This window comes from Megascapheus bottae, chromosome 3 (genome assembly GCF_031878675.1).
Source record: "Megascapheus bottae isolate mThoBot1 chromosome 3, mThoBot2.hap1, whole genome shotgun sequence".
Classification (NCBI taxonomy): Eukaryota; Metazoa; Chordata; class Mammalia; order Rodentia; family Geomyidae; genus Megascapheus; species Megascapheus bottae.
In genome coordinates, this window is record NC_143511.1 from 52,371,276 (window position 1) to 52,443,364 (window position 72,089).

Consider the following 72,089-nt stretch of genomic DNA (forward strand, 5'->3'; position numbering starts at 1 on the left):
TATAGAGTCTTCTTATATTGCTTTGATAGCTATTTACAATTTTGAAGTGAGATATAATTGTTACCTATCTTCTTTCTTTTCTCTGAAATGTAGAAATATTATATTACAGTTTTCTGTATCTCATTTATATCCCTGACTATGTCCCACACTAAATATAATCTTTTGTTTTCAGCCAGATTTGGTTGGTTCACAAATATAATCACAGTACTGTGGAGGTAGAGGAAGCAGGATTAAAAGTTTAAGGAAAGTTTGAGAGATGCATCCTGTCTAAAGGAAATCTCATATTTTTGTTATTATAGACAATTCATAAGCTATCTGCTGACAAAATTCCATCTTCCTTTAATCTTCATGCTATCAGTAAGGAAGTAAATGCTTTTAATTTGTAAATGTTTTACTTGGTGTTTTTTTTTTAAAGTTGACATATTGCAGTCAAGGAAGCTCAGCACTGGAATTCACAACTGGTTTTGCCCCATTCTCTTTTCTATATTAGTCGAATACTTTCAGATTTATCATTGTCAATTTTCTTTTATTTAATTTGAATCACAACACATTGGATAATAGAATTCCATGATAATTTCTATATAGACCTTTCTCATCCTTTGACTGAAAACCAAGTAATATATGACACTAAAAACCTGAATTCTTTTCTAAAATTCTTTTGTTAAATTTCTGCATGTTTATAGATTAATGAATGAAAAGTTATATCTAAAATTATTGTGGGTCACCCAAATCTGAACCATTTTAAGGGTATTCTGCATTTTGTACCTTTGGAATAATTCAATCATGGAGTATGATTTCATGAGTCATACAACAAGAAGATAATGGCCAGTTTTGATTGTGGATATAGAATCATAGGATATATAGTTGTAATTTTTACTTTGCCTCTTGCTACAATACCAAACTGTGGGACAATTTTGTTTCTTCCTTTTCTGTGTGTGTGCTGGTCCTGGAACTAGGTCTGGTTATTGCTTCTTAGATTTTGTGTTTAAGGCTAATGCTCTATATTGCTGGGCCCAGTGGGCACAATTCTGCAGAATTACATGATTTGAGACCAGTCTAGGCAGACAAATGTCCAATTTCTGCTTTTCAGTAGTTAATTGGACATAGGATTCTTAGGGACTTTCCTGCCTGGCCTGACCTTGAGCTATGATTCTCAGATCTCAGCCTCCTGAGCAGCTAAGATTGCACTCATGAGCCATTAGTTCCCAATGAATTCCATGTCCTAATATGAAAATTTGATATTATTAGTATTGCAATGCCTATATAATATTTAGTATACAACACATGAGGAGATTTTAAGCAGAATTCTTTTTGCTTTGCCTTTAAAATAGTAGCCTATGTACTTAACACAGTGAAAAGAAAGCTCCTCTTAGCCAGAGAGGAATATATATATATATATATATATAATATATGTATATCCAATTGTGGGACTTAATATTATTTCTGAGCTCTTCAGTTCAAGGTTACTGCCCTGCTCCTTGAGCCACAGCACCACTTTTGGTTTTCTGGTGATTAATTGGAGATAAGAGTCTCATGGACATTTTAGTGCCCTGGCTGGCTCTGAACCACCATCTTCAGACCTCAGCCTCCTGAGTAGCTAGGATTACAGGCATGAGCCTGTCAGAGTCTGAGCTGGAAGTTACATTAAAAGGATTATTTTTTATTTTTTAAATAAAATTTTTATTACTTTTTTGCCAGTCCTAGGGCTTGTACTCAATGCCTGGGCACTGTCCTTGAGCTTTCTCAAGGTTAGAGCTCCATCACTTGTGCCACAGCACCACTTCCGGCTTTTTCTGTGGATGTGGTACCAGGAAATCAAATCCAGGACTTCATGTGTGCTTCATAAGCACTCTACCACTAGGCCACACTCCTGGCTCCAATAATTTATTGTTTGAGTTTTCCTTTTTCAACTGTGTAGGAATGAGATTTAAAATTTGTGACATTTTTTCTGATTGTTTCCAGAGTTCAGAAAACTTGGTAGAAAGCATTAGACATAAATGTTTGGAAGTTGCGAGAGTGTGGGGAATTAAGCATGATCTTTCTCTTCTTGCTCTACTAGGCAAGTTCATACCTGTGTATTATGAACCAATAAAAAGGACAAAACAGTGATCATATACCTGTTATATGACTCTGTAGGCTGCCATGCTGAGGATGATGAGTGCTTTGCTTAGTGAACTTGCCCTTGATCTGATGATTTCATTTTAGCCACAGCTACACCATTGATCTAATCCTTTGAATTGCTGAGAACAGTCCCAGGTGACTATTTGATCTTTCTTTGATCTTTGAAGATGTCCATTTGAATTTAATAAATGCAAATTTAATAAGTGCAAGCAAAAGACAAAAAAAGAAAGATATTCACGTGAAGTGAAAGTCAAGAAACTTGCTCATTGTATGTGTTCCTGTGTTCTGTGATTCTGAGACAATAATTTATTTTAGTAAGCTCACCAGCTCACATTTTAATTGCACAAAAATGGCAGAGAACTTGTGAACAATAGATGCCACTTGGGAAATCTGATTTCCTTAATAACATTTGACAATATGACTTGAGAAGCAGTGAGCACAGTTACATAACAGGGAAAACATACTGGATGCCATTTGGTGGCTGATTTGATTCTGGTGGTTCAGTGGATAGTAGTTACAACAGTGTTCCAAGTAGAGACAGACAAACCATGATCTCATGTAGTTTGAGTCATAAATGCCCAAACTGTTTTCACGTGCAAAATGCAGTTAACTCCCAGTTTATATGCTAGCAGTGGTGGAGGACTCAATAACCACCCTAGGGCACATTTTCCAGCATACAATGCTCACAGGAGAGAAAGCAGCATTTGTATATATTATGATGAGAAATAATCACCATTGGATGAATTGGTCATACACCAGGCCTTTTTATTTTCTCTAGTGACTATGGAGAGATAAAGTGGATAAAGATAGATATACCCTAAGAGCCAACATAGAGGTTTGATTTAAGTTCTTAGGAAATACCTGCCTTTCGGAAAAACTTGTTATGAAAAGAAACTGTTTTGAGAAATATTTCTAGTACTTGTTAGAAACTTGCTGTTTGGATTAGTGAAGAACTTGAGGGCCTAACAGTCATTAGTCCATATTTTGTGTGTGACCCTGAAGCCACAGACTGAACGTATATGCTGAACCATCAATATGGTTCAAAGGCCTGTGGCAGGAGGCAAAGGAGCTCACTGGAACAACAGGCTCGGCTCACTAGTAATAATAAAGCTGTTATTTTGACCATCACAATCCTGGCTCCTGTATCTTTCCCTGAGTGGAGTCTGAACTTGAAGGGAGAGGGGCAAATGATTTATTGGTTCCCTTTATCCCCCAGCCTAAATGGCATAAAGATGTTTTTCCAATGGACATATTAAGAGATTATTGGAGAACTCTATACTGGCTGCGAAAGCTGATCGCTGCGATGAATGGCCAGTCATTTGCACACTGCAGGAATTAGGAGACACAACGATCAGCATTGCTTGCTGTACTCTATGTGGAATCAGTGGGGAGGGCTCAATAAATCTCTCCTTCTCACAGGAGAGAGGGAGCTATCGATTGCCAGTGGCTCCATTAGCTCTGTATGACTTCACTGAAATTAAAATCTTCAGAGCTTGATCCTCCCCTCAGATGGCCGTATGTACACAGGGCCCACTCTAACCTTGTAAAAGTGGTTGGAGTCTTATTTCCTCTCCCTCACCCTCCACGTAGATATTAGAGGTTGAACAGGCTTGGTCTTGCAGAATTTTAATAGGCCCTATTTGAAGGTTTGTCTCTGACCTTTATGAAATTAAGAAGCAGGATATATTACCAGGAAGACTTTAACAGATCACTTCTGCCTGCTGACCGGTCTCCATTTATGCATATCTGTAATTTTCCCAAGGAAAAATAGCCTTAGCCATACCACTTCCAAAGCTCATCAAACTGTAACAAAAATGCAGACATTAGGTATGTATCAGTTAATAGCAAACTCCAGGATCAAGGCAAAAAGATGTGGTCTCCACTGTTTCATACTAGAGGTTTAATCATACTGGTATGTGATAATCACAGCCTTGTTATATTAATCTTAAGGTATAAAAATGTTTGTTTTTCTTGCATCCATCAGGAGAAACTAAAAATAATTCTTGACTGGTTATTAAAAATTCAAGAGCCATCTATTTGAAGAAAAGAATGCAGTATTTTCTCCCCTTTCTTTCTCTCTCTCTCTCTCTCTCTTTCTCTCTCTCTTTTTCTTTCTTTCTTTCTTTCTTTCTTTCTTTCTTTCTTTCTTTCTTTCTTTCTTTCTTTCTTTCTTTAAAGTAGCATTATGCTCCAGTCATGTGAAACCCAGAGCTAGGTATTGAAGCAGCTATTCCTCATAGGAAATAAAACCCATCTAATGGGACCACTAAAAGCATGTATATGGAGTCTGAGATTTGGAGTAAGGCTTTGTGCCAGAAGTATAACAGGATGACTGGAGTGTTCAGTGGAAAATCACAAAGCTCTATTTTGTGGGAAACCTCTTAGAAAGATAATGTAATACACTATGACATTTGTTGGTTGATTTTAAAAATGTAAACCACAAATGCATATTGTAAAGTATATTGACAAACACACTGTCTAGACATGTTCAAAGAAATATTCCCTTTTATGATGTCTTTTAGGGAGATCTGAGGCCACTGGTAAATTAAAATTTATGCTAGCCCAGAAATAAACTAAAGATAATAACATTGTCTTGCCTTAAATAATGTCAAATAGGTCAAGTGACCTCTGAATTGTCTTTAACTCTCCTGATTGTACAGAATCATATGTTTTCTAAACACAGTGAAAGATCTAGACATTTAACTAGTCAAACTGTGTCTTGTTAATTCAGAACTATCATGTGTGGGCAACTTTGCTATTTGTTGCTGAGTTTGGTTTTTTTCCTGGTTAATGGCTTCATTAAGGATTATTGAATTGGATACATTACTTCTTAAGTTCTTAGTTTTCCCTTTAATGGAAGGTAAGATTTCATATATATGGGAATTAGAATTACAAATCCTATTCTTTTCAATTTTATACTTTTATGGGAGGGATCTGAGCAAAATATCAATAGCCCTCATCTCCAATAAATAGGTCTTTCATTCTCTCTCTCTCTCTCTCTCTCTCTCTCTCTCTCTCTCTCTCTCTCTCTCTCTCTCTCTCCTTTTCTTTTTCTCTGGGTATGTTTATGGTAAATTATTCACAAGTGTTTGAGTTCTGAGTCAGTTGGAAATGGTTGCCATTAATCCACTACAAGTTAATGAAGGACTGAAGAAATAATACTGTGCTTTGCAGAGCAGGCTTGAGTGGCAGGTTTTATAGGATGGAAAAACATTTTTCTTTTAGATACAGTTCTGATCTATGCCTGCAGGTGACCATATGTGGCAGATTTAAGAGCAGTTGTGCTATACCCCTCCTCTAGATAAAATAGAGAAGAAAGGGTAAGCCAAGATTTAACGATTTAATTCTCCCCTTCAGACAAGGCATTAAGGCACGTGAACTTGAGCCCCGCTCATATGTTCAAGAAGTGAACTCTTTGTTTATAATTTGGTAGGTGTGGAGCCTGTTGTTTCATAGTCAAGACCAAAGCTCAGTTCCTTGTTTGCCACTGAATGTCTATTAGTCACTTAACCTTTGTATGTTGTTTTCTTTTCATCTGCACATAAAGACGATAATGCTCACGGGGGATGAATGCCTAAGATTAGGCAATATATAATAGTACAGAGCAATCTATATGTAAATAACAGTGGTAATACTGTCCATCAGACTGAATATGAGATGGAGGATAAGAGAGCTAAGGTGGTTTTGTGCACAGCATCTCCTGCAGAGATTCTTTAGCAAATGATTACCTGGTTTGAAGGACTCAGATTGTTTAACAGAGGAAAATTATCCCCTCCTCTCTTAAGCCCTATTTCTTTCCTCCATAAATCTATTAGATGTTTTAGAAATTAAATATCAAATTTTTCTAAAGGATAAGATGAACAAAATAGCCTATAAGATCCTTTTGATTATTACTTTTCCTGTTCTGGGGTCTGAACTCAATGCCTCATGCATGTTCAGCTTGCTTGCTTTCTGCTGCTGCTCTATCAATTGAGCCCTGTATCTTACCCAATCTTTTACTGGTTACATTAGAGATGGAACAGATTTTTTTTTTCTATGCATGCTGGACTTTAACTATAATCCTCCATATCTCAGCCTCCTCTAAGATTACAGTTCGGAGCTACCAGTATAGAGTGTACTTCAATCTTTCTATTTCATATTCTTTTTATTTCATGTTTCTTTCTTTTTTCTTTCTCTTTCCCTTTTTCTTTTCTTTCTTTTTTCCCCCATAGTTCAGTTTGTACTCATGCCTCAACTTTGCTGGGCTGGTATTATACCACTCAAGCCATTTCTGGAAACACTCAGTTTCTTTTAAGTTCTAAATGTACATATTACTTCGTTGACTTCTTTGTAATTTGTGTGGGAACGAGCCAAAGCAAGCTAGTGTCTGAACATTATTAATTTATTGAACCTGTAATCTCAAGATCTTCTTTCTCTCCCATTTCTGGAGAAGATACTTCTTTAGTAACCTTTCCCCCCTATCTCCTTTTCTGTCACCTGGACTAACCTCAATTTCTCAGATCTTTAACAGGTTACAAATTGTACAGCTGGCAGGGAGAATCTTGAATCACCACATCTATAATATAGAGACCAGCATTTTGTTAGGGGCAAGAAGACAGCTAGCACCTCTCATTTGTGGCATGTTGCTAGGTTCTGATGAGAGTACAATGGCATCAGGTCACAGTGAGAAAAATACACCTTTCCTCGCAAAGCACAGACTTCATTAAACAATAGGAAAGAAAACAGCTCTTTAGTCGGGATTTTTGGGAAGCTCACAAATCAAACAACAGTGGGGATGAGAGCAGAGACATCGACATTTAATTTCAGATGTGATTTTGCATTCCTTCCTTAAAGGAGATGTGGTGATAGCTACATATCACAGGGAACACAGCATGCTTTTCTCTTTTAAAATCTGTTTCCGTGAATTATCTGTTTGAGTGTTATGACACAATCCTGTGGAGTACTTAGTATGGGTGTTTTTTCATCCTAATTTACAGGTGAGTAAACTTGGATTTCAGAAAGGCAATTGTGTGTTTAAAGACATTAAGTGCTAGTGGACTCCCAGAGTAATTAGGCTTGACATATCCTAAAATAGACAAGTTTTTCATCAATTTATCTGTCTGTATGTAACCACATATAAAGAGATTTATTTGTCACTTTTAACCTTAAGAAACAGTTTCTGAAATTTTAAAAACCTTAATCTGAGATAAAATAAATTCTGGAACAAAACCTTGAATTTATTCTTAACAATTTAAACAGAATGAAAGAATTTATAAATTATCAATAAAGTTTTACTCTACCAGGTGTGGTGGCTCACACCTGTAATCCTAGCTACTCAGGAGGCTGAGATCTGAGGATCAAGGTTTAAAGCCAGCCCAGGCTCTAAAGACCTTGAGACTCTTATCTCCAATTAACCACTAAAAAACTGGAAAACCAGAAGTGGCCCTGTGGCTCAGGGACAGCGCCCAGGCACAGAGTGTAAGCCCTAGGACTGACCAAAAAAAAAAAAAATTGGAGTGAGGTGGAATCTTAGAGCTGTTTTGATTTGCATTTCTTTTATGACAAGAGATGTCAAGCATTTCTTCATGTGTCTATAGACCATTCTAATTTCTTCTTCAGAGAAGACTCTCTTTAAGTCTTTGGCCCATCTTTTAATGGGATGGTTGTTTCTTTGGAGATTAGTTTTGGAGTGCTTCAATTTTTTGAGCTGTTGATATATTTTAGATATGAGGCCTTTGTTGTATGGTTAGTGAAGATCTTCTCCCACTCTGTAGGCTTTCTAGTTAATTTGCTAGCTATGTCCTTTGCCATATAGAAGCTCTGCAGTTTAATGCAGTCCCACTTATCCAGACTTTCTCTGATTTGTTGTGTTTCTGGGTTCTTATTAAAAAAGTTTCAACCTGTGCCAAGGAGACCTAGAGTATCTCCAATTCCTTCTTGTAAAGTTTTCAGTGTATCGGCTTTTACTTCAAGGTCTTTGGTCCATTTGGAGTTAATCCTAGTGTAGGGTGTCTAAGAAGAAAATCTAATAACAACACATGATGGAAGGGATGTGGACAGGAGGGATCACTACTACACTGTTGGTGGGAGTGCAAACTTGTCCAACCACTATGGAAAGCAGTATGGCAGTTCCTCAAAAGACTAAATATAGAACTCCCCTATGACCCAGCGATTCCACTACTTGGCATTTACCCAATCATCCAGAAACAAGGACATACTGAATCCACTAAGACAACGGTAATCATTGCAGTACTATTTACCATAGCAAAGATATGGAACCAACCCAGATGTCCCTCAGTTGATGAGTGGATTAACAAGATGTGGTATTTGTACACAATGGAATTCTGTGCTGCTGTCAGAAAGAATGACATCGCCACATTTGTTAGGAAATGGAAAGACTTAGAAAAGATCATATTAAGTGAAGTAAGCCAGACTCAAAGGAACATAGTCTCAATGGTTTCCCTCATTTGTCATAATCAGTAGAAACCTTGGGCTCTCCTAGGAGAGATTTGCAATAGAGCAAAACCTAGATACATAAGGCCATACAGTATGACGTTAAATGAAAGGACCTCTAGGATATAAAAACAAAAGCCATATAATGAGTGATTTTTGTCATTGATGTACTATGTTATCTCTCATCTCTTTTACTGTCCCTTGGTTATCTCATATTGTTACAATATTTCACCTTGTTTTCTGATATATTTTATATATGCTTAATTGGTTGTTTGAAATAGGAGAGGGAAAGGGGAAATCAAGTTGTGAGGGGGGAAGAAGGGGAGGGAAATGGGAAAGAAGACATGAGAAAGGGTATTAATATTTGTGAAGTAATGCACTTTCTATCTGATGAATATAATGTAACCCTTATTTTAATTACAATAAAAACATATGAAAAAAATTCTACTCCTTCATGACTCTTTCTTGGAAGAATTTTACCTTCTTCCATTTAATATTAGAAAAAAAAGGTTTAAAATGAAAACCTCAAAAATAAAAGAGAAAAGAAGAGATAATTCTTGTTATTTTGCCTTTTCTTATTTCACTCTGTACCAGTCACTCTTGGAGGATGTGTTATCTCAATAAACAGGAATATGGAACTGGGAATACAACCAAAAAACAAAACACAAACAAATGTCTGTGGAGATGACATAGTGTTTGAGATCCTGTGAAGGCCTTATCTCAGATTTTCCCTATTCACATGTAAACCAGAGAGTAGGCAGGGTATTTTGACAGAGTTTTTACTCTTTCAGGGAAGGCCAAGACAGAAGTGCTTCAGCTTTGGTGATAGGGATTGCAGTTTGGCCCAGGAGTATCCTGTGAATCCCTTGTCCCTGATTATTGCATTCCATGCTGTGTCAATGGAATGCCCTTCCTTGGATACTCCAAGCTTCTGCATATGCTGGAACATTTGGCAACCCTTGGGGGCCCACACATTTAGACAGCCAGTGACAGTGCAGGCAACTCAGATGGGCAGAACTTGAAATCAAAGGAGGCAAATATTTCCCTCTTTGATTTCCTTGGACAAGGTTTTCAGGGCCACTGAATATGTGTTTATGATTATTTCACCAACTGATCTTGTATATAATTCAAGGCTAATATTAGGTAACATTGCTATTCATGAACTGTTTATAGTACATTAGGATGCTTCTGACTATATCCTAATTCTTAATTGTGGTGTGAAGCCTGTCACAGCCATCTGCTTTAAGCAGCCACCTTCCTCTCTCATGTAAAATTATTTTTTGACCTTGCTTAATGAAGATAGGCACAATTTTGGTGTATAATATTGAAATAGGGACAAATACTGAAATAAATCTCTAATTTCTGAAAAAATTGTCTTTCCCATTGTTTTACTTCAATAGAACTATCTGAAAACCTTCTAATTGGTTAAAACTTTTCTATCTTGGTGGTTGTTTATTTGATAGACCTCATGGAGCTTTGTTTGGTTTAGGTGTTATGAGAAAGAATCTGAGCAATAAACCAGATGCTTTCTATCTCAGCTGTTCAAATGTACCTAGATGTCAGGTCTTCTGGGTGATGTTGACAGCTAGGATATAAGCTTAGAGGGAATTCCTTGATAATAACTTCAGGGCAAAATGCTCCTGAGAAAGCAGAGGATGCTTTAGAGAACAGATGTTAAAGTACTGAGGAAACAAAATATAAGACAAACATATTTTGAGTGTGTCTAAAGTCTGTGCTTAAAAGCCCGTCAATAGACAGACTTTTTTTTTTTCGAAATGAATCTCACCTTCTAGGGTTCCATTTTGAAGGTTCTATGGGACACAGGACCTGTGTTGTATATTGTTTGGTAGAGAGTATAACCATAGAGACTCAGTGGACACATTACCAAACTTGTATGCTCTAACCACTTATGAACAATTTTCACATCAGCCAGACTGTTAGAGTTGAATGGGAAACCATGGTTTGCCAGCTATGTTTCCAATCACCATTAGTGGAAGGGAATTGGGCCAAATAAGCGATGCCTCTGAATGGCTCTGCCAAGACCCACTACTGTGACCACTGAATTGTACATGAGCAGCTCTTCATGCAGAATAACATACATATACACACACACACTCTCTCTCACACACAAACATTCACGCACACACACATACACATTTTCCTGATATATTGAGTAGGTAAAATAAGAGTTACTGAAGGAAAAACAAAGAGAGCTAGCCAGCATCCACACTAATTATCACTCTCATTTTAAAACTAATCCTTCTAAATTGAATAGAATTTAGCTAAATGATTTTGCCTTTTTGGCAGAGCTGTGGCAAAGTCTGCATGCAGTTTTTTCCAGTCTCATAATGAAAAGCCCGAATGGAAACCTTATGGGGAAAATTCAAATGCTCCATCAAATTCTGCAGCTGTTGGAGAGCAACCATTTCTTGCTCTGGTGCTTCTACTATATATCATTTTCTTCAGAATCTAAAAAAATTCAAATTTTTTGATATGAAACAGTCAAAGAAGGCTTTCAGCTGCAGTAACATTACATTATCTAACAATTTTCCAGAGCAGGTTATCCTTGCTGAGTATTCGGAGTTCATAACCTGGGATAAATGATCTGTACTAGATTTTTAGGCACAAAGCTTGGTAGGGACAGAATTGACATGCATAGCTACATCTTGGCTTCTGAATCCTAAGTTCCATGTATGCCAGGCTGCTTTAGACTGCAAAGTAAGAATAATGCTTAAAAATTAGCTTCACTGAAAGGTTTCTGTTCACCTTAACAGCTCATTTTGGCTGTCAGAATTTTGACTTTGAAAATAACTTTTATTCCTTCTTAGCAGTTTCAGATGGCTCACCATCCTTTGCATTTGGAGACAGTGCATCCTTTGAACATTTGGAAACATACAAGCCTGTCAATATCATCACAATGTATAATGCATATGCATTATAACTACTTTTAATATGGTCTTTTTGACTGCTGCATGCCAAGTGAAAAATCTAGAGCAGAGAAGCAGCTCTACAATTTAGATAGCAAGTTACTTACCTAGACTGTATTGATAGTTTATGAATTCACTTTTGCATATTATGTAGAGTCATAATCATGCCTAGAGGACAAAATTTCTAAAAATTTCAGATTTATGGAGAGTAAGATTTACTTTAGTAATTATAAAATATAACTTAGCATTTAAACATCAATATAATGAGATCGAGAAGCAAAGGTAGTTGACTGCCTAGCAACAAATCTTGAGATTATCCTGACTAGTGTCTTCCAAGTAAACCTAACTCATGAATCACCTTTCCTATATAATAATTTTTTAATGACTTAGTGTTTGAAAGTCTTGTAAAAAGATCTAAATATTGGGGTTTTTTTTGCCAGTCCTGGGCTGGACCTCAGGGCCTGAGCACTGTCCTTAGACTTTTTCAAGGCTAGAGCTCTACCACTTGAGCATCGCCACCAAGGCTCTATGTATGTGGCACCAAGGAATCGAACCCGGGTTTTTGTGCATGCTAGGCAAACACTCTATCATTAGGCCAAACTCCCGGCCCCAAAGTATTGCTTTTTAAATGAAAACTTTTGCCTATTCGCTCTGTCTTTAAACTTAGATATTTGCACATTCGATGAACAAAAAAGTCATGTAGGTATGTTTTAACTATGTTACTGATATTATTTCATCAGTAGGTACTAGGAGCTGGTAAAGCTCTCACTCAGACATGACAAACAGAAATATACCTGCTAGTGTTGGTTCAGAATTCTTACCTTAAGTCTGTTTTTAGCATCTAGTTGATTTCCTTTGTATTTCAGATCTAAGCAGAGTTGTTGGTAATCTGTGTTGGGACAATCACTTTCCTGGATGCGACTCAGAAAAATGCAAAGTGATTCTGTAGAATTTCAGGTTTCAATGATCTAAAATTTACTCCGAAGCTTTAGTTGTTTCTGTCACCACTTATTTTCTATTTAGTTATTTCTAACTTTTTATTTCTTAGAGCTTCATCCTTTCAAAACAGAAAATCAAAAGTGGGTATTATCATTGTTATTATTACTCATATTATAATCTTTTCTGGTACAGAAATTTAACTTAAGAGCTCACATTCTCTTTTTGTTTGCTGATTACTTGAAGCATGTATCCAACTTAGGTTTTAGTTGCTTAAAGATAGAATCCTGTTTACTTTTAAAGCCTCCAGGTTTCAGTCTCCTGAGTAGCTAGGATTATAGGTGTGAGTTGCCCACCTCCAACAAAGAAAGTATTATTCTAAAGAGATTAATCTAAAGAGATACATATTTTGACATCTATTATCAAGATATCTAGGTACTAATGGGGAACAAAATCTTTCTCTGCTGTTGAAGTCTGTGAAGTTTAAACAAACCAATGAGTTTTATAAGAAGATGCCAACTTCTATGAGTAATGTTTCAAAAGTCATTTTCCCCTGGTACCATAATATCAAAACAGAAGGAAGCATGAAGAGCCATGGAAGACTCATTCCTGAATAGCATTCTGCAGCATCTGCTCCTGGCTGCTGTAAACTGGGGTGAGACAGAGGTTACACAGTTATCTGTCTAGAGATATCTTAGAAGTTGCTTTCCTACTGAGGAGAAATGGAGATGATAGATAGATAGATAGATAGATAGATAGATAGATAGATAGATAGATGATAGATAGATAGATAGATAGCTCTACATGGATAAATATGTATTTATATGCATAGGTAGATAATATACCTGATTAGGTTAGATATTAAGAAAAGTTCACCTAAAATCATTTTGTTTTTGAAATGTATGTAGAAAATTATTCATTAGGAAAATTTCAAAGCAACGGACTTGGTTCAATTATCTCAAGCTTTATTTTACCTTACCTATCAATATCCAGGGGCATTTCTAAGTTATGATTAAACAGATTATTGCTGTATGCAACTCATTCTTCTTCACTGTGTATTACTGCATAGTTTATGAGGAAGTTTCTCTAATTTCACTTTCTCTCAGCCATTCTTCATCGTATTATCACATGCAGGACTATTTCCTTCCATTTTCCATGGGACAATTTATAAGCCTGCAATTTAGGTCAAATATTTTTATACTTCTGATGTTTATACTCATGTTTTCATTCTGCAATTCTTTTACTACACTATAGTGTAAAGGATACTGAGAGAGGCTCATTGTAAATGGAGCAGATAACAAACACCATCCATGTGAACAATTTTGAATTTTCTAAATAAATTGCCTCAATTTGTTCCCATCACTTTTCCAAGAGCCTCAGGCATCAATGAAAATAGGCTCATTAATTGCTAAGCAAGTAATTTTTCCACAAGTATAGCCTCATTCCACGCACTCATTTGTGCACTTACTGTGTGTGACCCGATTTGCCAAACGTAAACCTAGTTACCAAACGAAATATACATTTTCTAGAAGAGTGGACATCAGAGTCATGAAAAATTTTTGCAAAATAATATTGTTCTTTATTATCACTAGTGGATAAAACATTGACTTATTTGCTTGGATGGGAAAGCATGGAGCACTTGTAGAAAAAATAAATAAGCAAATAAGTACTTAGATAAGTAATGGTTTCCTTACTTCTTTTTCCCTCCTACTACTTGACTCAAATTGACTGTTCCCTTTTTCTTTTCTTTGGAGTCCTGGGGCTTGAACTCTGGGCCAGAAGCTTTTTTTTGCCAATCTTGGGGCTTGAACTTAGGGCCTGGGCACTATCCTTGGGCTTTCTCAAGGCTAACATTCTACCACTTGAGCCATGGTACCACTTCTGGCTTTTACTAAATATGTGGTACCAAAGAATCAAACCCAAGGCTTTGTGCATGCTAGCAAACACTTTACCATTAGACCATGCTTCTGGCCCTGCCAGAATGCCTTCTATGGTTAATTGGTAATAAGAGAACCATGAACTTTCTGTCCTGGGGTGGCTTTGAACTGTGCTCATCAGATCTTTTCCTCCTGAGTAGCTAGGATTAAAAGTGTGAACATGTTGACAGTTTTCTTATCCAGAGAGTTTTTACTGGTTTCTTGATGAAAATTGCTTGCTCTTGTTCTACTCTTTCCTCCTCCTCCTCTTCTTCTTCTTCTTCTTCTTCTTCTTCTTCTTCTTCTTCTTCTTCTTCTTCTTCTTCTTCTTCTTCTTCTTCTTCTTGTTCTTCTTCTTCTTCTTCTTCTTCTTCTTCTTTTTCTTCTTCTTCTTCGTGGAGATTCATAACATCTTTTCTTGGAAAACCAAAAACTTAAAACAACTACTTGCAGTGTATCAACAATAGTGCAGGGCCAGGAGTTTGGCCTAATGATTAAAGTGCTTGCCTAGCATGCATGAAGACCCGGGTTCGATTCCTTGGTATCACATACATAGAAAAAAAGCCGGAAGTGGTGCTGAGGCTCAAGTGGTAGAGCTCTAGCCTTGAGAAAGTCCAAGGACCATTGCTCAGGCCCTGAGCATTATTAGACAATGAAGAAGTAAGGTTCCATTCCACAACATTAATGAGGCTTTGAAATACAATGGAGAAAAAAGTCTGCTCACTATGTTGTTCCTGGGATATTATGTTAAGTTTTATTTCACTTTTAATTGGCAAATAATTGTACAAATTTATGGCCTGAAATATAATATTTAATCATAGATATACAATGTATGATTGTCAGATTAGTTTAAGAAAAGTATATCCATTATCCATACATAGGTATATTTCTGTTTGTGTGGAAATAGTCCTGATTATTTTTCTCTATTTTGAAGCAGTTTGAGCATCTCTCATCTGGAATGTTTGGCATAAGAAATGTGTGAGAAATATTTTGAGATTTTAGAATATTTACATATACATAATTACATATATTGGGAATTGGATCAAAGTCTTACATATAAAATTTATTTGGTGTCAATATGTCCATTGTACAAAGCTGAAGTTAATTATGTGCATTATTTGTTAAAATGAGCATAAAACAAATTTTAATAGATCTCCAACATGTGGAGTCAACATAATAATGTTGACTATCAAAAGTTTTGTTTTATTTTCAGATTTGGGGGCCATTTAGATTTGGTATTTTTTTTTGATCAAGCTGAAAATTTTATTTTTTACACAGGGGTTTATATGCCTCTTCAGGAGAGGCAGGAGGGGGTTGGGGTATAGGAACCGCTCAGGGTAGAGGGTCCGGTAGTAGGATATTTGCTCCTGCTCAGGGTAGAGTCCAGGTGGTAGGATGTTTGCATATCAACGCAAGCAGGCATGTGTTGCTTAGTGACCTAATTACAAGATGCAAGCACATTCTTACACTAAGAATTTAGGGAGGGGGAGAATGTCTCCCACATCTCCTCCTTTCATCTTAAAATAAGTGAGGGGCAAAGATTTAGGCAATATCTTAATTATGGTAGGCATTAATCTGAGAGGGGAGACAGAGGCCCTCATGCCTAGAAAGGGGGCCATGTTGAGCAAGAAGCAAGACACACTGGCTGATGTGTCTGTCTTTCTGCTGAGGCCAAGCATCTTTTTGCAGGGGAAGGGTTTTAATAGGTACCAACTTCCATGCTACCGGGCGTGTCCCGCAGGAGACCCTGAGACTGATGGCCGTTTAGGCCGTCTCCTTGCAGTCTTAGCTGCACCTCACGTAGATACCTACACCTGTCAACTGCAGGTGCGTATCCCTTGGGTGGGGATTATGGTTCCTCTGGGGGCCCCATAGTCCTCATACCCATTTAGCAGCTCCCACGTTTAGGCTGTTCAGCACTGGATGGAAAATTCACCCATCCAGCATCACCATAATGGCTGCAACCACCTAGGGGACTTTGAGTTTAGCACAAGAATGTCCCATCACCAAGAGTTTTTAGTTCCAGTCCTCTCAGGAAACAGCTGTGCGGCGGTGGTGGAATCAGGCAGGGCAGAATATGTGGCAGCAGCTTCATCTCTCAGGAACTGCAATGGAATGTCACACCTTCTGCTGGGTTGCCTGCAAATTTCTGCGCAAACTGGTTAAAGAAGCTTAACCTAAGGCCTGACTTCAGTGAATTCTCCCAATGATTCCCTGGTCCCTTTATCCAAAGGGGATTGATGGGAGGAGATTCAGCTTCTGTAACTTCTTCAAGCTGACTCAGGGGTGTTGTCTCTGTACTTGACCAGGGACCTTAAAAAGTTTAGCCTATTTTATCAAGGGGTTGCCAGGATTAGCTATCAGGAACAATGATTTGCTCCAAACTAGAGATCATATTCAGCATTTAACAACTGCACAAATCTTCTTTGGCTACAATAATTTAGCTTACTTAGCACCCATTTGCAAAGGCATTTTCCTGATTGTCTGGGGAACTTAATCCCTGTAACTCTAACTATGCTTCAGTTGCCAGATCTAAACAGATCAATAGGGACACAAGCCTCAGATCCACAAACTTTCCTGAATTCACTAGTTAGGACTTTAAACTACCCACTCTCACAGATGATTGACAAGTTCCTGCCCAGTTATGAAAGGCATGGGCATTAGTAAGGCATGCTTACAAACTGTTCTATGACCTCCCAGCTCTGATTAATATTGAATGGCCAAGCATGAGTGACTCTAGGATCTGACACCATCTCTGCGATCCAAGCAGTGGCTTACTGCATCTGGATGCTTCATTGCTCTCATCCCAATAGTGTCTCTTCACACCGGGATAAACATCCCATTGGCATTTCACTTTGTTGGTTGCTGGACTTGAACTCGGGGTCTGGGTGCTGTCTCTCAGCTCTCCAGCTCAACGCTAGCACCTTGCCACTTTTAAGTCCCAAACTCAGGGCCTGAGTGCCGCTCCTCAGCTCTGCAGCTCAAGGCTTGCACTCTGCCACTTCGAGCTCCAAAGCAACTCTGCCTCAATAGCACTCTGCTGCCAGATTAGACACCACAGTCTCACCGGGACTTTGCCCGGGTTGGCTCGAAACTGCAGCTTTCAGATCAATGAGTCCTACAAAAGGCCACTCCAATTAGAAGCAACAAGGTGGTCAACTCAAAAATAGTCTCTAAGCATGATCTTACCTAGAACTTGGTGAGGGCCAAAATTACATATGAATGAGGATCTGCTATCCTTTTCCATGGCCCAGCTGGAAATTGGTATAAGGAGACTTACAAGAGCGTGCTAAATAGCAATTAAGCAATCATTTTGGTAGTCCTAATTTTCCTTTTTACTCTTTCTTCAAACAAACATTTAAGACAACTTTCAAATTTTGTTTAGAAACCCATTTCCAATGTTCTTAAAAACTTTTACTGATACTTGCTTAAACAATTAACACCTTAGCCTTTATTTGCAATTGAAAAACCTTTAAGGGCACAAAGAAATCCTTTTGTCTTCAGGCACCCTAGGGCTCAAGGCACTCCCCTTGCCTTTAGAAGAGGCTTTTTGTTTTTTCCTGCAGTTTAGATTACTGCCTAAAACTCCAACAACAGTTTAAACGCAAATAACAGTTTTTCCCTAATGCAAGAACTACAGACATCAGTGCACCAAAAGTCTAAGTCTGGACTTAGTTTCCTTCCTTTTTTTAAAATACACCCAATTGCATGGAGATAAAACTTTAAACATTCCTTTAAAATACTAATCACATTATCCACATTTTACCATCAGATTTCTAGGGTCAGTCTGCAAGAAAAGACAGACAGGCAAAGTTTCTGACATTAATAAACAAATTTACATTTAAATCTCTAATACATGTCTCCAAACTTTAACTTAAAGTAATAAATTCCAAATTCCCTAATACCTCTGTGCTAAACTTGCAATGTAAACAGCTGTATGCATTGCAATACCAGATTTTTAAAATGCAGATTTCAGGATCTAGAAAAATACTTTTTACCAGTTTCTCTTTAAAAAAATGCAATAATCCTTTGAGACATAGGAAACATTTAAACCTAATACTTTTCTTGAAGTTTAAACTTAGATTTACCCAATTGCTTTTGTGTTTCAAGTATAAATTTATCCATTGTTTACATAGCACGCTGACAATTTAACCTTGAACAATGTTCACTCATACCCATTCACACACACATTCATACTCAAAGATCTTAAAGCACGCAAAATTAATATCGGCCATTCATTTTCTGGAAACTTTAGATCATGAGGGTTTTAGATTTGGTATTTTTGAATTAGATGTTATATCCCAGTCATTTTGGGGGACCCACGAATCCCCCAGCAATAGAGTCACCAGCACTCAATGAACAGAGCTAGGAGTCAGTTTAATAGCAGTGCAGTGGCTACTCTCCACCTTCAGGCTCATAGAGAAAGCAGCCCCGGCCTTCCCTGGTGGCTGAGCTTTTAAGGGAGAGCAGCACACACAGGTGGTCCTGATCACCAGGAAAACACCACACGCAGGTGGTCAAGCAGTTTAATATTTTACAAAACAGAATCAGACAGCTAATCCTGACAGGTTACTACATTAGGGAAACTCAGACTATACATTATCAATGCATTATTATTAATTGGGATTATCCCCACTGACCTGTAGAATAACAGAACTTCTTCCTAATCATGACCATTGATTAATGTCACATCACCCCTTGCTTTCCTACCTTCTTTGTCATCACATCTCTGTGATTCTCTTCCATTTATTTCTTATGTTAGATGCAGATAGATGAATGACTTACCTACTTTCCAAAATATTAAGGTTTCTCTACCGCATGAAATTCATTTAATCCATTCTCATAGTGCCTATTTGGCTTACTGCCTTGGACAGAGTGGAAGTGTAAGCATAAATACTTGTTGAATGCATGCATGAGATAATAGTTGGTGAAGGAAAATGGGGACAAAACATGAGAAGGGGTGTCAATTTATGTGAAGTAATGCACCTTCTATCTGGTGAATATAAATGTAACCCCTCTATCAATTACAATGAAAATCTGAAAAAAGATAACAGTTATATAGAGAGATAAATTGAAATAAAGCTGTATAAAAAGTACCCTTTGTGTATTGGTTCACTTCTTCCCCAGCCTCCTTTAATACAATGCACAAATCTCTCCATTGAGACCGGGAGTTTGGCCTAGTGGTTAAAGTGCTTGCCTAGCATGCATGAAGACCTGGGTTCGATTCCTCGGTACCACATACATAGAAAAAAGCCGGAAGTGGCTCAAGTGGTAGAGTTCTAGCCTTGAGAAAGTCCAAGGACAGTGCTCAGGCCCTGAGCTCAAGCCCAGAACTGGCAAAAAAACAAAAACAAAAACAAAACAAAACAAAAAAATCTCTCCATTGATTATTAGGTTCTTTATTTGATGAGCAGGAATGATGCCTCAGACACAAAAGGATGTGTTCTGCCCGTTTTGAGCTGCTTAGAATTCATGTGTGCAGAAACTATGAAACAGACCTAAATATGTGGGTTTATCGAAGGGAAAACACAATTTCCTAGCTTTGAAGAAAATAAAGAAGCTTGGAAATCTGTGAGAAACTTGTAAAAGACTTAGCAGTCTAGTGGTTCTTCAGTGTTGTTTTGATTGCTGTTATTACTGTACATCTTGGAATTTATATAGAATACCATGTTTGCCTATACTTCAAAGAACCATTTCTATGTTGTGGTGAGTGAGTATATGTGGGGGCCGGGGGTGCTGTCATATGAAGAAATGAATGCAATTTAACTCTTGTTCATTGCTTATAATATGAAAGACTGTATTTTCTTGTGTGAGGGGAGACATATAGACCAGCAATTATGACCTAGTGAAGAAAATAGGCATATTTATAGATTACATGGAAGATAACTGTTCTCACATACATTGAAGCTATAATTAATTTATAAATATTTGACTACATACTTGGTGGTTGTAACCAAGTGTATACAGATGTACTAACCAGAATATGGGAGATCCAGGGGAGAACTCAAAATGGTGCGATTCCTTAGAAAGGCTAACAGTCCAACAAAGTAAATATCAGGAAATGGTACTGTACTTCAAAGGGTGAGGGTAAAATTAAGGAAAGAGAGTAGACAAAGAGAAAGAGGACAGGCAGAGAAAATACAGTCATAAAATCCGAAATGACTGTGGTTGGAAGGGTTGGAGACAATGATGAAGGGGTGACCTCAATCCAGATTGACTGTTTGTATATACTACTTTGTTGGATGACAACTCCTTTGTACAACTACTTAAAATTATAGTCAGGAGCGGTGGCTCATGCCTGTAATCCTAGCTATTCAGGAGACTGAGATTTGAAGATCAAGATTCAAATTACCTGAGACTCCTATCTCCAGTTAATCTCTAGAAAATGGGAAGTGGGGATTGTCTTAAGTGTAAGGAGGTAGCCTTGAGCTGAAGAGCTTAGAGACAGTGCCCAGGCCGAGTTCAAGCCCCATGACCCACAAAAACTACATCTATATATATGAAGCAATATAGGTAGCTCTGAGGAAGAGTAGTTGATTTCTAGCACTAGACCAAGCAAACAAATCCTCTACATTGAAGAAATATTGAGGGATTTTCATCTTGTCTTTTGATATCCATTTGAACTCCTATCATCTTTTTAAAAGGGGGAATAATATCAAATCACTGTTAATTAGGGTTTGATTTTGTTGAGATTTTACATGTCAGGTGAGAAATTTCTATGTTGCTAATGCTCTAAGATTTTCCCCAGGCTCTACTAAAATACTTGTTACCAGACACTTTGGAGTCCTCTCACCAAATATTGGTACACTTTCTCATTTGGGGCATTTATCCTACTTACTGGGCAATGAAAAATTATCCTTTTTTTCATTATACACACACAGACACACACACACACACACACAAATACAAAAACACATACACAGAAACACACATGAGACCTACACATATTGTTGATTCCTTCTTTCCTAGAGAAGATCAGTCCTGCATAAAGTTTGGTTGTTTGAATAGCATGAGGCTGGCTTTAGTCATATTGCCACTTGGGGCAACTCAGATTCCAGAGTAGTCTCTTTTCTTGGCAGGGAAATTGCTTGCCCCAGTTAAGCTCTAATCTCTTAATTTATGAACAAAAGACCTAGAATCAAATCAGCAAACCTATGTTCAGAGCTCCCCTCTATTACCATCTAGAAGCTGATTTTGGAAAATTCAACTTTTAAGTGGGGGGGTTAAATGTTTATTGAGTTACTGCACAAATTGGAGATAATACATGTAATCTTGTAGCAGAGTATCTGTCAAATAATAAGATTTTAAAGAAAGATTGGCTGGCATTTATTAATAGCTATTATTACTTGAAAATGTCTTGCTCTCATGTGGAACAAACAGAAGACTATATTAACCCAGTTGACCCAAATAAACAAATAAAGGAGATTTAACAAAATACTTAAGTAAGATATTACTAATTATTCATATAAATGAGACTCGGGCAATTTCAAGTAATAGGGAACTTAGTCATCTAGAAAACATTTTTTAAAGCTGGAAGAATGAATATTTAGGCATACATTTCAGATTTTACATAAATAAAGCTATTTAAAAATCAATGACTTCTTGTTAGCACTTCATGCAATAAATATAGTTTTAAAGTGATTTTAGTGGAAAAATAAAACATCAGCTATGTATTCAAAAGAGTGACACCAAAGATGGAAAGATACAGTTTTCTTTTCTTCATTTTATTCTCAAGCTTTACTAAGATCAATGAATTCTAAATCATTATGCATCAGTTAGTAGATGCCAGGCAAATGCTTTAATGTCTGGAAATTTCATCAACCTTATTCCTCTGGCAAAGAAAAAGAATTACTTACATGATGCTTCTCAAGCCCAATGGGCTATAATTACACCTCAAATATCTAGACATATGCAAACATTTCGAAGGTGTGTATTCTGATTTTCAGAGAACTCATTTTTGAACCATATCTACTGGTATCTGAAATTATACCTCACCAGGTTTAGGATCTCAAGGGAAGTTATGCAGTTTAACAAAGAACTCTACACCATGAGATGGTAAATAAGGTACCTGCTTCCTGCAGCTTCATCGTGTATGCACTTTCTTTCCCAAATAGTTTTAGCAAATGTTTACCTCCTACACACAAACTGCAAGAGTGCAGACTCTCAGGAGACAACTAAAATCCAAATACCCAGTTTCCCGTTTTCTTTCTTTAGAGGAGAAGTTTAAAAATAGCCAACTTTCTTTTCCACCATGTTAAGCTATCTTTTCCCTAGGAATCACTTTGTTTTCATATTTTCTGCCTCTCTGTTAAAATTGAAAACATGATGCTTCATTGCCTAAGAAACTGAGTAAACTTGCTTTCTGAAGTGTACCTTTTAATGTCTTTTATGATTTTGTTTTTCTTCCCTTGTTTTCCCTCTCAACTGTGGATAAATTTCCATGAAATGCATGATTTCTTTAAGAATTTACACACCATAAGAAATAAAAATGGAAAATGGCATCTCTTAAGAGGAAAGAGCTTTCCCAAGTCCCTAACAGCTGCTGTTGATAAGCCACCCTCCACTTAGCATAGCACATCAGCTTAACCCTCCATAGGTTTGCACAAGAAATAAGCAGAATACATTTGTGGTTGTTAAACCAATGAAGACATTCTTAACTAGACTTCACACACTTATATGGTTTCAGAGCACAGTGTGAACATGGGGGCTATAATTTTAAGTTACACATTATAGTCACTTGTCTAAAATGGCTTCTAGTGTCGATATATGATTGGTTGCTTGTTATGGTCAGCTTCTGCTTTGTTGTTTCCTCCTCCACACCAGACATTTTATCACATCGAATATTTCATATAAACACCTTTTTTTTTAAGTGAATTGAATCTTATTAGTGGAAGGTTGTGATTTCACAGTTTTATTGCTCTTCATTGATTAGAAAGCTTCAGAGAGATTTCCACACTGAAGGGCATAGTTGGGTGAATAATATTGGATTGTCCTGTCTACCAACAGAGGAATAAGATGTAAACATATGTTGGATCACATCTATGCTGTGAAAGATTGCTGTCTCTTGTGCTGCTTTTGCATTAGAAATAATGTCCGTGGTAGTCCATTTTCAAAACAAAGAAGTTGGCCCTGAGTGGAAACTTGCCAGTAGCTTGTGTGCCTAGACATTTGAGGACATGACAAAGTTCATGTATTAGAAAGTCTGTAGAGAAATAGCATGGGTTATAAGGGGCCCAGCAAGGGAAAGGTAGACAGCAGTGAAATGAGAAAATAAGTAGAGACTGTGTATGTTCTAGAACTCACATAGGTAGAAAATCATCACAACAAAAGAGAAAAGGAGAATGGGTAAAGACAGCACAAAGTCCACCTGTGAACTTCAAGTGCAAGAGGTACATGTATTTGAATTACCCAATAAAATACAACCCTGAAGGGATCCAGGGGACAATGTGAATCCATAGTACTCAGCCAATGAGGAAGTAGGGTGGGAGGGAAGGACCTTACACACTAGGGATGAAATGCTTGATGAAATTCTCTAGAACATGTCTGCCATCAGACACCCAACTTTGATTTTTAAAAAATCTTATTGTAGTTTATTGTCAGGGTTATATCTAGAGGGATTACAGTTGCATTCATCAGGTAGTAAGTGAATAATCTTGCAATATCACCGTTGAAGTCTGTTTTTTGTGCCATGCCTTGTTTCTCCATCTTTTGAGCATGGAAAAGTGATTGTGTTTCTTCCATATGTATGCTAAGATGCCTTTGTTCCGCTTCGTGGACTATACAATTCTAAAAATCAAGAACTATCCAAGTACTTCAGTTTGAATTGCTTTCGAGATGGTAGTTATACACTACTAAAGACAAGTCTGGAGGTTTCACAACTATTTGCTTGCAGCTCGATATAGGGATGTGTGTTCATAATTAAGAAATTTAAAGGATGCAACAGGAGCAACAAGCAAAGAGAACATATTTTATTCTTCCTCTCCAATTCCTTACTGTGGTTTCAAAGTCCATTCTTGGAGCAAAACTTGATGGCATTTTTGAATTTAGTGTTTTTCAATTACCAGCAAATTCCTGTTAGTGCATTTTAGCTCCTCCAATAGACAGAAGGAACAGTAATAAAGTAAAGCAAAGCCAACATTCCCTAATAGTTACTGAAATCTTTTTGAGGCATTCTTCTGACATTCATTTAGCTGGAATAACCTATACTTTCTACAAGTAGTTTTGACCACTTAATTGGAAATATTACCAATTTATTAAAAATAGTGAATAGTTCTTCTTTGTTATGAAGCTATGACTGTTCATCTGCACCAATGTCTAACAATAGAACATTGTCAAGATAGCCGAAAACCATCTCATACCCATCAACAAGTGTTTATCCTATCACTTCTTACTGCTGAGAATCTTACACCCTTGCTTTTGGTTATAATACCATCACCCCAGAATGCATTACTAAATATTGGAGTTTAATTGTACCCATTTTTAAACTTAAATGGAATTATGCATTATATATGTTTAGTTTGCTATTGGTAGTCTTTGTGAAAATTTCCATGATCTTTTCTGAAAAAAAAAAGCTATTTATTGTTATTGTAAAAGTGTTACAGTTATATAAGTTGGACAAAGAGTACATTGCTTTTGAACAATACATCCTTTCCCCTTCTTTCTCCCAGTTTGTTCCTCCTGTTCCCACCCACAAATTGTATAGTTCACTTTCAACCTATGTCTATTGAAGTAAGTACCACTGCTGCACTTATTGACCCTACAAAGGGTCATTTCTGTATATATCTTACCACCCCTACCTGACAGATAAATGAACAAACAAGACAAAAGGAAAAGAAAACAAAAGCAGCAACAAAGGATAGCACCTCTCTTGTTTCCATTTCCTGGGGTTCATTTTGATAAATATTATTTTACATGATCAAATGTACATTGGTATTGCTTCCTTGAGCCTCTCCTAAGAATGTCCTCTTTTAGTCTCACTCCATGTAAATGTCTAGAGACTTGTGTAATTTATCATATTCCAGGGTATTTTTTTTGCCAGTCCTGGGCTTGAGCTCAGGGCCTGAGCACTGTCCTTGGACTTTCTCAAGGCTAGAATTCTACCACTTGAGCCTCAGCACCACTTCTGGCTTTTTTTTCTACGTATGTGGTACTGAGGAATCGAACCCGGGTCTTCACACATGCTAGGCAAGCACTCTACCACTAGGCCAAACTCCCAGCCACTCCAGGGTATTTTCTTTTCTTTTACCATCTAGTGTGCTTACTTGTAGCTGTATAGGCACATTGTACATACCATGCAACCTATGGCTTACTTTGCTTAAAATCTTTCCAAGTCTTTCCACCTCACCCTAGTTAGAATGGCCATTATCAAGAAAAAACATTAACAGTTTCTAGCCAGAGATGTGGCCAAAAGAAACTCTACCACACTGTTGGTGGGAATGTAAACTTGTTCAACCTCTCCAGAAAGCAGTATGTAGGTTCTCAAAAGACTAAACATAGAGCTTGCTTGTGACACAGCGGTTCCCTTCCTGGGCATTTATCCCTAGACCACGAACAGGACCACACTACAACTGCCAGCACAGCCATGTTCACTGCAGTATTGTTTATCATAGCCAAGATGTGGAATCCACCCAGTTGTCCCTCAATGAATAAATGGATTAAGAAAGCATGGTATATATAGACAATGGGAATTCTATGATCCCATCAGAAAGAATGATATGGTACCATGGTGTTCTTTATGGATGTGAAATATTCTTTTCTAGAATTATATCATACTCCAAAAGCATTCATACAATTGATTAACATTTGGATTGTTTCTTGTTATGGGCTCTTAAAAACAAAGCAGTTATAAACATCTTGTTCTCAGTACATAATTGCCCCCAAATTTTGTTGGTTATAAAACTGGGTATGTAATTGCTAGATGATATAATCTGTATGTCATCAATTTATTAGAGCAAACATTTTTTCCAACATATTTTATGAATTCACATTCCAATCAACAATATTTTCTTAATTTTAGTGATATATTTCTGGCTCTTTATTGTTTTTCAAACCATTTTCAAATACTAGAGCTTTAAGAGACTATACTAGGTACATGAAAACCTATAAACATAATAAATACTGAATGGCTATTCTGTTCCTTGGCATTCCCAAAGACATTTTGCAATCCTCTTGTCAATATCTAAACACAGATTTTGATTGCAGTCAAACCTATAGGTTAGGGGGATAATTTTATGTCTTTACAATACTGATTCTTATACCAATCATCATAGCTCATCTCATTTATTAGGTCTTTTTATACCATAGCATTTCATGATTGTGTAGATGTATTACATAACTTTCAATGGAGTAATATCTATTTGGTGTCTTATAATTGGTAAATGACCTCTATAGAAGAATTGCTGCTGTTATGTAAAACTAGATTTCCTTTTAATATATTACCGTTTGATTAAGAACTGTTATCAAATAGTGTTTTATACTAGTAATTTAGTTATAGAATCTTCAAGTTATTCTATGAACACAACTAACTAATGTTTTCTTGGGCTTTTCTTAATATTGGTCAGATCTTTAATGATCTCCCTTTTCTATTCTTGATAATTGTTGGGGTTTTTTGCCTTACTCTTTTCAGTTCAACACATTTTATTTGCTTTCTTTTGTTTTGTGTAGGGGCTTGAACTCGGGAGCTCACTTTCTTAATGTTTTATTCAAGGCTGATGCTCTATCTCTCCATCAATACCTCCACCTACAACTTTTGGCTGGTTAATTAGAGATAATACTCTCTCAGATTTGTCATGGGAGATTGGCTTTAATCTGAGATCGTCAGATATCAGCCTCCTGAGTAACTAGGATTACAAACATGAATCACTATCATTTTTTCAGGCTGTCAAACTACTATTGCTCCTTTCTATTTTGTCTATTATTTAAATTACGTTAGCAGGTAGTCTTCCATATATTCTTTCTTTTGACATACTTAGGCATTGGTTTGCTGTTTCTTCTTTAACGTTTTGAGATAGGTGTGTAATTTGTAAACATATTTTAGCTTTTTATTCTTTTCTAAACATGCATTTAAAATTTGCAAAATTCTGTCCAATATAAGCTTCTATATGCCCGAAGTGTCTCTATAAAATGTTAAATGCAATAATTTAATTATGCATTTTATTTTTCTTTATTTTTTCTTCCAAATGCACATATCTCTCCAGTGAGGATTATTAATCTTTTTTTTGCGAGTTGTGGGGCTTGAACTCAGGGCCTGAGCACTGTCGTTGGTCTTTGCTGTAGGCTAGAGCTCTACCTTTGAGCCACAGCATCATTTCCAGCTTTTTTCTATGTATGCAGTGCCGAGGAATCAAACCCGGGTCTTCATGCATGCTAGGCAAGCACTCTACCACAAGACCAAACTCCCAGCCTGAGAATTGTTGACCTTTGACAATCCCCTTCTCTGTTTCTTTTTCTTTTTGTATCTTTCTTCCTTAATTTTTTTATTTGCTTTGGCAAAGGAAAGAAGGGGAGCTTGAACTAAGAACCTCACTCTTGCTGGACAGGAGCTCTACCAATTGAGCCATTTTCCCAATCCTTCGTGTTTCAGTTTGTTTTTGAGATACAGCCAAATGCTTTTGTGCATTCTAACTTCAATCCATAATCCTTGTATAACTCTTGAATGGGTAGCTGGGATTACAGGTGTGTAGTATTATGCCAAGTTTTATGACATAGAATCTAATGTTTTGCTAAGGAAAGACTCAAACTATGATCTTTCTTCATAGCTTAACTGCATGTGTGACCCAATATACATAACCCTGACAATTTCTTCTTCCTTATAGTTAGCCACCTGTGTACATTATTCCTATAAGACCTTGGTTTTGCTGACAGAATAAGTGAGAATCTGATTTTCTTCTAAAACATCAGAGCAGAAGAAAAGGAATAAATATGTTAAAATTATAAGCATCCAGAATTGTCAATTTTCTCTTCAGCATGTTGCCATCTATCGCCCACCCACTTTTACCAATCGCTTCATGTTTTTGATCTAAATGAAATGTAAAGTTTAGGTCCTGCAGAAATTTTGGATAACATGGTCCTGTATCTTATCACAAATTTATTCTGTGATCATTGTTTATATTTCAGTACTTTAAAAAAAGTATATCTATGATATCAAAATGATTAGGAGTCACCTTACAAAATAACAATTATCTTATCAAGCTATCACTGGAAGTGATTTTTTCCTAACCATTTTTCTTGTTCTTTCTCTCCATTGAAATCTTATTTATTACTGATCTTATGTAAAAATCTATAATCTGAAGTATTGTCTCTTTAAATTTGGGGATGTCCATCTGTATTTCCACACAGATCATCCCATTTTGGATGTTTCCTCTAGAATGTAAATTCCTTCAGGCGAAGAAATATAATTTATACATTGTTTATTTGCCAGTGCTTTATGATCATAAATCCTTTGTGAACAGATTAAGGGCCCATCTTGGACCATAACATATAGAGCAAGAGAAAGATAAAATTTGAAAATGAAGGAGGAAGTACTACAAATTGAGATATATGAGGTAATCTAAGTCTCCGTAATGTCCAAGGCCTGGTCTTAATGTCTGTATGGTACATTACCTATATATGCATTCATATATTATTAGTTAAAGCTACAGATTTCACCTACTTAGGCTTAAAAAGTTACTTATCCCTGCATATGTGCTACAAATGAACCATGGTATATCAAGGCACTTTAAGAATATGAAATAATCATTGTTCCTATGCATGCTTACAGAAGGTCAAATACAGAACCTTCTGTATAGAAAGCATTCAGTAAGGGTTCTCTTCCATTTCCTTCTTGGTATCTGCAAACAGATACTAAGCTAGAATGATATCAAATCATTTGCTTTACAAATTTGATAGAATATACTTCTTTGTACTATGTAATTGGTGATTCTTGTACACACTACTTTAATGGTCATATTGGGCTTATGTTTAAATAAATGTGCAATTTCATCATATAAACCTATGAGTAGTATGTAATGCTATATAGCTATAATGTGCATTAGGATATACCATAGTTGCATGTTAAAGGGTAAGGGAGAAATGAGAGAAATAGTTTTATCAAAAGTATTCACTGAACTATATATGTATATACATATGCATGCATGCATATATATGAACGTATAGAAGTATGAAACTTTCAACATTTTTCCTTATAAAACGTATATTTAAGGAATGCATGTTTCTAAATATCTCACACTTATAAACGTATCTTACATAAGTTTATAGGTGAAACAATTGCCAACTAATAAAACTAGATGTTTTTCTATGTGTTGTTTGGTTACATTAGCCACACATAAAATGTGAACAAAACAGGAAATTGATGCTGAGGTGAAAACAATCTAGCAGTCTTTTACATTTACATGTGTAGTAAAATGAGAATAGGAAAATGGGAGCTTCTCAAATCAGCTTTTGTTTGTTTGCTTATTTTGCAAAACAAGTAGCTTAACTCATTAGAAATGACAAACAAAACTCACACAGCAACGGAAAATAACAACAGGCTTCATGTCTGATACTCTTCATAAAGCAGATTAGGGATGCTAAGCAGGAACTTGCTCACAGTGGAAAGTAGCTGCAGTTCTCTTCTGCACTCTCTCAGCCTTCCTCCATAAATCTTTGGTTGCAACATTATGACCAACAGGGCACAGCATCTAGCAAACTGAAAGGTCACTGCTTTGTTTATATGACTTTCATAATCTGAAATTTCAACAGAATGAATCCCACAGCAGGCTTCAGTCCCTCCAGGACCACAGCCTTTCTGCGGTACTGTTTACTTTTCCAAGTTCTTAGAGAATGCCTAGCATTTGGCATATGTTGACTTGATGAGAGGACCTTGTATCTGTGCCAAGGAATAACTTGGAGACCCTAAAAAAGAGCATTGGATCAGGCCAGAACTGTTGAAATACTGTCAAAGTTGATTTGGCACAAGCTCTCATTTCTAAACATTTTCTCAAGTTTTCACTTGATTGTAGGACATTCCAGTGTTCCTGTGTTTTGGATCATCTAAGCGCTTTTGTTTCCATCCCCAATCCAAATATCACTTTTATAAATATCCACATCTGGAGTCTGAGAAGGGACTGGGTTCTTCAAATAGAATATGGGCAGTGTAGAAAGTAGGAAGAATGGGTTCATTGTAGGTGAATAATTAAAAAATGACAGCCAGGGCCCGGGAATTTGGCCTAGTGGTAGAGTGCTCGCCTAGCATGCACTTAGACCCAGGTTCGATTCCTCAGTACCACATACATAGAAAAAGCTAGAAGTGGTGCTGAGGCTCAAGTGGTAGCGCTCTAGCTCTGAGAAATCCCAAGAACAGTGCTCAAACCCCCTGAGTTCCAGACTCAGGACTGGCAAAAAATAAATGACGAGAACAACATACCATAATTCAACCACTGCCTGTATTTCTTTTCCTTGATACTAATGATTGATTCTTGTAAGGATATTCCATTCCTGCTCGCATATGAATTGAGTGGTAAATGAGCTAGAAAGTTGAAAGGACCTGAGAGTCATTCTCGGGATGCAGAAGATATTAGCGAAGATATTGCCTAAATCCTAAATGTAGATATCTGCCTTCAGTTGTCTTGAGCTAGATGAGTATGCCTCACCTGCTGGATAGCAAGTACCTTTCCTCAGTCCCTGCTTTACACATTGACCATAAGATTTGGAGATCTCCTGCGGATACAATCCCTTACCTGTCCACTGAAATTCTAAGGAAATGTCAACCCTTTAGAACTCAGAACTGATCCCCCAGCAAAGCTAAAATCATAGAAGGATAAAAAGAGCTGTTCCTTGATTCTTAGTGTATATATTGTTTGCACATAAATATTTGTTAGTAAAGAAAAAAAAACAGTTATACTCTCCTGATGTGTCTACATTCAATCCTTCCTTAGGGTGTATTTTAATTCTGCAGCCAGGGTATTAGCAATATTAAACTGAAAATGTCACAGAATGTCAAATCTGAAAATGTCACTGGGAAAGGGGAAAAAAAGATGGTGACCCTGTAGCATCCACAGATGAAATAAATACGCCTCCCTGGTAATGTACATTCAGGGTGTGTGCGTGTGTGAGTGTGTGTGTGTGTAACAGAGAGAGTGTAATTTTATACATTTTGCTTCCTATTAATTTTCCCAGCATCACAGCATCGATGGAGAAATATTAGAACAGCGAGAGTGTTGAAGACAAATTAACTCATCAATTACATGTATGGGACAGTGGAGACTGAGTTTATTTCACCATTTCGAATTGCAATAAAACTGTAATTACTAACTCGTGCAATCTTCATGGAAATCTGCATTCATTACCACTTAATTTGAAGTCAGTGACTGCTGTATACTTAACTTCTCTAATATCTGCTACCACATAGAAATCATAGAAAACAGTTTAGAATTAAAGCAGCTGTCCCACTGGTCCCCACAGAAACATTTTTGTAATCATCCAGGCTAAATTTTGCCCATGACGCCAGGGAGATTCATTTGTATTTAAATAGTGCAGAAAATGGAAAATAAATATATGTTTGTTCAAGGTCACAATTCCCCTCTCTATGTCTCTCTTTTTTATCTCGGTGACTCTCAAAATTTTTCTTTCCTACTCTTTCCTCACATGCACAAGGGTTGTTGGCCATAGGATGAACAGGAAAAGGTAAAGACAGAGGCAGAAAATGTAGATTCAGTTCTGGATATGACATCAACAAACATTAGGATTTGGAGCAAATTAGTTTAACTCTTTGAAGTTTATTTATAAAATAAGGATTCTGAAGGCAACCATTTAATATTTAGTTGAACATTAAATAAGCAAACATGTATGACTATTTCTAGAGTAGCACCAAATAGTTTTATACTGATTGCTCTTTCTTTTTTCTTGAAAGAAAACCAAAAATTATAGGTTGTAAAGCCTGCACCATTATTTATGGATTGAATAGTTTCCCTAATTGTATATAAAAGGGTCAAAAATTTCATTCACAAGACAAATTGTCTTTTTTGTATTATTAATTTGGTTGAAAAGCAAAGTTCTCTACAAATGGACACTGATCTTTAAAACATAGAGATTTCATATAATAATAACAATGAATTAAATCTGTAAAGGCATCCTTTTAATATTATTGTTTTTAGTTCTTTAGTTAATAACTGGCACCAGTGCAGTAATAGATAACAGATGTATGGGGTCAGATAGGGAAAAAGTAAGTTGCCTGGATTTTGTTCTGGGATCAGGATTGTTTTCCAAAAGTCTGATTTGGTCAACTATAGGTTTTGATGTAGATGTATCCAGGTGCAAAGAAAAGAAGTGTCTTTAGAGTATGACTGTTAGAGGACTATAAACTATGGATCACTTTGATTCTAGCAAGAAAAATGAGAAAATGAGTTATGGCAATGACTAAAGCACAAAATAAAAATATAATCAGTCTTTTAAAGGTTCTAAGTTGTATCCAGTGCTTACCTAATAGCACTAAAGTCCAGCTTCAATGAGGATCAGGGTTGTTCATCCTGACTCATCCTTGTCTCTCAGAAATTGTTTTTCAACTGCGGAGATTTCTAGTCTGTCAGTGATTAGTAACACAGGAAGGTGAAAACAAGTAAAAACTAAGCTAAATTCCATGTTTGGTTTGTCCAGCTGGCTGTTTTGGGGTATGTTTCCCTACCTCTGCAACATATTGATATTACCTCTAAGTCAATTCAGAGTGGGAAAGGGACTCTTAGGGTTTATTAGGCTCATCTGGCCAACTATTGGTTTCCTTGTTGGACCTGAATTGATCCATATATAGGCAACGTATTTACATTGCTAGACAGAACTTGTGGAGAAAATTCCATCTTTCTGATCCCAAACTACATGGGCAGAATCCACTGGAGAGAGTAAGTATATAATGGTGAAGAAAAGAATGTGATCGAGAGTCTACTTCTATTTGAGACATCAAGGTAAATGCAATCTCAAAATTAATAAGATTTAAATGAGTTAATGCATGTAGAAGTTTTTGTGCCAGCCCTGGGACTTGAATTCAGAGCCTGGGTACTGTCCATGGATGCTTTTTAAATTTAAATTTAAATTTTTATTGTTGGGGTAATGTATAGAAGGGTTACAGTTACATTTACCAGGTAGTAGGTGCATTACTTCTCACACATTGATACGCCTTCTCATGTTTTTGACTCCATTTCCCTCCCTCACCTCTTCGCAATCATCTTGCTTCCCCCCCTTCCCTTTCCTATTTCAAATACACAAATAAATGTACATACAATATACCAGGTTGGAAAATTCTGATATAGTAACAATATGAGATTTAACAAAGGGCAACAAAAGAGAAGAGAAATAACATAGTACATTAAGAACAACAATCACACAAGATAAAGCTCTTGTTTCCATATCCTAGAGATCCTTTCACTTAGTCTCATCCTATATGACCTTATGTACCTAGGTTTTGAGCTATTGTGATCCTCTGCTAGGAGAGTTCTAGATGTGCACTAATTATTACAAATGAGGGAAACCATTTTGCTCAAGGCTAGCACTCTGTCACTTGAGACCCAGTTTCACTTCTGGCTGTTCTGCTGTATGTGGTACTGAGGAATTGAACCCAGGGCTTCATGCATGTTAGCAGAGCACTCTACCAGTGAGTCATGCTCCCGGCCCTTTATATAAAAGTTTTCCAAAAGATTAGGTCACATAATAAGCACCTAACAAATATTTGCTATTATGACTCCATTTATAGTTCATATCATAAAGCTGGGTTATAATTGTCATTTGGAAAGTGATGTCTTTATACACTAAAAGCCAAAAAGGACAAATATGAGTTATTTACCATTTTTATTTGAAAACTCCAAGCAAAAAAGCTTATCCTCCTATTTCAGTAATGTACAGGCCATAGCTTACTTGTTGATGTACAATATGCTTAAAGTTAAGTATTGAGTGAAATTTTAGTGTCTTTTATAATGTGATGTTTATTTAGTTACCCGATCAAAATGTACTTTTAAAATATCAACTCAAAATAGATAGTAGCATACCAAAAAATCTTGGTTCTAATTTTTGATGGGAAGGTGGTTGAACTGAGGGACTGGATACTGTCTTTGAGCTCCTTTTGTTCAAGTCCAGTGCTCCTTGAGCCAGAACCCACTTTTGGATTTTGGGTGCTTACTTGAACATAGCGTCATAAGGAATTCCCTGAGTGGACTGGCTCTGAGCTGTGATCCTCAGATCTCAGATTTCTGAGTAGGCTGAAGGTGTGAGCCACTAACACCCAGAACTTGCTTCTTTAATTTTTTATAATTTATTGTTGTTACAGAGGTGATGTACAGGCAGGATTACAGTTACATGAGGCAGGTAATGAGCACATTTACATTTGTACAGTACCTCTATTCCCTCACTTTCTCCCAGTCTCTTTCTTTCTCCCTCATTTTATAATCTGTAAATAGCTACCCCAAAGGGTTTCAATTCAACATATCAATGTATATGCATAAGACAACTTGGTATTGATCCCCTCTTTAAATCATTCCTCTCAGTGTATTTAAACCTCTTAGTTCTATTTTGACATGTCTACATTAACTATTGTAATGGTAATGTGAAGACTACACCTGTTTCCATTCTTTTTACTTACAAGAATCCATTGAATGTGGAAACACCCTGTTGATTTCAGATTCACCTAGGTTTCTTTGCAGTGTATATTGCTGACCTAAGCTGTTCTTGTCATTGTCTGTGTACTATTATCTATGTCCCCTGCTCATTCTTCCTTCTTTGTGCAATGATCTAAATTGTGCTGATATAATTCAACAAAGGAGGACAACTAAGAATAGGAATTCCTTTGTTTTTTTTTCCCTTATCTACTTTTCTTTTTTTATTAATATCTTTAACTAACTAGTTGTACAAAAGTTGTCATTTAACAAAGCAGTTCATGAATATAGTGCATCTCAATCAGTGAAACTTCTTTTAACAGGTTCACCCTCCTTCTACCTACCCCTTTCCTTACTTTTAAAATCTTGTAGTATGTGCCATGCACTCTTGACTGCATTCTCCCACTTAATTGGTCTATCCCTAACCCTTTTAGAAATGCATGTAGATCTTTTCTGAAATATTTTGCCACAGTATCAGTGACCTCATAATTCATAGCATATAACTTGGGGACAATGGTCAAGTGGAAAGTGATATATCTATACACTAAAAGCAAAGGGCCATAAGCCCACTGTAGCAAGTTGTGATTGAATGAGAGTCATGTCATTTCATTTTTCACAAGTAAAAAGATGCTACCGGGCCCTGCTTGAGGTGACTCAGAGCTTCCATGTTACCCTTCGATAGTATATATTGAAACTCTGACAATGTTTACTTCAGAGTAATTTATATGTGAACACCTTAGAATCTCACATGTCCAACAAATCTACTTTAATTTTGTTTTTAATTTAGCTTTTCTTTTTCTTTCACTTGTGTGCTTATGACCTTCTTTAATTCTCCTTCATTCTCTATCATCTCTTCTGAAGATATAGATCTTTCTTAAAGTTATTTCCTTAATTTCCTTCATTCTTTCCCTCTTCCCAACTGGATAATCGCAAGCTCTACTTGACCCATGCCCTTTACCCAGCCTTTAAACTTCTTTCCAAATATCTTTTCTTAGATAAATCATCAAATTATATTCGGCATATAGAATGCCATGCTTTCATTAACTATTGATGATTGCTTTTGATAACCTAGATTCTGACAATGGTACATATTATCTTATATTAACATATAAGTTTGATCTCTGGCATCCAGTGATTTTGGCATAATCCCACCTTGAATCATCCTTCCGGACCAGGACTCTTCTATTTTTCCTACCTTTATATTTCAATAACAATATTCTACATCAGAATTATAACCTACATTATTACAGTTGTTTTCAAACTGGATCTTATATACACCCATTCTTCATCTGAAGTGCTTGACATTACACTAAAATATCAGTCATGCTCTTTAAAGTTGCTTTTGAGCCAGGCACAGTGGCTCATGCCTGTAATCCTAGCTACTCAGGAGGCTGAGATCTGAGGAACAAGGTTCAAAGACAGCCAGTGCACAAAAGGACCTGAGACTCTTAACTCCAATTAACTTTAGAAATGGGAACTGGGTCTTGGCTCAAGGGTAAGGAGTTGGCTTTGAGCAGAAGAGCTCAGGGACAGCGCCTAGGCCCAGAGATAGGTCAGTAGCCTTGAGATGAAGAGCTCAGGGATAGTGTTCAGGCCAAGTTCAAGCCTCATGACCCACAAAAAAATTTTTCTAACTTAAGATCATTATTTATTTCTTTATTTACACTTTTTATTATTGTATTAAAGAAGTTTAAAAAATGAGCTGTCATTTAGCAAAGCATTTTATGATTACAATGCATCTTGATCAATGTCTCCACTTTCAGCTTTCTCACTTACCTCTCCCTACCCATCCCCATCCTCACTTTACTTTGTCAAGAATTTAATGTATAACCTGCAGAAGTACTTATTTTTTCTATATAGCCATTTGTCAAATAGAGAAGTTGAGATTTCTGAAGCCATATTTTCCCAGCTTAAGGCCAAATTTTTGTGGTTCCTGTTTTTTATGATAAACTTTATTTGCACCAAAACAAACCTATTCATGTATACATTAACTACTGGTAGTGCTACACAAAAATGGCAGAATTGAGAACTGCTGGCTAATAGCCTAGTATAAAAAGCCACAAAATGCTGTGTCCTTCTTTAGAAAATATTATAGCCCTCTGCTCTAGGTCAGTGTTTTTGAAAATTAAATGATTCAGTAATACTTCAATGGTAAAGCCATTGCTTCTGGATTTCTAACAGGCACCAATGACATGGATGCTCTTAATCTATACATCTAGAAGAAAAGTTCTGGAGAAAATTTACTAAAGACTAGGCATATCACATGATAAAGTGGTAGTGTGTGTGTATGGGGAGGTGGAATCCATAGTTTTATGGAGACATAAGGCTATAATTCCACATTGATCTCAATCCTAACAGAAAAAATCCAAATGCAGTGACTCCAGTCCATCATTCCAGTTATGGTTGGAATAGGACGATTGTGGTCCAGGCTCAGATCTAGACCACAAAATGAGACTTCATTTTGAAAATAACTAATTCAGGAAATGACTGGAGACGTAGTCAGGGGTAGCATGCTTGCCAGCAAGCCAGTAGCCTGTGTTCAAATGCAATGCTACCAAAATTAAGAGCATCAAAACAGCAATAAAAAGCAGGGAAAAGAGACTACTATAACTTCAGGACATTTGTGATTACTACCATCTTGGTTCAGATTATTCATAGTAGGGAACAGAGAGAACTCTTATTCTCCAGACTGGTCTTTAATGATGTTTAGAGAAACACAATTATTGTTATGAAGTTTTTTTAGGTTAGCAATTGAGAGCCTCCTGGCTTTCATTTCTAAATAAAACAGGAGCTCTATGCATGGACCTTGCATTTCATGATCACTTAAGTGATTCCTTTCCTGCCAATTTACACATTCTGAACCTATCCTCAAGCATTTGTATTACTCATAGGCCCTCAATTTATATGGGCCCACCCATTTTGACTACTATTTATTTTTTTCATATATTTTTATTGTAATTAATAGAAGGGTTATATTATATTCACCAGAGAGAATGTGCATTACTTCACATACATTAATACCATTTCTGATGTCTTGATCCCCATTTCCCTCCCCCCCACTCCCACCCCTTATCTTGTTTTCCCCCCTTCCCTATCCAATTTCCAATTTCCAATAACAAAGTAAAATACTGCAACAATATGACAGCAAAAGAGATGAGAGATAACATAGTATATTAAAGACAACAGTCACTAATTATATGGCTGTTGTTTATTATCCTGGAGTTCCTTATATTTAGTGTACTACTATTTGGCCTAATGTCTCTAGATTTTGTTCTATTGTAAATCTCTGCTAGGAGACTCTAAGGTTTCTATTGATTATGACAAATGAGGGAGACTATTGGGCCTATGTTCATTTGCGACTAGCTTACTTCTCTTAATATGATTTTTTCTAAGTCTTTCAATTTCCTCACAAATGGGGTGATGTTGTTCTTTAAGACAACAGCATAGAATTCCATTGTGTATAAATACCACATCGTGTTGATCCACTCATCAACTGAGGGATATCTGGGTTGGTTCCATATCTTTGCTATGGTAAATAGTGCTGCAATGAACATCATTGTGCTAGTGGATTTAGTATGCCCTTGTTTCTGGACGAATGCGTAAATGCCAATTAGTGGAATTGCTGGGTCATAAGGGAGCTCTATGCTTAGTCTTTTGAGGAATTACAATACTACTTTCCACAGTGGTTGAATCAGTTTGCACTCCCACCAAATGTGTAGTAGTGATCCCTCCTGGACACATCCTCTCCAGCATCTGTTGTTATTAGTTTTCTTGATCCTAGCCATTCTAACTGGAGTGAGGTGGAATCTTAGAGTTGTTTTGATTTGCATCTCTTTTATGACCAGAGATGTCAAGCATTTCTTCATGTGTCTATAGGCCATTCTTATTTCTTCTTCAGAGAAGACTCTCTTTAAGTCTTTGGCCCATCTTTTAATGGGACAGTTGTTACTTTGGAGATTAGTTTTGGATTGATTCAATTTTTTGAGCTGCTGATGTATTTTAGATATGAGACCTTTGTCTGTTGTATGGTTAGTAAAGAACTTCTCCCACTCTGTAGGCTTTCTAGTTAATTTGCTAGCTATGTCTTTTGCCATACAGAAACTCTGCAGTCCCACTTATCTAGACTTTCTCTGATTTGTTGTGGTTCTTGGTCTTTATTGAGAAAGTTTCGACCTATGCCAAGGAGGCCTAGTCTATCTCCTATTCGTTCTTGTACAGTTTTCAGTGTGTTGGCTTTTACCTCGAGGTCTTTGATCCATTTGGAGTTAATTCTAGTACAGGGTGACAAAGAAGGGTCCAACTTTAGTTTTCTGCAGGTGCTTAACCAGTTCTGCCAGCACCACTTGTTGAAGAGGCTATCTTTCTTCCATTGTATTTTTTTGGCTCCCTTGTCAAAGATTAGGTGGCCATAGGTCTGTGGTTTACTATCTGAGTCCGCAGTTCTACTCCATTGGTCCTCAGGCCTGTTCTTGTACCAGTACCAAGCTGTTTTGATTATTGTAGCTCTGTAATAGAGTCTGAAGTTTGGTATTGAAATTCGTCCTGCGCTGTTCTTTCTGCTAAGAAGTGTTTTTGTTATACGGAATCTTTTATTATTCCATATGAAATTTTGGATTGCCTCTTCTATTTCTTTAAAGAATGACATTGGGATATTGATGGGTATTTCGTTGAATTTGTAGATTGTCCTTGACAAGTTGTCATTTTCACAATGTTGATTCTTCCAATCCAGGAGGTTTTTCCATTTCTTCAGTTCTGCTTTAATTTTCTTTTTCAGGGTTTTAAAAGTTTTCATCAAAAAAGGTTTTACATTCTTAGTTAAGTTAATTCCTAGGTACTTTATTTTCTTTGACGTTATTGCAAAAGCTGATTGTTGCCTGGCTCCTCTCACTGTTGGCAAAGATGAAGGCAGTTGATTATTGAGGATTAATTTTATACCCTGCTACCTTTCCAAGGATTTGAATCAGCTCAAGGAGCTTGGGAGTGGAGTCTATAGGGTTCTTTAAATACAGAATCATGTCTTCTGCAAAGAGTGACTGTTTCACTTCCTCTTTCCCTATTTGTATCTCCTTTATGCTTGCTTCTTTCCTTATTCCTCTGGCTAGGAATTCAAATACTATGTTAAAGAGAAGTGGAGAGAGTGGGCATCCTTGTCTCATCCTGATTTTAGAGGGAATGGCTTTAGCTTTTCGCCATGAAGTATAATAGTAGCTGTGGGTTTGTGATATACAGCCTTTATTATACTGAGGAATGTTCCATGGATTCCTAGTTACTACAGAGCTTTTAACATAAAGGGGTGTTGGATCTTGTCAAATGCCATTTTTGCATCTATTGAGACAATCATGTGATTTTTGTCCTTGCTCCTGTTGATGTGTTGAATTATATTAATTGATTTGCGTATGTTGAGCCAGCTTTGCCTCCCTGAGATGAATCCTGTTTGATCATACTGTATAATTTTTTGATGAGCTTTTGTAGACGGTTGGCCAATATTTTGTTGAGAAGTTTTAAATCAATGTTCATCAAAGAAATAAATCTATTGTTCTCTTTCTTTGACGAATCTCTGTCTGGTTTGGGGATGAGGGTTTTACTGGCTTCATAGAATGAGTTTGGTAAGGAACCTTCATTTTCAATTTCGTTGAAGAGCTTGAGGAGTATTGGTGTGTGCTCTGCTTCGAAGACCTCATAGAATTCAGCTGTGAATACATCTGGCCCTGGGCTTTTTTTAGGTTGAAGTTCTCTTATTGCCATTTCTATTTCAATGTTTTAAATAGACCTGTTTAGTTGGATTAGGTCTTCTTGGCTCAGTGTGGGTATGTTAATATTGGCTAGAAATTCATCCATTTCTTCTGGATTCTCAAGTTTGTTGGCATAAAGGGTTCCCTCATGATGCTCTGGATGTTGGTAATTTCTATCGTGATATTACCATTCTCATCTGTGATTTTGTTTATTTCGGTATGCTCTCTACTTTTTTGGGTAAGATTTGCTAAGGGTTTGTCAATTTTGTTAATTTTTTCAAAGAACCAACTCCCTTTTTTGTTGATTCTTTCTATAGTTTTTTTGGACTCCAATTCATTTAATTCTGCTTTGATTTTAATAATTTGCTTCCTTTTACTGTGATTAGGGTTGGATTGTTGCTCTTCTTCCAGGCGCTTACGGTGACAAGTTAAATTTTTGGTTTGAGATTTTACTAATTTTTTATTGTAGGCACTCAGAGCTATAAATTTTCCTCTGAATACTGCCTTTGTTGGGTCCCAAAGGAGCTGGTATTTTGTGTGCTTCTTTTTGTTAAATTTCATAAACTGTTGGGTTTCTCTTCTGATCTCCTTGGTGACCCATTGGTGATTCACCAATGTGTTGTTCAATCTCCATGAGCTACAGGGTTTTTCTTGGTGGAGGTTGTTGTTCAGTTCCAATTTGATGCCTTTGTGGTCTTTGAGCGTGCAGGGAATAATTTCAGTGTTTCTAAATCTGCCCAGGTTTGTTTTATGCCCTAAAATGTGGTCTATTTTGGAAAATGTTCCATGTGCTTGCTGAAAAAAAACATGTATTATGTTGTTGCTGTGTGAAATAACCTGAAGATATTTGTTAGATCTAGTTGATCTATATAGTTGTTCAATTTTAAGGTTTCTCTGTTGAGATTTGCCTGGTTGATCTGTCTATAGGTGAGAGTGGTGTGTTAAAGTCACCAGCAATCACTTTGTTTTGAACTACGTATGGTTTTAGTTAATGTAAAGTTTGCTTGATGAAGTTTGGTGCTCAGGATTAGGTGTGTAGATATTTAGGATGGTTATGTCCTCCTGGAGGAGAGATCCCATTATTAGTAGGTAGTAACCTTCTTGGTCTTTTCTCACTAATTTTAGTTTGAAGTCTATTATATCTGATATGGCCGTTAGCTTGATAAAGTTTGTTCCAACCTGTGTTTTTGGGCAAGATGTGTCTCTTGAAGACAGCAGAATGATGAATCTTGCTTTTTGATCCAACTAGACACCCTATGCAGTTTAATTGGAGGTTTAAGTCCATTGATATTGAGAGTTAGGTTTGAGAAATATTTATTATTTCCTGCCATTTTTAAAAGCTTTCATTAGGGCCTGTGTCTTGACAGTTCTTAGATGCTTAGATGCTAAGCTTGGTGCTTAGATGGTATGATGTTTAGGTGCCATTTCTTTCTCTGTCTTACTTTTGTGTTAGTTTTCTATGTGTAGACCATCTTTGGGAATTTTCTGTAGAGTTTGTTTGGTTGCTACATAATTTTGCAGTTTTCCCTTGAATGGAATGTTTTTATTGTTCCCTCAGTTATGAATGAGAGCTTAGCTGGGTACAGTATTTTTGGTTGGTGGTTATTTGGCTTAAGGGTATGACATATATGTTTCCAGTCTCTTCTTGCTTGCATGGTCTCTGCTTACAAATCTGGGGTTATTCTGATTGATTTGCCTTTGTAAGTGATTGTTCTCTTCTCCCTGGCTGCCTTTATGATTCTTTCTTTGGTCTCTATTGCTCCTGTAAGGATTATAATGTGGCGGTGGGATGTCCTTTTCTGGTCAGGTCTGTTTGGGGTTCTAAAAGCTTCTTGTATCTGGATAGGCCTGCCCTTCTGGATATTTGGGAAGTTCTCTCAGATGATTCCCTGAAGTATATTTCCAATACCATTGACCTTTTTCTCCAGGCCCTCCTCAATACCAATTAGCCCTCAATTAGGCTTCCTAATTGTATCTTGGACTTCCTGAAGTGTTCTCTCATATTTCTTAGATTTGGATTGACTCATTTTCTGTTCTTTCTGTATAACTAAATTATCTTCAAACCCAGAAATTCTCTCTTCTGCATTGTCTAATCTGCTATCAAAGCTATCTACTTTATTCTTCATCTCCCTTGCTTCTAATTGCTCATTTTTGATGCCTTGCTTCTCTTGTTTCAGATCATGTATGGATTTCTTTAACTCCTTGATTTCCATTTGAGTGGTTAGCTCAGTAACTTTATGTCTCTTTGAAAATTTGCTGGAGTTCAGTCACCCATTTGTTTGTGGATTCTATGAATTCGTTCTTTTTTCTTTGAAAAACCTTCATTATGGCCTCCTTTATGGCTTCTTGTTTTTCACATATCACCTTGTTTATGGTTTCCTCTTGTTTAGCTATGGCTTCCTCACTTATCTCTTTCTTTATATTTTTACACTTTTATTAATGATGTTTATCAATTGCATTTGTATAGCACTTGGAAGACTCTCCTCTAGATTTACCACTGACTGCTCCATTGCCTGTTTATATTGGGTGGCAGATGCTATTCCTTAATTTGACATTTTTATTGAGTTTCTTGTTCTGCCCATTTGAAAATGGGAGCAAGATTAATGCTAAACAAGATTATAATTTTTTAGATATAACCAACCTAGACCTTTTTAGCTGGCTGACATTAGATGTTCACAATTTTTGATTGGTATTATCATTCTCTCTTTCTTTTTGTGCACTTACAGACAAAACTAATACAACCACTGATTACCGAGTTATGACCAAGACAATAAGCCTCTCAATCCAATCTCTATTGTATTTAAGTCCTTCTGGACCTAGAGTATAATTGAACGCCTAGATATACAGTATTTCTCAATAACTATGAAATGTAGATCCATGCATTATAAGAGTTGAAGGATGAACAGAGGTCCAGAGATAGGGGAGGTAGGGACAGAGTAATGTAGGAGTGTAAGATTATTATAGTAATGAAGAAGAGGTATAGTGTAAGGATAACTGACCTAAGGTGATAGGCAGATAGAATATTTGAGTAGAAAGTTTAGAAAAGATTAGATAAAATTTATGAAAATAAGAAGAGTAATAAGAAGAATATATAGAGAAAAGAGGGAGGTAGATATAGGAGATTTCAATGATAAAAAATTTGAAAAAGAAAGAAAAAAAAAGAAACAAAGTGAAACAAAAACAACATCCACAACAAGAAACAAAAGGCAGTACAAAATGAAAAACAGAAAAACAAAAAACAAAACAAATAAACAAACAAAAAGAAAAAGAAAAAGTTGGGGGGAGATTCCTCACTATTGTTAGCTCTTACCCAAGAAATAATAGGGTTGAGAACCAGGAGATTGAAAAGCAAGTGACTGTATCAATATAGATATTATTTGTATTCAGACTGTACCCAGAGCTGTCACTATGTTTCCAGGAATAACCACAGTGACAGAGGAATGAGGGCAAAGAAATAGAAAAAAAAATGGTAACATTTTTTTTTTTAAAAAGGTGTAGGTAAACTGGTAAAGAGAAAATGAGAACACCTAAACATGCAAATGAAAAGGGTATAAGAAAAAAATACAAAGAAGAAGAACAACATCAACAACAAAATCAAAAAACAAAACAAAAAAAAGAAAAAAGAAAAAAAATGGGTATTTTTCAGGTTTTTTGGGGGGGGCGGGGTGGGTGGGCAGCATAGGAAACTTGTGTGTCCACTAAATTCGGGATCCAAACCATTCAGAAAGTCTTTTTCTCATGTGATTTGGTTTTGCTGTTTTTCGGATCCGATTGCTTGATTGGGAAAACGAAGCTGAAAGATTCTCGGGCAGCTTTGTTTACCAGGCCTGTGGCCAGCACAGGGGACAGACTTCAGCAGTGCTGGGGTGGATTTCCGGCTAAGGGATCTCTGGGAAATCCTTTGCCCTATAGATTGCTGGTGCTGTCAGCATCACCTCTCAGGCTCCAATTGCTTTGGCCGGGTCTTTGCCAGCAGTCAAGATTGTGCTGCTCTCAGCTTGTGGGGGAGGGGCTCCCTCCCAATGCCCTTCCGCAAGCAGAAGTGGAAACTTCTCCTTGGAGGTACTCACAAATTGCTGGATTTTCCGGTTCCATGAAACTGGCAGGTCTGTGCACGGCCGGGTGTCGGCTCTGGGCTCGTGCAGGCTCTGTGTGGCTCTGTCTGCAGCCAGTGGGTCTGCACCACTGTGAAGCTCTGTCTTCTGAAATTCAGAAGAGCAGCTTTGTTTCCGCGGCCACTCCGAGTGGCTGGTGCCCCTCCATGCTGTCTTCTTGTGCCAGGTTTCTGCCTTTTTCCTCTGTGACTGATATATCTGTGTTGTGAAAGCTTACTTAAGATCAAATTTTTGGTTGTGAACTTTCACCTACGCTACCAGAACTGCTATCTTGGCAGGAGTTCAGAAAGACTCGCACTGAACCTCCTCCATCTTCTGCCCATCTCTCTTGACTACTATTTAATTACTATTCTTTTGTAGATGTGTGGGGGTCATAGGGCTTGAACTCAGCCTGGGTGCTATCTCTGAGCTCTTCAGCTCAAGCTTTACCTTTGAGCCAAGCCCCACCTCCCATTTTCTAGAGATTAGTTGGAGATAAATCAGGTCCTTTTGTACCTGGGCTGACTTTGAACCTTGATCCTCATATATTAGCCCCCGAAGTGAGTAGCTAGGATTACAGGTGTGAGCCACTGTGCCTGGCTTACAAGTGACTATTCTTACTTCTCATCTATCTCAAATATTTTAGTAGCTCCTCCTGTACATTGTTCTGAAAATACAAATTTATTTTCTGTACTCATTAGTATTATTTTAACTTAAACTTACTAGATAAGTGAACCATCATACCCTTTCTGTGTGTTCTAATTCTATAGAGGAGATTAAGCAAAGTTTTTCTCTGTGTTTTATGCAGATTTAGATCCCACATATCATTCTAGTGGATATATCCATTTGTTTTTGCAATAAAATCCTCGCAAATATTTTATCATCTAAATTCAATAATGTTAAGAGCTTTCATTTTCTAAAGTCTTGCCCAGCTTTTTTTTGAAACACAATAATCAATAAGCCTGATGTCATAAAGTCATTTTTATGATATAGAATTTTATTGATAACTGTACCCAAAGTCTTCTTTCATGCCTGAAATTCTGTAATAAACTTATTTGCGCCAGTAATAGTCATATTCTTGACTTTCTTTTTTTGCCAGTCCTGGGCTTAAGCTCAGAGCCTGAGCACTGTCCTTTGGGCTTTCTCAAGGCTAGAGCTCTACCACTTGAGCTGCAGCACCACTTCTGGCTTTTTTCTATGTATGTGGTACTGAGGAATCTAACCCGGGTCTTCATGCATGCTAGGCAAGTACTCTACCACTAGGCCAAACTCCTGGCCCCTTGACTTTCTACAGTATATTGCTACTTAGATCCACATTGAGATTTATTTTACATAGAGTTTCAAATGTAGAAATTTCATCTTTTCAAACTTATTTATCATCTTCTTTATCCTTCTGAGCAATTTAGAGGGACTTAAAAAATTGTTTGAGTCCTAGTCCTTATTTTCCCTGTATAATTAATTGGAAAAGTTTCCTCCATGTGCACTGTTCCCTCTTTTTTCCTTTATTTTGTACTGGAAATACTCAAACAAGTTGTAAATAAACCTTAAGAAATTAGTCTCACCTTTATGTGTAACTCTCTCATTTGTGTTTCTTGGTTTTATATCTGTGTAGACTAGTTGATACGGTCATTATAGTAACATTCTGTTTGTTTGTAACTATGCTGAAATATAGATTAGTTGTAGAGAGAGGTTTTCAGGTATAATGCAAATTTAAATAATTTTAAATTTCCATACTGCTTATTATAGTGTAAATACTATACTGAGTGCTTTTCACACAGCCTCTGATTTAGTCCTCAGAAACATCTTGATTTTCCTTTCCTTCACTTTGTTGAATAAGAACTGGTGTTTGGAGAACAAAAATAGACTGGTAATAAGAAATTAGTTTAACTTTGTATGTGGGATTCTGAAGAATAGGAATAATGAACTTTAAAGCAAAATTCATACTAATAGAGCTATGGAAAACGTCAAGAAGGATTCTATGTTGTTTAACGAGAATCATTCCTTTATTACACAGTTGTGGGAACAAAGGAAGAACTTAGTACTTGATGCCAAATGAATACTGTGTCCATGTGGCAGGGACAAGCCACTGTAACATGAATTTGAAATCAAACACAGTGGAGGACCACTTGGGTGTCATCAAGAGGCATTTCAAAACAGCTCCAAGAACAACAATCAAGGCAGAGGAGGAACTCAAGTATAAGCAGGCAATACTCATGCGAAGGAGGGTCATTCCATATTTGTGTGAGGAATGGCTTATTTTCTGATGACCCATGTAGTGTTATTTCACTGCACACTAAAACCTTAGAAGGGTTCTTGTTCAGTATTATTTACACACTCACACACACACATACACACTCACACACACACAAGCACACACATTTACTTAGCAACTGAAAGTTAATTTAGCCTGAATCACAACCTTCTGAAACCAGGACCCTTGGGTTCAGGGGAGAAATATTTAAACTCCTGTGAAAGCATGACCACAACTTTGAATAGAATTTATTTGCATTTTGGTTTATTCCTAAAGTTACACAGCTTGTAAACAGAAACATTAAAACATTTGACCCGTGTACAGTCAATGGTTTTCAGAGTTTGATCTCAGACTTGTTTTTGTGTGAGGGGTAAGCAATCAAAATTACTAGGATATTTACTTGTGGATATCAGATTCTGCAAGCGCATACTCCATACTTAATGAGAGAAATACTACTTTTATCTCAGACATATAAAAAGTTGATAAAAGAATTTACTCCTTGGCACAGGTAGAAACTTTCTTAATAAGGACCAAGAATCACAACAAATCAGAGAATGGCAGGATAAGTGGGACTGCATTAAACTGCAGAACTTTTGTATGGCAAAGGACATAGCTAGTAAATTAATTAGGAAGCCTACAGAGTGGGGGAAGATCTTCACCAACCAAACAACGGACAAAGGCCTCATATCTAAAATATATCAACAACTCAAAAAATTGAATCACTTCAAAACTAATCTCCAAAGTAACAACATCCCATTAAAAAATGTGCCAAAGACTTAAAGAGAGTCTTCTCTGAAGAAGAAACAAAAATGGCCTATAGACACATGAAGAAATGCTCAACATCTCTGGTCATAAAAGCAATGCAAATCCAAACACCTCTAAGATTCCACCTCACTCCAGTTAGAATGGCCAGGATCAGGAAAACGAATAATAACAGATGCTGGAGGGGATGTGGCCAGGAGGGATCACTACTACACTGTTGGTGGGAGTGCAAATTCATTCAACCACTATGGAAAGCAGTGTGGCAGTGCCTCAAAAGGCTAAACATAGAACTCCCCTATGACCCAGCAATTCCACTACTTGGCATTTACCCAACCATCCAGAAACAAGGGCATACTAAATCCACTAGCACAAAAATGTTCATTGCAGCACTATTCACCATAGCAAAGATATGGAACCAACCTAGATGTCCCTCAGTTGATGAATGGATCAACAAGTTGTGGTATTTGTACACAATGGAATTCTTTTTTTTTTTTGCCAGTCCTGGGCTTGAACTCAGGGCCTGAGCACTGTCCTTGGATTTTCTCAAGGCTAGAGCTTTACCACTTGAGCCTCAGCACCACTTCTGGCTTTATTTTCTATGTATGTGGTACTGAGGAATCGAACCCGGGTCTTCATGCATGCTAGGCAAGCACTTTAACCACTAGGCCAAACTCCTAGCCCTACACAATGGAATTCTATGCTGCTGTCAGAAAGAATGACATCGCCCCATTTGTTAGGAAATGGAAAGACTTAGAAAAAATCATATTAAGTGAAGTAAGCCAGACTCAAAGGAACTTAGGCTCAATGGTTTCCCTCATTCGTCATAATCAGTAGAAACCTTGGGCTCTACTAGCACAGATCTGCAATAGAGCAAAATCTTGATACATAAGGCCATATAGTATGAAGCTAATTGAAAGGACCTCCAGGATATTGAAACAAAAGCCATATAGCGAATGATTGTTGTCCTTAATGTACTATGTTGTCTCTCATCTCCTTTGCTGTCCCTTGGTTATCTCATATTGTTATAGTATCTCACTTTGTTACCTGATATATTGAATTTATTTGTATTTGGTTATTTGAAATTTGATAGGGAAGGGGGGAAAACCAAGATGGGTGGGGGTTGTGGGGGGGGAGGGAAATGGGTACCAAGACATGTGAAAGGGTATCAATGTATGTGAATTAATGCACCTTCTATCTGGCAAATATTATGTAACCCTTTTACTAATTACAACAAAAAAAATGCAAAAAAAAAAAAGAATTTACTGAGAAGAAGGAATACAAACCAAAGAACAAATGAATGACTTAGCTATTAGTTAAATATGCTAATAAATGCATATAAGAACTATGGTGAGTGTGGGTTTCATATTAACTGCCTGGTTATGGGGACAGTGCTAGAGAATACTACCTGTAATTGTCCTGTAATATTTTTCTGGTTCTCTTGCACAATTCCTTACAATACATGTTTAGCTTTCACTGGTGTGATCCCACTGAATGAACTGACTATTTAGTTCATTCATTCCTATTATAAAACAATCTATTATTCACTAACTTAGGTAGTAGTCAAATAATATTTTGATTGTCACTTTTGTTATTGTAGATAATAAACTAAATATAATCACTCTATTTGCAGTTGTCAAATATTTCATTTTTGAAGCCAATCCTTCTGAATTATCATGAAAGATTTGCTTTACTTTGGGTATTACTGCTTTAGTTTGCTATTGGTATTTTTGTATTCATAGCAAAACTGCTAAAATCTTGACTTTTTCATATGCAGCCACATTTCTAGTATGCATTTTAAAACTTTTGTGAATAGTTTCCTGTAGAATACTTCCTTGCCAGCCTCCAGCCATATTTTTTATATATATAAGGAATACCACACAGATTTATAACAATACTTGATTTTTAACTATAAAAAACATCATGTTCAAAATTATACCATCTTTGAAGACTCATTTCATAAAGTGCCTTACTTTAGTGGAATTTTTTGTTCTTGTCAATACAATCATGAGATTGTATTCTAAAATACTTTGTGTTTTAAACTACAGTACTTAACACACTGTAGGCACTAAAAATATTTCTTGTGTAATTGAATAAACAAATATGGAAATAAAATGTCCCACAATACTTCCTCTCCAAAGTGGTGGTAATTATTGCATATGGTATTAATTATTGCATTTCAAGGAAATAGACTAGATAATACATTTTATGCTTCCTGTTAGTTGTTTCCTTCTAACCGAACATCCTTTGCAGTATAAAAGAAGAGAGAAATATCATTAACATTATCCTGTGAATCTTTTTCAAATTCAGAACCTTGGCTTGTTGTCAAATCTCCTCTTATTAACTGTTTGGATTCTAGAATTAAAATAAAAACTGCTCATGTTTCTCAATACTTGAATGTCTGTCCCTGTAACCTTCAGACTTAGACATAACTGATTTATCTTAATCTTTATTGATGCTACAGTTAGCTTTGTTTTTGTTGGTTAGTTTCTGAAGTTTCAATGCCCTGCTGCAAGTATTTGCATAAATGATATCTTCTCCTAACCACTTCATTTCTATTGTTTTCCATAATTTTCTTTAGTCAGATCACGTGCTTCCTCTGCATTTGGATCTCCCCTTGTCCTTGAACCTTAGCTAAAGAGAGAACACTGTAATTGCTAATGCATTCAGAGCTGTCTCTTTGGCTTTTCCTGAACCTTTCCCCTTGCTTTTTCCATGTTGGCAACCTGCCTCTACCTGAGGAGTTCACATTCCTGGAGGTCAGACTTCTTGGACTTTGATTGCTCCTTCTTCTACAGTAGAACAATAATGATCATTTCTATTGATTGTTGGTCTTCTCTGCTCTGGCCTATACATACTACTCAACTTGTTTTATCTTTAAACATATAATGTCATCTTATCTCCGAGCTTTAGATATTTGGCTGTCTTTATCCTCTCTATTTTGCAGTTTAAATTTCTGATTAAATTTTTGCATTAAAAGCATGCCATTCTTCCTGAGGGTTAACTTAGAAAAGAGAACAAGAGAGGTAAAAGTCTACAGGAACACACACAAGTGAAGACAAGAGCAGCTGAGAGAAGACATGGAATTTCAAGTGAGAAGTATATGGGTATGTAATGAGTGAGTTGGCAGAGCAGAAGTGGAAATCTAGGTACCTGTAAGGAATACCAGAAGAGAAGGTCACTTTGTCTCCGCTGGGACATCCTGCAGTCTCTAAAGAATTAAAAACACTAGTTTTAGTGAAAGGCAAATTTATGGAATAAAAAATTTAAGGAAGGTTTATGTACTTTTGTCAAATGAGAACTGAGAGCAGTCACAAACCAGAGCAATATATTCATTTCTATCCTAACCCTAAATGAGAAATCAAATTCCATGCAAGGGAGACTACAGTGAATCAGGCTAAAGAGAAGAGAGAGCTTCCTTTCTAAAACTAGGAGACTTATATGTGAATGTCTGGATATGTGAAGATGAGATGATGCCATTTCCTTTCTTTTCTTTTCTTTTTTTCCCTAGAGCTCTACCACTTGCGCTACTGTACCACTTTCAGCTTTTTTTCTAGGTATATAATATTGAGGAATCTAACCTGGGTCTTCATGAGTGCTAGGCAAGCACTCTGCCACAAGGCCAAACTCCTGGCCGAATGCCATCTCTTTACCTTGTAAAGCTTCTTTATAGTCAGATTTTCACTGGCAGGAATTCTCTATAAAAACCGGAGTGGAAAATCCATTAACTTATAAAGCAGTCTTATTAATTCATGAGCCAGCCAAAGAGGAAAATGCTGTTAGTTTTTTAAAAATGTTTCTCTCTTTAATATGAGAAATAGGGGTAAAAATGTCAACATGAGAGAAAGAGACAACAAAGAGAAACTTTGAGAAAATGTGGTTCATGCAGTAAACGGAAGAAAGTATCCTAAAACTATAATTAATATTCTCAGAGAGATAACAGAACATATATTAATGAAACAGAAATAGTATGCTATTAATCAAAGAAACACTCAGAATAAGAAAACTTCCTTTGAAATTAAAAATAGAATAATTTTAAAAATTGGTGTTAAAAGGTTGATGCAATCTCTTAGAATATAGAATGAACATGATACAAAATGAAGTCCAGTACCCAATTAACATATTTCAGAATCAAAAAATAATAGATGATGATGTTATCAAAGAAGTGAGAAAATTTCTTGAGGAAATCAGGACTTAATGCTTTTAAAACAGAAGACCCTCCAAGCACTCAATAAAATAATTGAGAAGATACTCTTCAAAGCAATATAACCTGTCCTGATGTCAAATATGAAGAGACTGGCCTAGATATTTTTAGAGAGAAAAAAAGTTACGCATGACGTATCATGCATTAGATAGGAATAGAAGTTTTCAGTAACACAATACTGGAAACTTGATGATAGTTTTTCTTAATCAGGAATATAACATGTTCCACAAGTATTCTCTGTACAGTCAAACTTTCAGTTAATCAGTGTGGAATAAAGGCATTCTTAAACATAAAAGGATTATAATAATTTCTTTATATATATCCTTTTTTAGCTGCCATAGATAGATTCCACCATTAGGGAAGAGTAAATGAGAAATGATTAGATGACAAACATAGGAGTTATAGCACACATCTAAGGAACAGAGATCTCACAGAAAGAATAAGCACAACATAAAAACACAGGAATTTGGGAAGAGTGTTTGCTGGACAATAAAATAATAGATTTCCTAGAAACCAATTCATGTGAATTATATTATAACTCCTTTATAGTTCTCCAAAGAACTGAAACACATTACTATAGGTTCCTAGGAAAAATAAGACTAAATAATAGGCGAGGCATGGTGTCATACATCGGTGATCTCAACTACATGGAGAGTAGAGGTAGAAAGATTTCAATCTGGGGCCAGCTCCGGGAAATTCAATGGACCCTATCTGGGGAAAAAAAAATGTGGCAGGGGAGGGGGAGAGGGAAACAAGCTAAAAGCAAAAAGGACTAGGGTGCAACTCAAAGGGAAGAACACTTGCCTAGCAAGTATGAGGCCCTGATTTTAATTATTAGCAATAGGGGGAAAGGATTAAAGAACTGACATATTAAGCTCACTGAATCATACATGGATAGTAAGTTCTAATGAGTGTGCATGAGTGTTCATTGAAGTTTTGATCCATGTATGTGGCTAGGGCTGTGGTTCTTAGCTGCTTATTTTTGCAGACTTTGCCATTTATTTTGAACTTCGATCGTCACATCCACAGCATTGTTACAGTGTTCTGAGTGCATAGAGATGCCTATAGTTCAGTAGTCACTTGCTGAGTCATATCCCCAAGCACCTGTACTAGAACATCATTTTGCCCCTATGAGTTTGAAAGAAGGCATACTTAGTGAAAGCAGGGATGTGTTCTTTGGATTTCTTACTTCAAACATCTAGGGCACCTCATACTTGATAAGTATTTGGTATGTATAGTCCTGAGATTTTTTTTCACTTCTCTGATATGTATATATATGCATATATGTATATATAGTTACATATGTATATAAATTAGCCAACAAGACTCTATGAATTCAGCCTCTCACTATGACTACCAGGACTTCATCTTACATATTCTGCTCAATTTAATTTAATTTCAAAAATTTTGAGAAAAATAATTTTTCCCTGTATGAATTTAACAATATCATAATTCCCCAGCATTAGGGAATTTTCTTCATTATATCTCAGTTAAATCTCTCAAAATTCTATGTCTATTTATTTTTTCTTTTTTGCTGGGGTTGGAGGGAGAAAATAAAGGATACATTTTCTTTTGGGACAGTTGTATGTTTTGGAGATTAGTCATTATTTTGTAAAATAAAGACTTTCTAAAGCATTGCACACAGCCTCCTCCTGCCCCCACCCATGTCCTTTCTTCTTTTCCCTCTCAAGTAGTTTATTGCCATTGAAGGTGAAGTCAAACTTTTACCTTAACATAGAATGTTGAGGCAGATGTAATTCAAGGTAACTTGCAGTTTTTTTTCTCATTGTAATCTTCTGGTATGGAGTCATAAAGCGTATGTCCCTTCACATCCTACACACATGAATTTAATGCAGTCATCTCCTGACCTGTGTATGTCTTACTAATCTTACTGCCTAGCCTAATTCTTGGGATAAACCACATGTCTATCTTATTTAATGGGAAACTCACTTTCCAGTAAATTTCATTTCCATGACTATGTGACATTTACATTAGTCATCCAAACAAACTATATTTAATTACTTTTTCTTTCTTTTCAATTAGCATGTGTTAGTTGTACAAATGAGTTTCCTTATGTTATCCCACATGTGTGGACTATACCATGAGCCCCTCTATCACTTTCCACCATATTTACTCATGAGTTATTTCCACTCTTAAATAAGTATAAACACTAGACCACTGAGATATCTGTGGAACATGAAAATGAAGTAGCTAAATCTTTATTATAGGTTCTTGCAGAGGATATTTTATTATGAATCACATATGTGCATATATTTATAATAAAATGCAGGCTTTATGCAAATGTTAAATAACTGTCACCTAAATAATTTAGGATATATATATATATATATATGCTTTATATTGCATGATACCATACTTTGGTTAAAGTATGAACATAGGGTGAATTCTCCAGTGCTCTGAGTTGTTATGAGGATGTTGAGAAGTCCCCAAAGAGAGAGGATCCTCCAAGAAGGTCCCAGTCAACCTCACACACAGAATGCGTATCTCCTCTGTGTTGTGTGAAGGATAGTTTCTGCCTTCCAACAGATTTCCTTAGGTGACAACCATAAAGTCCTTGGCAATGTATTGGTGGTGGTCAAAGAATTTCTGAGCTAGGTCTTGTTAACTTCAGATTATTGAACCAATTTAACTCGACTTAATAACTCTATTCAATGTCCTTTTATCAGCTCAGTAACACTAAATCTCCATTATAAAACAACTGGTCAGTGACGTAAATCTCTTTATGTAGTGATGCACAGAATGGCCTGTCCCTTAAGGGCAGTCTCTCAGAAATAGTAGCCAGCATGGCATTTTTCACTGGGAATAGCTGCCTGAGGCCGCTTTTGGGGCTGCATCTTCTAAATCTCTTCTCTGGAGTTGAACAGATGGCAGCATTCTGATTGGAAACTTGATTCAGCGTTGCATTTAGTGTGATTAAAACAAATGATGAGCCCAGAGCTGGGTCTATACAAGTCCCACAGAACAGGTGGCAAAATGGGAAATGAAGGGAACCAGTTTATTTGTCTATACAACACTAAAGAAATGGATTGATGAACTTTCCTCCTACTGGAGAGAATGTTTTGGGTTTCTTTTCCCCTCTCATCAAACAAATTGAATTGACCAGCTGTGTTGGCGTCCTGTAAGCAGAATCTGAAAAGTCTCCTGCTCTAACAGGCTTCAGACTAGTAGGGGTCTGTAGTGACACAGCAGGGGCAGAGAGATCTAAGCCTTTACAGGCAATGTAGACACAGGGCTCACAGTCAGCCTAGTGGAGCTACCACTGAAGATGGTTTTTCATGTGTAAATGAGAAGGTCTTTCAATTTTTTCATTTTTTCAAGCAAAGGCATTATACTGCCTTCTGTTGAATGACAAACACAGGAAATCAATCAGCTCTGAGTTAATTAAGGAAGGGTGGCCAAGTGTACCATGGGATTTCAGTCTTTAGTCCTGAAGCCTTAAATGGCCTAACCTGGTGCTCAGAGTTCTAGTGATGTTAGAGGTTTATGATTTTCTAAGATTGGATCTTGGGAAGTCAGTGGACTTTGGAGCACATTGAGTTTTGAAAACACTGCTTCCCAGGATAGAGGTTGAAAAGGGAAATAAACACATTTAGGATAAAGGGGTATGAAGATCCGAATGAGTGATTTAGAAAGTCAAAGGTTACACAACAAAATATTTAGTAGAAACTTTCTGTTGAATGTGGCTGCAAAGAAGCCATTTTAAAAGTCTAGCAGAGTGATTAGAAAGGAAGAAATGCAGGTTAAGCATATATTCTACAGTCCTAGTGGGTTTTCTTAAGTATGGAAAGAGACACATCTCAAATTATTTTTAAAAAATCTTTTAATGAGAGGAACAAGGCAGCAATCAGGAAAGCAACTGTTTTGCAATAGTCTCAAAGAAAATGAAGTACCTAGGAATTAACTTAACTAATAACGTAAGGGAACTTTTTGATGAAAACTTTAAAACCCTGAAAAAGGAAATTAAAGCAGAACTGAGGAAATGGGAAAACCTTCCATGCTCCTGGATTGGAAGAACTAACATCATGAAAATGGCAATCTTGCCAAGGGCTATCTACAAATTCAATGCAATGCCCATCAATATCCCAATGTCATTCTTTAAAGAAATAGAAGAGGCAATCCAAAATTTCATATGGAATAATAAAAGACCCCGTACAGCTAAAACACTTCTTAGCAGAAAGAACAGCCCAGGAGGAATTTCAATACCAAACTTTAGACTCTATTACAGAGCTATAGTGACCAAAACAGCTAGGTACTGGCATAATTCTTAAAAAATTTTAAAAGATATTTCCGCTTAGATTTTTTGAGAGAGTAATTCAGGATTTTATTTAAAATTTTGTTTGTGTCATATTCAATATTTTAAGTCCTATCACTTAGTGAAAACTTAACATGTTTTAATCATGAGTTTCTCATGCTCTGTGCTCAATTTTACGTATACATTGAGATACACATATCCAAGTATGTGCATAGTGTGTGTGTGTGCATGTGTGTATCTTTTACAAGACAAATATGTGTATCATTTACAAGACAACGAATCAGCTAACAGTGGGAGCTGGAACCATCTCCCAAATAATAGAGCACGAGTAATAAATGAAAAATGAGCAAGAAGACTCAGTTTGAGTACTATTGATGAGTTGCCTTGAAGGGGGCATCACAGAGGGAAATGAGAAGACAGTTGCAGGTAAGGAGTCTACTATTTTATATATAGGGTTGAAAATTAAGGGAAAAATAGAAATAAAGATCTTGATGTTGAATATTTACTATGGCTTATGTGGAGAACCAGACATTTAGGATTACCAGTGTAGGGAGCCTCCAATCCCATTAAGTATCAAATGGTATTGTACAAAGTGGCATAATTTGACACTTTCTCTCATGCATCTATTTAGGAGAAACTCTGAAAGATAGGTGTTTAAACAGGGAAATCTGTCACCAGTTCTTTGTTGTATCCAACAAAGCAACAATAGTGAAGACTGAGCTTCAGAATAATTATCAGTGACAAACACTGGAAGAATTTGCTAACATGTCATTTAGCTCACTATCAGTACTGTTTTAGGGATACCAAAGAAATTGTCATTTATTCTTTCCTTCCTTCCTTCCTTCCTTCCTTTCTTCCTTCCCTCTTTCCTTCCATCTGCCTACCCTTCCCTCCCTCCCCTCCCTTCCTCAGTCCATCCCTCCATTCTTTCCTTTTTTCCTTCTTTCTTGCTCTCTTTCGTTTCTTTCCCTCTCTCCCCTCTTTCTCTTCCCTTCCCTTCCTGTTCCCTTTCCCTTTCCCTTTCCTTTCTTCCTATGGTGAATATGGAGTTTTCAGTCCCAGCATAATGAAATATGGCATGCTTTAGCTTTAGCATTTAGCTAAGCATCCTCTGACATTTTCATGATCAACTTCCCTGATCAAGCAATGGCTCTGCTCTCTATATTCCTTTCAAATTTGAAGAGGAGGTCAAAGAAAAAAAATTATTTTGTAATGTGCAAATAGTAAGAATAAGAATGAAAAGTAAACAGTGAACTTCACAGTAATCCAAGATATTTTAATCTTGCAGTCAATTTAAAATTATACAAATTATTCCAAATAAGTCAGATTCTAAATCTTACTGAGATTATTGGAGGATAAATATTGAATATTGGAAAAATGGAGCTAAATGACTAATGTATGCATAGCATTCATTTTATTGTTTCCTCAGCATCAAAATAAATTATTATCTTTCAGATTTAGTTACTTTTATTGTTTTTTATTGTCATGGTGATGTAAAGAGTAGTTATGGTTATATTTGTCAGGTAGTAGGTATATTACTTCTTATACATTGATACCCCTTTCTGTGTTTTTTTTTTCCTCACCTTCCCTTCTTCTACTCCTCCCAATAATCTTGTTTTTCCCCTTCCTTTCTCCATTTCAAATAAACAAATAAACATATATACAATATAGCAGATACCAAAGTCACGTGCTGTGGCAACATGAGATAGACCATAAGGAGAGAAACCAAACCTAGCAAAAACAAACAAAAAAAGGAGAGAGGGGGTGGGGGGGAGAGACACACAGAGGAAGAAGGGGGAGGAAATAACTTCACACAGTAGGTTAAGAGCAATAAACACAAAAATCAAGCTATTGTTTCCATGTCCAAGAATTCATTTCACTTATCCTCATGCTATATTGCCACATGTACATATGTTGTCCTTTGCTAGGAGAATCCTGGATGTATACTACTTATTTTGAATGAGGGAAACATTGTCAATTACATCCAACATTTATTAAGAAAAACACTAAGAGGGTCTTACACACACACACACACACACACACACGCACACGCACACACACACGCACGCACACACATAGCTAATGATATGCCAATTGTGAAATGAAGTTGTTATTCCCATTTTGGAAATAAAAGAAAAAAGGTTCAAAAATATTGAGTAATTTTCCTATAGTCATAATCATAGTAAATGTTAGATCTTGGTGGAAGCCTAAAACAGTCCAAGTTTAAGGCTCACATAAACACAGAGGATTAAACTGCCATTACCTGGCAATAATAATAATGGAATCTCAACCCAAAGCTTATCATAAGCTCTAAAGTTAAACTATAGACTCACGAGCAAGTAGCTTTGAGTGTTAAAGTCTTAATATTTGTAGAAAGAATAAAATAATATCATTGAAAATCTGACTTGGGAGCAAACTAGTTCAATGTGGAGCTTCCAACGTGGCATTTTACAGAAGGCTTTTAGAAGTAGATCAGGAGAGTAACTCCTGCTGTAACTCTAAGATTTGCCTAAAGAAAGAAACCTGGAGAGAGATTAATATTTAGTGGAATGCATGGTTTTCAATGCAGGAGCAAATGAATATTTCTCTTGGAACTACAACTACAAACATCAGGTTTGCCTGAAGTGCCAGAATTTTCTTTCTCTTTTTAAGTGACCAACTATCCAGAGAAGGCTAGGAGAGAACATAAGGCCACCCTCACTGTTCCTCCTTCAGGAAATCCCCCTGTCACCCTCAGAATCTGACTCACTGGGGTTTTGTTGTAGGTGGTAAGGCAACGACAGTGAATGGAGCATGAAGAAAGAGGCCTCCAAGGAGCTCACACTACAGCAGAGAGAAATGGTACAAATGAAATCTGTAGCGATAAGAATGAAAATGTATCAGGGAAGGCAGAAGAAAAGTGTGTTTTTAGGAAGAGTATTAGAGCCTTGAGTGAGAATGAAAAGTGATCTTTGCTAGGAAGTGCTACACTTGAGAGGATAAAATGAGTCTCATTCAGTGGTATTGTCTCACTCCCAGAGTATTATGATTAACCTCCCATCTCAGCAAGACCTGGCAGCTAGGTATATGCTTGTAGTTTCACTTGCTCTGAAAGTGGAAGTATGAGCATGGCAAATTCAATATCAGCTGACGCAACATTAGCTTAAGGAGATCTTACCTTAAAAAGAAAGTAATGGGGAATGGGAGAATGCTTGTTTAGTGTCCATGATGCCCTATATTCATGGGTTGTTAGTTTGATTATTTTGCTCTGTGTGTAAAAGTACAACCTGCCAAGTTCAGTTTCCATGCCCCAAAAATGTTCTAGGTCCCTTTCTTTATTCTCATGCATAAGAGCTACCTAATCTGTACTATGTTTCCACATACATTGTAGGAATTTGACTGTGGTGTATTTGTTATACACTACTTTCTTGTACTTTCTCAATAGGCGTGGAACTAGAGTTTTTGAGCAGACACAAGCCAACTTGGAGGACAGAGAATTAGCTATAAGCGAACACAGATTATTTTCTAATTTATAACATCAAAACCTTAAGGAGGTAATATTTTTTTTGTTCTGCTGAAACAAATTAATGTGGCTTTGCAACCTGCCCCCCAAAGAAGCACTATTTGGATTACCTGAGCTGTTGAATTTTAAGCATATAAATTTGCTTTCATTTCCTTTAAATGATTTTTGTTTCATGTAAGTGTATGTTCATATGTGCGTAAATGCAGAAAAAAGATATCCATATGCCTTTATGTTCTGATTACAGGGTAAATTGAACAGGCTTTCAGGGTTACAATGAGAGCCTCTTTCTACCTAAAATATCCTTCCACTTTTATTTCTATATTTCTCATTTAAGTGGTAGAATTTTGCTATTTGGATGATGTATTCCAGTATAGGAAGAATGTTGAATAACTTGTCAGAGCAAAAAAAAGTTTCATCTAATATACACAATAAAATTAAATTTATTGTACTTTTAAACTTTTAATATCTGCTTAGATATAATATAACCAGAAAACTGATCATAATCATAAGTAGACAATGAATACCTTTACCATTGCATTCCTCTTTTCTATTGCTCAGGACTTACAACATAACTATCACCAACTATACATTTAAAAGAGTTTTAGTACTATATATGGCAATGACTGAGCATGCACTACATTCCAGGCTTTAAGCTAAGCACATTTTCTGAATCATTATTTGGTCTTCATTGTACTCCCATGAGGGAGACTATAATACAATGTTCCATTTAAAGCTCATAAAATATGACCTGATAACATCCGAACATTTTCCAGAAGTTTTATGACCAGAGACGGCCTTAAGATGATAAAATCCAGCACTAGAGCATACACTATTGTTCTCATCTCCATAGAGAAGAAGAAAGAACATTAAATTAGGAATTAAAAATTTCGCTTTCAATAGCTTTGTGATTAAAGTATTTGTTACGTTTGACTCCAAGAAAAGGCTTTCAAGATAGATATACAGGTAGTTATATATTTATATATTATATAGAATAAATATCTATGTGTAGATATTTCTACAGAATACTGGTGTTATATTGAAAAATTATATAATATAAACAATATCCATATATTCTATCTAATATATTGGTACATAGATAGATAAAATCTGTTAAATACATATAATATAAAGTTAAAAATGTCTATATGTGTAGACACAAAAGTTTTATACATATAAATATGATTATATTTACTATAGACATAAATATCTATATCTGAATCATAGATATATATTTCTATACTACATAAGGTATATTTATTGTGTAATTATTTATATCATTATTTTAATATGAATATTTATATCTGTATATTATAGCATTATATAGATATATTTACTTATTTTATATCTAAAGGTAAAGTATGTCTAGAAATATTAATATAATGTATACATTATATCTAATAAATATATTAATATTCATACATGAGAGAACATATACATGTATCATGTGTTTGTTATCTATGTATTATGTTATATATAACATTGCATCACTACATGAGCTATGTAATATATAGATATAAATGTATCTCTCTCTATATACCTATATATGTACATATTTATATATATTTATCTATATATTATATGTTATATAGATGTAATACACAGGTATATTAGATAAACTGTGCAAAAGCCTCAAATTTTTGATACTAGCTAAAAAATAGTTCATTATTTACTTAAACTTTAATATTTCTAAAATGTGGTTTCTCCAGCAATTCCACTACTTGGCATTTACCCAACCATCCAGAAACAAGGGCATACTAAATCCACAAGCACAATGATGTTCATTACCGCACTATTTACCATAGCAAAGATATGGAACCAGCTCAGATGTCCCTCTGTTGATGAGTGGATCAACAAGATGTGGTATTTGTACACAATGGAATTCTGTGCTGCTGTCAGAAAGAATGACATTGCCCCATTTGTAAGAAAATGGAAAGACTTAGAAAAAATCCTATTAACTGAAGTAAGCCAAACTCAAAGGAACACAGGCTCAATGGTTTCCCTCATTTGTCATAATCAGTAGAAACCTTGGGCTCTCCTAGCAGAGATTTGCAATAGAGCAAAACCTAGATAAATAAGGCCATACAGTATGATGCTAAATGAAAGGACCTCTAGGATATAAAAACAAAAGCCATATAATGAGTGATTGTTGTCCATAATGTACTATGTTATCTCTCATCTCTTTTGCTGTCCCTTGGTTATATCATATTGTAACAGTATCTCACTTTGTTATCTGATATATTGGAGAAATGTGTATTTGGTTATTTGAAATTGGATAGGGAAGGGGGAAAACAAGATGAGGGGTGGGGGAGTGGGGGTGTGGGGGAGGGAAATGGGGATCAAGACATGAGAAAGGATATCACTGTATGTGAAGTAATGCACCTTCTATCTGGTGAATATAATGTAACCCTTCTATTAATTACAATAAAAATATATGAAGAAAAATTAAACTTTCATTTGACAAAGTGACTACAGTGTAAAAATATGATAAAAACAGAAAAAATTATTTGCACAAGTCATTGCTTTTAAAAAATAACATTGTAGATTTTATACCTTTATGTAAGAGAAACATAATATTTTCATCCAACTCACAGGTACACATCAGAAAGTAAGAGATTAGGTCTCAAAAATATAGATATTTATCACATGGGACAAGTATATTTTCTACCTACTTGTTTTCTATAAAAATATGTCTGATGTACATATTTAGCAAATGACTTTTAATCAAACCTTGGCAGCACAGAATTATCTGGAACATCTTTCTCAAGTCTCAATTTCAGTGAAAATGTTCAAAGGTAGAATTTCAAATAGAGGTGGGCAATGGCACAGGTGGATCATATTGGTAAGCCTAGCTACTTAACAGTCTCAGATCTGAGTATCTGAAACTTCACTGGAAGCCAGCCTAGCCGTGAAAGTACATGAGACTATTATCTCCAATTAACTACTAAAATGATAGAAGTGTAGCTATGGCTTAAGTAGTAGAACATCAGCTTTGAACAGAAAAGCTTAGGGACAGTTCTCAGTCCTTGAATTCAAGCTTCAGGACTAGCACATAAGAGATATTAATAATAAAAATCATTCAAATAGATTGCCTTGAAAACCTGATTCATCAATTGAAAAATCTGTAAAACCATGAGCATATTTCCATCAAAATGTCAAATTATGTAACAAAGACAGAATGTTAATTTTATTTATATACAGATTAATCACTGGATCACTGAAGGATTTTGTAACAAAGTTACTTTAGAATTATTAATAAAATGTAAAAGAAATTACTTTCTCCATGGAATCATTCTTTAATAGATACTAGGAGACAAAAATAAAGTTCTAATTGGATTGCTTCCCAAGTATGTAATACTCTGATTACTTCTGAATTATTAATTCACGCAATGCAATACTTTTCAAGTCTTATTTGCTGAGCACAAATATTTCTGTGAAAAGCAAAGATTTTAGCTGTTTGAGCAATTCAGGAGAAAGTAATTTTTTCCCTTCTATTGTTATTTAAGGCAGTATCACACACAGGTCAATCTTCCATGGGAGATAAAAAAAAATGCTAGTTGTTATTTCAAAAACCAACGTATTTTATATAACTCTTTGCAGATAAAACTTTAGATGTGAATCCTTGGATAACTGTTGATTTCATTTCTGAAAATGCCACTGTTCTAGTCTAGGTTCATATCAGCTAACTGCATGCCTCTCTCCTGAATTGGCTGTTTGTTTTTAAGCAAGAGACATGAAAAATGAGGGTTCTGTATTGAGATGTAACTTGGTCACAGCAGAGTGATCTCCATCTAGTTATATCACAGAGCTAGCCGAGCCTTAAGAAACCAGACACAGGGCTTTGAAATGACAATTGCAAGTATAATGAAACAGCTTCTCTTACCCAAGCCTTACCCAAAGCCTAAGAGTAAAGACTTCCTGGGATGGCAGTTTTATCTTTTCTTATATCAACTACATCATATACGTGAGCAGGCATGCACACACACACACACACACACACACACACACACACTCATACACAATGCTTTGTATAAATTTGAGTGTGTGAATGGCAGTCGAGAAAGGGATGTGGCTTAAATAATAGTCAATCCTGTTAGGCTTACCCTGAGCTTTGCTCTAGGATTTTGTGTTATTCTTTTAAAAAATAATGAAAATAAATAAATAAATAGTGAGTGATGAAAGAGAAATGCTAGCTTAGTTGCTCTCTGAATGTCAGTGAAAATCAAATTTTAGTTAACTTGATACCTTATGTTCAGAATATCTTCAACATTTGCTATCCTATCTGTACTCTGACTCAGTAAACACTTTTTATTCTTCTACCTTCCAATTTTAGAGATCAACAAAATGAATTTTAAGAAATCTTCTGTATAAAACAATGACCATCATAACCTTTGAAAGACAGTTTGCTATCATATTTGGATAGAAAATATCTGAACATGTTTAAGTTAAATATTTTAGTGGGGAAATGTCATATTGCCCTAGATTTCCAATTATAAGTACTCTTGTGTTTTTCATTTCACTGCAAGGGCTACTAGAATTTTAATTGGAGAACTTACTAGAGGCAAGGGAGAAACAATTGAATTTATAGATAAAATAAGATTGTAAATTGAATATTCCCCACATTTGCCACCTGGGCAAATGTGGATAAAGAACAGTATAAAATGCAAATCAAGAATAATTTATAATGATAGTGCCTATAGTGCTTTTTGTTAGAATTCAATTCATCTTCTCAGCCAGATTGATTATATTGTGTATTGTTTCATAGTTGATCAACATGGCGGGGATGGGCTGGTAGAGTTTTGTAAACTTTAGTCCATATGAAAACATTTTTAATTTCAGCAATGTAAAATAGTAGGATGAATAAACAAAACTGAATTATAGTACTTGGTGTTTTGTGGGGTCAATTTTTCTAGAAATTCTCCATTCTTTAGCATGTGGTAGTGTTCTGAAAAAAATTTGATTTAAATATTTCAGAAATGTTTTTGGATGCTATCAAATGGATAGATTTCAGTTTCAGGACTAATATAGGGTGAAGATAGGAAACTGAAGTTAGTTAAATAATGTATAGAATAACTCTTTGACTTAGGTTAATGAGTTAGGAATATTTTGAAGAAAGTCTTTTAGAATTTGTGAAGCTGAGATTACATTGTGTGATGTTAACAAAGGATAGGTACCAAAGAGAAATAGATTATATTTCTTACTGGTAATATATTTTATGTATTAACAAGATTACATAATATGTCTATAATTATGTAATGTATTACATATAAAGTATATACTAATAGAATATCAGTCAGTGAATATGTACTGTCTAATTTCAGCCAACACTAATATTTAGGTAAAGCTGTATGTTACTGCTGATTCTTAGTCTGGAAAACTAAGCGATTATGCTTGTGATTTCCTATAGTTATTTGGACCTAAAAGTACAATTGAATTCTGTACCTTCTCAAAGCCTTCTCTGTCTCATTAAGTTCCGGCTTAAGAAATCAAGCAAAACAGAGGAGTTTTGGCACATTAATCTATTGACAAATGCTGTCAGTTTCAAGACATAAAGAGCTTCATCTACACATATAAAAATCATGGACAGTTTTTCTCTATGTTAAAATCTAAGCTGTAACCATCAAGTTTTTGGTAGCAGGTTGACAAGGAAAAGGTATCACAAAAAGGAAACAGACGGATGAAATCTCAGTATAAATACTTACTGCGCACTGTAATGGATGATTTTATGAGACATTCCAATTAGGCTTAAACAAGGGTTATGAGTTAGTAGATTTGCTTAGCTTGATGTTTTTATTTTGACAAATATGTGCTAAAGCAAGGGTAAGCCTGAAAGGGCAACTAAAACCCTTTTGAGTGAATTAGCATTCCTATCACATTACTTCTGTGGATAATATTCGTTACCTCTAATGTGATCCTTCCAGATGTAATTAAATATGATGGCTAGCCAGCATGTAGATTGTTTCTACTACAGATAAATTTGACTGCTTTTAGAGTGCAGACAGCATATGTGTTGAAATGCTTACTAATATTTCTCATTTGTTTAAACTTGGTTTGAGCTGAAAAAAGGGTTTGTTGAGCTGCTGTTAATGGTTCAAAGATAGTAACCATAAAGCAGAAAAGTATACTACTACTCTGACATAGTTAAGGTTACCTGTGATGAAATACATTTGTTACAGATGTTTTGATTCATTCAAAACATAGAAGGTAGATGAAGATTTTATTGCAGTCTAAACAAGATATGTATATTCTTTATATCTCTACGGTATGTGTGAAAAATCATCTGTAACCACCATGTTTTGCAGAATTTTTACATTCATACAATGACATTAGATGTTTTGCTAAGATGTTACTATTTGAATATTTTCTATGAAAACTCTAGCCCCTTTAGTGTTTCTTTTCTCTTGTGGGCAAATCCTATTCCTTTAGCACTGTGAGGGGTAGTGTTTCAGGTACATTAGGTTTAACTGCATTTGGTTACTCTGGGAGGTGATGGCTCTGTCTAGCCTTCTCCTGTCACAGTAGATTATAAATAGAGCCGATATTTGAAGAGTACATTGAGCAGTTGGATGGTAAGGTAGAGACTGCAGAGTGCCAAGGGATTAAAATTTCAAAACAAGCATTATGCTTTCTGGTGTTGTATTACAGCACTCATTAGCCAGTACTTTGGTGTCTCCATTTCTTCTTTTTCCCCTTTACAGTAGTGATGGACAAGCAAAAATATCTGTAAATCTAATTGCAGATTAAAAAGTTTACATCATTACTGTTGGGGTACATAAAAGGCCCATTAATTAGTGGTGGGATGAAAGAGACGAAACCTAGAAGAATCACACTAATACTAAATTAAAACTACATCTATTTTCTGAGTAGTAGGACAAAAAGACATTTCAGGAGGTCAGTTCTAACCAGTTTACCCCAAGCTCATCTTCCTACATTCTGTCTTAGAGTGAAGTCTCAGGTACGAGCCACTTACTATGGCTTTCTCCTCAAATACAACTCCTCCTTAGGTGTGAGTCTTGCTATGGTTCTCCATAAAACACTACCTCTTTTACCCACATGAATCTGCATTCTTTTTTATATTTTTTATATTTTTATTGTCAGGGGTTACAGTTACATTCACTAGGTAGTAGGTGCATTACTTCTCACATATTGAAACCCTTTCTAATGTTTCTGTCCACTTCCCTCCCCTGATCCCATCTTAATCATCTTGTTTCCTCACTTTCCCTTTGTTATTTCAAATACACAAATAAATGAATATACAATATGCCAGGAGCAGTAACAATATGAGCTACAGTAACAATATGAGATTAACCAAAGGACAAAAAAAGAAACGAGAAATAGGCTGCAGATATATTTTAGATATGAGGCCTTTGTCTGTTGTATGGTTAGTAAAGAACTTCTCCCACTTTGTAGGCTTTCTAGTTAATTTTCTAGCTATGTCTTTTGCCATATAGAAGCTCTGCAGTTTAATGCAGTCCCACTTATCTAGAATTTCTCTGATTTGTTGTGTTTCTGGGTCCTTATTAAGAAAGTTTTGACCTGTGCCAAGGAGACCTAGTGTATCTCCTATTCTTTCTTGTAAAGTTTTCAGTGTATTTGCTTTTACCTCAAGATCTTTGATCCATTTGGAGTCAATCCTGGTGCAGGGTGACACAGAAGGAACCACCTTTAGTTTTTTGCAGGTGCTTAACCTGTTCTGCCAGCAGCACTTGTTGAAGAGGCTTTCTTCCATTCTATTTTTTTGCTCCTTTATCAAAGATTAAGTGGCCATATGTCTGTGGTTTAATATCTGGGTCCTCAGTTCTATTCCATTGGTCTTCAAGTCTGTTCTTGTACCAGTACCACGCTGTTTTAGTCACTATAGCTGTCTAAAGTTTGGTATTGAAATTCCTCCTGCGCTTTTCTTTCTGCTAAGAATTGTTTTTGCTAGACAGGTTCTTTTATTATTCCATATGAAATTTTGGATTGCCTCTTCTATTTCTTTAAAGAATGACATCGGGATATTGATGAGTATTGTGTTGAATTTGTAGATAACCTTTGGCAAGATTGCCATTTTCACGATGTTAATTCTTCCAATCCAGGAGCATGGGAGGTTTTTCCATTTCCTTAGTTCTGCTTTCATTTCCTTTTTCAGGGTTTTAAAGTTTTCATCATGTCCTTTATATTCTTAGTTAATTCCTAGGTACTTCATTTTCTTTGAGACTATTGCAAAAAGAGTTGCTTTCCTGATTGTTGCCTCATTCCTTTCATTGTTGGCACATAGGAAGGCAGTTGATTTTTGAGGGTTAATTTTATACACTGCCACCTTGCCAAAGTTTTGAATCAGCTCAAGGAGCTTGGGAGTAGAGTCTATAGGGTTCTTTAAATACACAATCATGTCTTCTGCAAAGAGGGAAAGTTTCACTTCCTCTTTCCCTATTTGGATCCCCTTTATGCTTGCTTCTTGCCTTATTGCTCTGGCTAGGAATTCTAATACTATTTTTAAAGAGGAGTGGAGAGAGTGGGCATCCTTGTCTCATTCCTGATTTTAGAGGGAATAGCTTTAGCTTTTCATTATTAAGTATAATACTAGCTGTAGGTTTGTGATACACAGCCTTTATTATACTGAGGAATGTTCCATGGATTCCTAGTTTCTCCAGAGCTTTTAGCATAAAGGGGTGTTGGATCTTGTCAAATGCCTTTTCTGCATCTATTGAGACAATCATGTGTTTTTGTCCTTGCTCCAGCTGATGTGTTGAATTATATTAATTGATTTGCTTATGTTGAACCAGCTTTGCCTCCCTGTGATGAATCCTCTTTGAAACAACCATCCCATTAAAAGATGGGCCAAAGACTTAAAGAGAGTCTTCTCTGAAGAAGGAATAAGGAATGGCCTATAGGCACATGAAGAAATACTGGACATCTCTGGCCATAAAAGAAATGCAAATCAAAACAACTCTAAGATTCCTCCTCACCCCAGTTCGAATGGCCATGATCAAGAAATGTACTAACAACAAATGCTGGAGGGGATGTTGCCAGAGGAATTACTACTATACTGTTGGTAGGAGTGTAAGCTCATGCAACCAGTATGGAAATCAGTATGGTGGTTGCTCAAAAGACTAAACATAGAACTCCCCTATGACCCAGCAATTCCACTACTTGGCATTTACCCAGTTGTCCAGAAACAAGGACATACTAAATCCACTAGCACAACTTTGTTCATTGCAGCACTATTTACCACAGCAAAGATATGGAACCTACCCAAATGTCGCTTAGTTGATGAGTGGATCAACAAGATGTGGTATTTATACCCAATGGAATTCTATGCAGCTGTCAGAAAGAATGACATCGCCACATTTGTTAGGAAATGGAAAGACTTAGAAAAAATCCTATTAAGTGAAGTAAGCCAGACTCAAAGGAACTTAGGCTCAATGGTTTCCCTCATTTGTCATAATCAGTAGAAACCTTGGGCTCTCCTAGCAGAGATTTGCAATAGAGCAAAACCTAGATACATAAGGCCATACAGTATGATGCTAAATGAAAGGACCTCCAGGATATAGAAAGAAAAGCCACATCATGAGTGTTTATTGTCCTTAATGTACTATGTTATCTCTCATCTCTTTTGCTGTCCCTTGGTTATCTCATATTGTTACAGTATCTCACTTTTCTTTTTTTGTCCTTTGGTTAATCTCATATTATTACTGTATCTCATATTGTTACTGTTACTGGGGACCAAGACATGAGAAAGGGTATCAATATATGTGAAGTCATGCACCCTCTATCTGGTGAATATAATGTAACCCTTCTATTAATTGCAATAAATATGTATGGAAAACATAAATTAAAAATGAGAAATAAGATAATACATTAAGAACAATCACACAAGATAACTCTCTTTTTTCCATATCCTAGAGATCCTTTCATTTAGTCTCATCCTATATGACCTGATGTACCTAGGTTTTTAGCTATTGTAATCCTCTGCTTGGAGAGTCCTGGATGTGTTCTAATTTGAATCTTCATTCTTTAACTGCTTTATGTTGACATGCTACCTTTTGGTCTGTTGGAATGTTCATCTTCTTTCTATTACAATTATGTCCACTTTGTTTTTTTTTAATAGTATTGCTTATTTGGAAATTATGGCATACAGATTAATAAAATTTGCTAGAAACAATATACAGATGCCAGTGTTTCCTCATTACAGTAGCAAGAACAAATCTTTCAATTATTTGTGCAGTTTCATTTAAATACATAGTATGGAATGTATGATAATTAATTTTTAAGTAAAGGCATAATAATAATTGTAGTTTTGTCTTAGTAATTTGAAGACCAATGAAACAAAAAGAATTTTTATATATATATATATATGTACGTTCATATATATATATATATGCAGGCTTTGCTGGAAGTTTGCATGCACAATAATATCATATAAACCTAATAAACAGACACTAATATTCTCATTTTTCAGATTAAGGGAGTTTCTGAATCTCATAAGTACAATGTTTGAAAACTATGTGAAATACACAGTTAAGATATGAGTTAACTCACAGACTAGTAATTAAATATACATATATATATATATATATTTGCCAGTCCTTGGGCTTGACCTCAGGTCTTGAGCACTATCCTCAGCCTTTCTCAGGGATGGAACTCTACCACTTGAGCCACAGCACCACTTCCACCTTTTTGTATGTATGTGGTACCAAGGAATTGAACCCAGGTCTTTGTGCATGGTAGGCAAGCACTCTATCACTAGGCCAAACTCCTGGCCACAAATTATGAATATTTTAATAAAATATTTTTATATGAATATAATCTACAAAAGGTAAAATTTTTACTTCTGTGATAACTTTAGTCTTTGAAGTGGAAGATATAAAGCAAAAATAATTAAGTTGGAGATATAAAAATTGGTATTGTCTGCTGAATAATTTTTGCTCTCTGGTTGTTTTGTGGCATTGGAGAGTAAACCCCGTATATATTGATGCTTGACCCTCACTGCTATTTTTTTTTTTGTATGTGGGTCATGGGGCTTGAACTCGGCCTGGACACTGTCCCTGAGCTCTTCAGCTAAAGGTTATTCTTGAGCCAAGTCCCACTTCCTGTTTTTCTAGAGGTTGATTGGAGGTAAGCAACTCAGGTTCTTTTGTGCCTGGGCTGGCTTGGAACCTTGATCCTGAGATCTCAGCCTCCTGAATAGCTAGGATTACAGGCATGAGCCACTTCACCTGGCTACTTTTTGTGGGGATATATTATAACTTGATGCATATAATTCTTGAAAATATTCCAAGCCTTTTGTAGTAGAAGTTATTGCAAAGCTACTAAATATTTTTTTTTGGCAAGAGGGAAGTTAAAAATAATTACCACTATTATTTTGATAGTAATTTGAAATTATTTTCTGCTTTCCACACAGATTGATTTATAGCATTATTGCACCAACCTAAAAAGCTAATGTTCATGATATAAAGTTGAACAAATGTTTAAGAAACTAGAGGATACTTTATATACCAAAACACCTTGGACCAACTTAGGTGCATAAGTTATAGCCTCAAAACTATTTTGTCCATGGGAAAAGACAAGGAAAGCCCTTGTGAAGAAAAAACACATAAAATACACCTTAGCCAACCATTTACATGAGAATATACCATATAAGACTCACTCTCAAATGCTTATAGGTGGAGATAAGAAAATAATATAGTGGTCTTGTGTCAGGTGCTGTGACTCACACCTGTAATTCTAGCTACTCACTCAGGAGGCTGTGATCTGAGGATCAAGGTTCAAAGCCAGCCCAGCAAAAAAGGATCTGAGACTCTTATCTCCAATTAACCTCTAGAAAATAGTTAGTGGTGCTGTGGCTCAACGGTAGGGTGGTAGCCTTTAGCTGAAGAGCTCAGGGATAGCGCCCAGGCCAAGTTCAAGCCCCATGACCCATGGAGGTGAAAAAAGAAAGAAGAAAAGAAAAAAGAGAAAAAGAAAATAATATAGTGATATTGAACCAAGCACAGAGAGACTTTGTCATTCTACCTATTTTATACTTCATATTTCTTTACTGAAATTTGGGAGAAACCATATTAACTAGAGCCTCTGGCCATTTTAGGAAAGCAGATTAATTAATTATTGATGTTGCTTACTTTTCTTTTTTAAATTGAGTTTTAATGTCAGGATGATGTATAGAGGGGTTACAGTGACATTCATCAGGTAGTGGGTACATTACTTATTGAACATTGATAACCCTTCCTATGTTTTTTTCTCCCTTTCTCTCCCCTCATCCTGTTGTTTGTTTTGCTATACCATGCTAATATTTTTTTATCTAAATGATTTTGAGGCCAAATAGGCAATCTACCAAATGTAAAGTTTACC